This window comes from Phaenicophaeus curvirostris, chromosome Z, assembly GCF_032191515.1.
Source record: "Phaenicophaeus curvirostris isolate KB17595 chromosome Z, BPBGC_Pcur_1.0, whole genome shotgun sequence".
Classification (NCBI taxonomy): Eukaryota; Metazoa; Chordata; class Aves; order Cuculiformes; family Cuculidae; genus Phaenicophaeus; species Phaenicophaeus curvirostris.
In genome coordinates this window covers 76109519-76180105 of record NC_091431.1, presented here as the reverse complement: position 1 = coordinate 76180105, position 70587 = coordinate 76109519, and the positions used below count along the sequence as shown (strand labels likewise).

The 70587-nt window shown below is 48.2% G+C and overlaps 1 protein-coding gene across 2 annotated transcripts; it reads left to right on the top strand.

The window, feature by feature from the left end:
• Positions 1 to 22769: 22769 nt before the first annotated feature.
• ATP8B1 (ATPase phospholipid transporting 8B1) lies at positions 22770 to 58746 on the top strand. 2 transcript variants are annotated; one of them, XM_069879996.1, is made up of 28 exons: positions 22770 to 22851; positions 34852 to 35044; positions 37123 to 37220; positions 38975 to 39088; positions 39612 to 39710; positions 39817 to 39878; positions 40304 to 40376; positions 40472 to 40542; positions 41792 to 41874; positions 43025 to 43183; positions 43356 to 43444; positions 43567 to 43757; positions 44253 to 44461; positions 45159 to 45202; positions 45345 to 45501; positions 47653 to 47841; positions 48588 to 48700; positions 49169 to 49333; positions 49566 to 49677; positions 50046 to 50121; positions 50722 to 50854; positions 51908 to 52193; positions 53221 to 53444; positions 54208 to 54291; positions 54941 to 55186; positions 55737 to 55875; positions 56734 to 56864; positions 57601 to 58746. In XM_069879996.1, exons 2-28 carry the CDS (start codon positions 34864 to 34866, stop codon positions 57829 to 57831), a joined length of 3759 nt encoding a protein of 1252 aa, XP_069736097.1. In that variant the 5' UTR covers positions 22770 to 22851; positions 34852 to 34863; the 3' UTR covers positions 57832 to 58746. The 2 variants fall into 2 exon arrangements, with proteins under 2 accessions (XP_069736097.1, XP_069736098.1); XM_069879997.1 differs by lacking the exon at positions 22770 to 22851 and adding an exon at positions 23237 to 23345.
• Positions 58747 to 70587: the final 11841 nt, after the last annotated feature.

Sequence of the window (70587 nt, the reverse complement as noted above, 5' to 3'; positions counted from 1 at the left end):
CTCTAAATAGACTTTTTCTGTACCATAAGCAGGAGGTAATCACACCAACTCTTTGTTCCAAGAAAGCAATTGTGCTTGAGGAACGCTAACTGGAGATGGACCTCACTGACTGCTCACCACAGGTCCCTTTCCCAGAGCTATCGTCCCTAAACCTGGGTCCCTGGGTCATCCCTGGGTCCTCCAGGGAGGACCCAGGAAACTACAGGCCTGTCAGTCTGACCTCAGTGCCAGCGAAAGTCATGGAGCAGGTGATCTGGAGTGCTATCATGAAGCACATGCAAGAGAACCAGGTGATCAGGCTCAGTCAACATGGGTTCACAAAAGGCAGGTCTTGCCAAACTAACCTGATCACCTTCTATGACAAAGTGACTCGACTGCTGGATGAGGGAAAGGCTGTGGATGGATCTTCCTGGACTTCAGTAAAGCCTTCGACACAGTTTCTCACAGCATTCTGCTTGAGAAACTGCCACCTCTGGCCTGGACAGGCGCACACTCTCCTGGGTGGAAAACTGGTTGGCTGGCCGGGCCCAGAGAGTGGTGGGAAATGGAGTTAACTCCAGCTGGAGGCCAGTGACAAATGGGGTTCCCCAGGGCTCAGTGCTGGGTCCAGCCCTGTTCAATGTCTTTATCAATGACCTGGATGAAGGCATCGAGTGCACCCTTAGCAAGTTTGCGGATGACACTAAGCTGGGTGGAAGTGTTGATCTGCTGGAGGGTAGGGAGGCTCCAAAGGGATCTGAGCAGGCTGGACTGCTGGGCAGAGTCAAATGGCATGAGGTTTAACAAGGCCAAATGCCGGGTCCTGCACTTGGGGCACAACAACCCTATGCAGTGCTACAGACTAGGAAGAGTCTGTCTAGAAAGCTGCCTGGAGGAGAGGGACCTGGGGGTGTTGGTTGACAGCCGACTGAATATGAGCCAGCAGTGGCCCAGGTGGCCAAGAAGGCCGATGGCATCTTGGCTTGGATCAGAAACGGCGTGACCAGCAGGTCCAGGGAGGTCATCCTCCCTCTGTACTCGGCACTGGTGAGACCGCTCCTTGAATGCTGTGTTCAGTTCTGGGCCCCTCACCACAAGAAGGATGTTGAGGCTCTGGAACGAGTCCAGAGAAGAGCAACAAAGCTGGTGAGGGGGCTGGAGAACAAGTCTTACGAGGAGCGGCTGAGAGAGCTGGGGTTGTTTAGCCTGGAGAAGAGGAGGCTGAGGGGAGACCTCATTGCTCTCTACAACTACCTGAAAGGAGGTTGTAGAGAGGAGGGTACTGGCTTCTTCTCCCAAGTGACGGGAGACAGGACAAGAGGGAATGGCCTCAAACTCCACCAGGGAAGATTTAGGCTGGACATTAGGAAAAAATTCTTCACAGAAAGGGTCACTGGGCACTGGAACAGGCTGCCTCGGGAGGTGATTGAGTCACCTTCCCTGGAGGGGTTTAAGGCACGGGTGGACGAGGTGCTAAGGGGCATGGTTTAGTGTTTGATAGGAATGGTTGGACTCGATGATCCGGTGGGCCTCTTCCAACCTGGTTATTCTATGATTCTATGATTCTATAAACCACCTTACAGAACACTGGGTGTTCTCAACCCCAGGCACTTTGTGCCCATGAGGAAAAAGCACTTCAGGAGCACGTATCACAGGGTTATCTGTGATAGCTGCCATAACAACCACTATTTCCTACAGTTCCCACCAGGCTGACAAAAGCCATCAAGATGTCTTGCAACTCAGGATTAAGAGCTCCAGCATAGCATAAGGAATAACAGTTAAGAAAATCCATATACTGAAATGCTGAGGGAAGTACTCAGTGTAAGGCTTTCCAGGAGCTCAGAAAGGGCCTCCACCCCTGGCTGTAGAGCCCATATCGCAGCCTTGGCCATCAGGGACAAGGGAAGAAAAGGGACCAAAACAGAAAGGAGGAAAATCAGATGAAGGGATCAGTTAGAGGATAACTGGGAGGAGCGTAGTGAGCAAAAGGGTGAGTAGGAAGAAAATCAATCTGTGCTGTGGGCGGGTGAGAGGTACATAAAGCCATGAAGATGGTACCAGAGTACAGAGTCGTGAGTCAAACACTGCAGCACAAAATGAGTCTGCAGAGGGTATCCCGGACTCATCTAATTCACACCAAGACTTCTGCAAATAACACTCTCTGCCAGGGATACGTTACGCAAAACCAGTATTCATCATTGTGGGTTAAGGAATGTGTGGAGAGTGAGTCACACAGCTGATGTGTTTGAGTCTGAACAGTTCCAAATGGGCACAGAATAAGATAAAGGAAAGGAGTGGGATTAAACAGCGTGCAAAACATAAAAACTCAAGTGAATTTGAAAGTCTCACCCTGCAAAAGGAGGAATTTGCACTTAAGGCCAGGGAGATCTGGTTTTTCAGGATCGTGCCACTGCCCCACAGGTCTAACACTTCACTGCAATCAGCTCTCCAGAACACAGAACTACTTTCCTCCAGAGCTGGTTCTGCCCCCTCAGAGGCCTGGTATCCAAGTACATCGGAGCAGGGATGTCCTTCTCCTAAACATGCCTGCAAGACAGGGAATAACAGAAATGATCTTTCTTTTGAAACAAAGGTCACGCGTGCTGACATAGCCCGGGACTGCTGTGAAGAGCCACGATGATGGGGTGGGCCAAGAGCAGGCTGGGATTCAGCCCACCGGAAAATGAGCTCTTCAAAACGAGCAGATCCAGGCTCTGAAGAGGAATCAGTTCCATCTACTCAACCTCCAAGTTACACTCACAGAAATTTCTTTCTTAATCAACCATACAGGGAGTTAAAACACTTAATCCAGCAAACAACAAATGGCCAAAACCAGGTTATGTGAAACCTCTGATATTTTCTCTTGACTTGAATCTTTACCTACCATCATATAATACCCTGCACTTACTGTTTATTTCTGTAAGCATACACTTCTTTATAGCATCTCCTAAACTTCCTGGCCTCACGGCCAGTAGTCAACTCAGTTTTGCTCCTTGACCACCGAACACTTGTACCCATAATTACCCTTCTCATGCCTCATGTCCACATGGGCTGTTTGGCCACTACTAAGCACGGTTTCACAGCCCACTGCTGCAGACAGTCCATTATTACGTACATCGTGGGACTAGACCCGTACTCCTAAGCTGCTCATTCTTGATGCTGCTAAGAAAACCACCAAATTGTCAGACAAATAAAGATCTGGGTAGAAAGAAACATGATTTCCTTTGTAAGTAAGTTTGTTTCACCTCTCAATTCACAATATTGCTTCCAGAGAAATTAAAGTCAGTCAGGATTTCAGCCTGTATTTATATTTTCCTCAGAGCTGCAGAATCATGGAGGACTCGTTAATAACCGAGCACTTTCTCTGACTGACCAGCTTTTGAAACTGAAATTAATTTCCCTAACCTGAAAGCCTCTTGTGTCAGCCACTCCATCCTTGACCTGATCATGTGCAACATCAGAGATGCAGCTTTTTGCTGGCAGAGCACGCGGCAGCATCTGTTGCAGCAGAGTTGGCCACATTGATTTAGACCGTACACCTCTCCTGCTCGGTCTTCATTCACTGGACACGCTGGCCCTGCTGACTCAGGGCTGTATGCATGCAACAGGGGAAATATTTTATCCACGCTGCAAATACAAGAGCAGGAATGCTGCAAATCCCTACCAGTATCTCATGGCCAGCATTCCTTCAGTGTTACTGAAGCACATTCATTCCCGTACCTGAAAACAAGACCGGGATTATCAAAAGCAGTGTGACCAGCAGAACAAGGGAGGGGATTCCGCCCCTCAGCTCCGCTCTGGTGAGACCCCACCTGGAGTATTGCACCCAGTTCTGGAGTCATCAGTACAGGAAGGAGAAGGATCTGTTGGAGCAAGGCCAGAGGAGCCCACGGAGATTATACAAGGGCTAGAGCACCTCCTGTACAGGCTGAAAGAGTTGGGGTTGTTCAGCCTACAGAAAAGAAGGCTCAGGGGAGACCTTATAGAACCCTTGAAGTAGAGAAAGGGGATCCAGGAAAGCTGGGGAGGGGCTCTTGATCAGGGAGGACAGGGATGGGATGAGGGGGAACCGTTTTGAGCTGAAAGAGAGGAGATTGAGATGAGATCTTAGGAAGAAATATTCTCCTGTGAGGGTGGGGAGGCCCTGGCCCAGGTTGCCCAGAACAGAGGTGGCTGCCCCATCCCTGGAAATGTTCAAGGCCAGGCTGGATGGGGCCTTGAACCCCCTGACCCAGTGGGAAGTGTCCCTTCCAACCCAAGCCATTCTATGATTCCACGATTCTATGAAATAATAAGCTATACAAGTTTAAAGAAACAGGGTAGCCGCAAGGTGTCCCGAGGAAGTTGAGCGTCTGGCAGCCACAACACCCACAGCAACACTAGCAGTGCTGTCCTCGGCAGCGCTGGGGAAGTGCAGCATCCAGGCATTGCTGTTGGAACGAGCGGCAGGCGATGCTGCTGGCCCAGCGCCAGCGAGGACTGGGGAAGGGCTGAAGCAGAGGTGAAGGACAGGTCTGTGCCTGAGCCAATACAAGATCTGGCTGCAAGGCCCAACACCTTTGGTGTGGCTCCTGGGAAAAAGGGCAGAGGCGGCAGGAGCACAGCTCCCAAGGTGCGATTCCAAACCAGCTACTTGGCTAACCCAGATCACCACTCTCACACCTGGCTGAGAAGCTGCTGCTCAGGCTAAGCCCCCTCCTCATCCTTTTCTTCATAAACATTTGGGAATGGGTCCGAGACAAGTCAGGGCTTCCTGCCCAATTGGCTCTTAGCCAGGTATTTTGTTTGAGGGCCACACCGCCCTGCTCCCCACTTCCATACAAGGAAAAGTAACTGGGGTTCCCTCTGCATGCATCTTATAAGAGTTCAGAAACAAACCAAACCAGAACAGCAAGGTGTCTTTTGATGGATGAAGCATCTCCAGCCAGTGTTGCCTGTTTGTGCTACTGTAGGTAGTGATGCTGCCAGCTTGGGACGTTAACACTTCCAGTGGGAAACTGGGGGAGATGTTCCTTCAGCTCAGAAGCATCTGGAAAGCCTTGCAGGATTCCATGTCAATATTTTCAGACTGGCTCTTCTCTCTGCAGGCTCAATTAATCAGTACAGAATAGTGAGGTATAGTAAAGGATGATTATAAAAGGACGTTCTCCTCAGTTCTTTCAGATTTGCAGGGTCAGCGTGTTTCACCAGAAGCGTAAAGTCTGCTTTTTGGGCTGCAGCTTTACCTCCACACAGCCCAAGCTCATCTCCCTAGAAAATATCCACACCGAGAACACCTGGATGTTCACATGAGGGAAGCTGAGTGTGCAGAGAGGTGAGGGAATGCGTAAAGATATCCCATTCAGCACACCAAAACACCTGTGCATGACAGTGGAACATTGAGGATCCATCGACGAGCAAGACCTTGATCAGTATATGGAATTACCACCTATTTGATTTAGCGATACAAGTGGGAAGCTTAATTATGGAAATGTAAGTTGTGGAGAATGATAAACCATCTCAGTCCAGCTTTTATGGCTTTGCTAGGCAGGGCCGAACTTCAGCTTACTTGTGCAGTACTTGGGATCCATAGATGTCCCAGGCAGGGTGCTGGTGAGGCATGATGCACAACAGGTATGAATGGATCGTGGGATGGTTTGGGTTGGAAGAGTCTTCAAAGCCCATCCGGTTCCACGCCCTGCCATGGGCAGAGACACCTCCCACTGGATCAGGTTGCTCCAAGCCCCATCCAACCTGGCCTTGGACATCTCCAAGGATGGGACAGCCACAACTGCTCTGTTGTGAGATCCGGTGCCTGGGTCCAGTGGATCCGTGTCTGTTCTGGATGCCACAGCTAACACCTGGGATAAAGCCTTTACTTCCTTTTGCCACCAAGGGCACAGGAAAAAGCAGAAGCTGAGCATGATTAGGAGAACAAACACAGCAGTATTGGAAGCGCTGTATCCTTAGCTTTTCAATTCCTATCCTTCAGCTCTGTTAGCACTCCCTGTAGTAAGGATGTTAATGTGCTAGAATTATAAACCCAGGAGAACAAAGGGTGAAACTCCTCTGCTGTTTTCAAGGATGAAACACTGTGTGCAGCAGGAGATAGGGTGTCAGCTTTGTTTGAAAAGGAGCTCATGACTCGGGATGTTGATCTTGCTGGATGAAATTCAGTCCCGACTGGCTAACCATCACGTGGAGACTGTTCTCCTGGCATTTCTGCATTCATCTCCGTCTGCTGTGTTCAGAATAAGAGCCAGAAGAATGCAGGGAGTGATACCTTTTCTTGTCAGAAACCTTTCTGGATACCAGATAATGCCAATGGCATGACATGCTCCTGAGAGAGATCACTTACCTCATGGACTCAAACGGCCCTCAGAAGAGCAAACTCCTCCTCAAACATGGAAAGATCTGTAGATAAACCTTCACCAGCAAGGAAGACCTTCAAATCCATTTGAAATCCTACGTCCTAAGCTGCCTAAGCTTCAGCGGGTTTGCATTTCTGTACCAGAGGAACATTTTTTGCTTGCCTGTTTTATAAGTTCTGAACATAGCCTTTTCTGCCAATGCTGCTGGGGACAGTACCATCTGGTAGAGGGAAGCTGGGGACAGGACAGCTCAATCCTCTGAAGACAGGCTCTGCTGCCGCCACCAGAACAGAGAAAAGTAAGGTATCACTGTTATGTTCATGTTGTTATTTCCTTACTGTTCATTTCCAGTGACTCACAGCTCCGAGGCATTCCAGCAGCGTGATGGGGTCACCAGTGGCCAGCATTACTACGGTACTGGAGCCTTAACCAAGAATTCCAGTTTCTGGAAAGAAACACATGACCTGGGAGGACTCCGTTGGGCCAAACATGATCTGCAAGCAATGTGAATCAGCCAGGGCCAACCAGACACTAAGCTTGTTTTTTAACCAAGGATATAGGTTGAACACACCAGGGAACCCAATTCCCAACCTACCTAAGCAGGAGTCAGGAATAATTCTCCAGAGATGGGTTAAATTATGCAATAATAAGTCTTATAATGTGACATCTGTGTAAGCTTTTGCAGTTAATTTTCTTGCTGAGTGGGAGGAGGATTAGCAGAGAGAGAAAAAAGGCACTAGTTAAGGTATTGAGGCTTCTGTGTTGTCAAAAAGTGAAGAAACTCTGCAGAGGCCCATACATCTTTATGTAGCCAACACAGATTGCTGTGTGGGGCTCCCCAAGCTTTATTGCATACCTGTGATTTTCTGTCTCATAAAGCTGATCAGTCACACAAACTGGAGCTTTAATGATTGTCAGCAAAAATATTAGAATCATAGAATGGCTTGGGCTGAAAGGGATCTCAAAGCCCATCCAACCTGGCCTCGAACCCCTCCAGGGACAGGGCAGACACCACTTCTCTGGGCAACCTGGGCTAAGGCCTCCCCACCCTCATAGGAGAACATTTCTCCCCAAAATCTCATCTCAATCTCCCCTCTTTCACCTTCAAACAGTTCCCCTCACCCTATCCCTGCACTCCCTGACCAAGAGCCCCTCAACAGCTTTCCTGGAACCTCTTTCCATACTGGAAGCTGCTCTAAGGTCTCGACGCAGATTTTTCTTCTCCAGGCTGAACAACCCCAACTCTCCCATTCTATCCTTGCACAGGAGGTGCTCCAGCCCTCGGATCATCTCTGTGGCCTTCTCTGGCCTCGCTCTAACAGCCCTATGTCCATCCTGCGCTGAGGCCTCCAGAACTGGACACAGGGCTCCAGGTGGAATCTCACCACAGTGGAGCAGAGGGGCAGAATCCCCTCCCTTGTTGTGCTGGTCACACTGCTTTGGATGCAGCCCAGGACACGGTTAGCTTTTACTGTTTTGTTAAATTGAAAAGACTGAAAACCCCATGGTTTTAGCTGCCCATTACAAGCACCTCAGCGAAAGCCCTCCAGCTTCAAAGCAAAGAAACCGCCTTCCTTCTCATTTTCCAGAAACCTTCATCCTTCTCTAATTAGTTTATTAATAAGAAATCTGAAATAAAACTAACTTTTCCTAACATGACCCTCCACTAAGGCAATAGTAAGGTAGGCTTCTCCCTCCAGAACACCACACATTTCACTGGTGCAGAGATACCACCCATTCCAGACCCGCCAGGAACAGATGGTCCAGGCTACGATGTGTGCTTCCCACTTTTTTCCAGAGACTCTCTACAAACTGGGATAAAAGCTCTTTGCCCTAAGCCAGGCAAGATGGCCCAGCATCATCAAGGGTGACGGTGGGACAGACTCCCTTCCAGCTGGCATTACCACCACCACCTCTGTATTCCCAGTGTCGACCCTTGGCCCTCGTCCTACCTGTGATCCTTGCATTCCCTGAACACATAGGCCCCTCTGTCCCCAGATCTCTAGTCTGAGAGTGGGAACCAAATGCCTTCTCCTTCTCAACTCCTCTCCCTTCTTTTTCCCTCTTCCAATTGAATTATCCCCATATTTCTGTCTCCCACCACATTTCCCCAGATCTCCTTCCACTCCCCTCTCTCTCTTTTCTTTAGCAGGCACGGTTATGTTGGCCTGACGGTGGGATTGAATGTTCTTACAGGTCTTTTCCAACCTTAATGATTCCATGATTCTATGACCCTAGGCTCCCTATCTCCTTATTTTCCTCAGTCATAATGCTGGATGTACCTCCATGGTGTGAAAGCCACACTATGCTCAAGCTAGACATAAACACACCACTCCTAAATGCCACTCGGCAGCCCAGATGATAGGCTCTGTACCAGAGCAGCCTGGTTTTGAGCAGCAACAAAAGCCAAGATAATTCAGATAAATCTGCCTTTGCAGCAAGCCAAGTCAATAGAAGCTAACTCACCAAATCTGATAATTATATGCTTCATTCTGCAAACCTTGGAACAAAGAGTCTCTTTCCAAGACACTGTAGTTAAGCAAATCAACATAGAGAAAAAGAGAATGCATGCTTATGTGGGTGCACAAATACAATATAAATAGATATATTGACTATTTTTTTGTCCAAATAGTGTCACTCTTGGAGAAGCTGCAAAAATGTAATGCAGATGCATCATCATTACAATTGTGGATGTTTTTATAGACCAGCACGCATTAAGCATAAATCACATTTACCAGTAACCCAGTGCTCAGGCATTTCTACTCTGGAGCTTAATCAAACAAGCGCTATCAACCTCTAACATCATAAATCAGATATTTTAAGAAAGTGATGGAGGCTCAAAGCAGTGAATGAATTTCTTGCTTGCTCACGCTGCTCTGCACATTAAATTTGAGTCTTGAATTTGTGATGTGATCCTCTCTGCTCTGCAGTTCAAAAGTACCCTGAAAAACTCTGGGGCTAGAGAGAACAGAAAAACAAGCCGGCATGGAAGACGGCCCACTGCAACGCTGTGCACAAGGGCTCCACACCACGTTCCACCCACATGGAAATGCTGTCCAGCCCAGATGTCACAGCGGGACCAGCAGGGTGAGGGAGGGGAGACCGCTCTGCTCCGCTCTGGTGAGACACCACGTGGAGCCCTGCGTCCAGTTTTGGAGGCCTCAGCACAGGAAGGCCATGGAGCTGTTGGAGCGAGGCCAGAGAAGGCCACAGAGACAACGCAAGGGCTGGAGCACCTCCTGTGCAAGGATAGAATGGGAGAGTTGGGGTTGTTCAGCCTGGAGAAGAAAAGTCTGCGCTGAGAACTTAGAGCAGCTTCCAGTATGGAAAGGGGTTCCAGGAAAGCTGTTGAGGGGCTCTTGATCAGAGAGTGCAGGGATAGGACGAGGGGGAATGATTTGAGTCTGAGAGAAGGGAGATTGAGATGAGATCTCGGGGAGAAATGCTTTCCTGTGAGGGTGGGGAGGCCCTGGCCCAGGTTGCCCAGAGAAGTGGTGGCTGCCCCATCCCTGGAGGGGTTCGAGGCCAGGTTGGATAGGGCTTGGAGCCCCCTGCTCCAGTGGGAGGTGTCCCTGCCCATGGCAGGGTCTGGAACTGGATGAGCTTTAAGGTCCCTTCCAAGTCAAACCATTCCATGATTCTATGATTCTTCAGCTATAAAAGGACAGGCTGAGAGTTACAAGGACAGATGGGAGCATCTCAAGACCCCATTTATTACTATCACAGCTGGTTGACAGGCGTAACCTCTCCTTCCCCTCATTATTTTTTAAGCTCTGGGGTCTTCACATGAGCTCTTTTAGGCAACACTTTCCCCTTAGCTTCAGGAAGCTATGTCTATAGGAAGGGCATTTTAATTTTTGTAAAGCACCTTTCTGCGGAGATGTGGTACACAGAAAGAGGAAAAAAGCCCACAATGATTTATTTCCTCTGTGCATGTTCAGTCAATCATGTCAGTGCCTCCTGCCATGTGATATTTCAGCAGACTGAATAGGCTCTGTGACTACAGTTAAATGGATGCAAACTTGGTATGAGTACTTGAAATCCTTCATCATCTCGACACACACTCTGCACAATCCCCAGTGTGAAGTGATCACTGCCCCGACGACTCTGCTTGTCCATACACACGTTAAAGCTATGCACAAAGCATAGGACCCACAAACAATGGTATCAGCCTGGAAAAGAACCACAGAAGTCATAAGGCAAGGAAAACAGAGGGGTGCTGTGACAAGCTTTTTAGGAAGCCTATATGTGGCCACTTGATCGTAATGCCTCCGAAATATATATAGCCGTGGCTGTTGATACAAGCCTACTCATGGAAATGTTACATAAAACCACTCTGGAGAGGCTGCTAAAAGCAGTAACTTCCCTTAAAAACAAACAAACTGACTCACATTCACATGGCCCATCTCTGGTGAAACAGGGAGCTGCTGCTGCATGATGGATAAATACTGTGAATCCTGGGGACACCTACAGAGCCAGCCCAGAATGGATCTGTGCAGGCACAACTGCAGGGCCTATGGCTGCCAGCGACAGCATCAACACAGGCTGCTCCCTAGGGCAGCTCTGCTCCCTTACCTGTTGCCGAGGGCCTACACATTCAGGGAGCCAAAAATACCTGTGCTGGTAGGACTTGGTGCACAGCGTTGGCTGTTCTCCTCCTTGTCATCCTGTCATGGCTGCCCCATCCCTGAAAGTGTTGAAGGACAGGCTGGATGGGGCTTTGAGCAACCTGATCCGGTGGGGGGTATCCCTGCCCATGGCAGGGGAAAGGAACTTGGTGGGCTTTAAGTTCCTTTCAGACCCAAACCATTCCATGATTCTATGATTCTTACAAACTGTTCTTGGAATAGAAAAATAAATACCCACCTCTGGAGCGTGTCAAGAGGAGTGCAACGAAGCTGGTGAAGGGGCTGGAGAACAAGTCTTACGAGGAGCGGCTGAGGGAATAGGGGTTGTTTAGCCTTGAGAAGAGAAGGCTGAGGGGAGACCTTATTGCTCGCTCCAAATACCTGAAAGGAATTTACAGAGAGGAGGGTGCTGGCCTCTCCTCCCAAGTGACAGGGGGCAGGACAAGGGGAAATGGCCTCAAGCTGTGCCAAGGGAGTTTCAGTCTGGATATCAGGAAAAAATTTATCACAGAAGGGGTCATTGGGCACTGGAACGGGCTGCCCAGGGAGGTGGTTGAGTTACGATCCCTGGAGGTATTTAAAAGACGGGTAGACGAGGTGCTCAGGGACGTGGTTTAGCAGCAGACAGGAGTGGTTGGACTCCATGATCCAAGAGATCTTTTTCAACCTGGTGATTCTATGATAACTTATTATCACTTTTATGTCTTAGAATTGTGGTAGCCTGTCCAGGCACACCAGACTGCCTGGCAAGTGAGCAACTGCAGGATACGAGTCCACAATGTAACAAACCATTAAAAGCATCTGGATGCATAGCCTGCAGCCCCACTAACTTGTCCTAAGTATTCTTATTTCTTCCTCATAACCATATTCCATGCCTGCCAGAGTGCTCAGGAGCATTTAAGTCACTAAAATTACTTTACTAGAACATATGTGCTGGAATGGCTTTCCAGATATTTAACGTTTGTACAGCACTTTGAATTTGTAAGTAATATTGCTTTAATATCTTCCCTTCTTCTGGGGGATTCCATTGTTACCATGAATTTTTACAGCATTATTCCTGGGATTGCCTGGCAGACTGGTTTCTTCACCATTCCAGCAGGCCAGCAACTCAGGACTAGACTAATACCTACTGTATGCTATCTGGGATAACAGTCCTGCATAAACCCTGCACAAAGGACCCAGCGAATAACGTTAAGCAATTCCTGATCACAGAGATACCGCCTACAGCAGCTGCGGGGAAGCACAAGACAGATACCTTAATAATAGCAGGGTTTTGTTGCTGCCAACAGACATCATCTTCTTTCAGAAAGCATGAAAGCAGCAAATTACCCAAAGTGGGTGCAGTTTTGTGTATCTAACAATGCAAGTCACAAAATCAATAATACACAGAAACAATTGCTCAGACAGGAACAATGGAACACATTACGTGCAAGCTAAACAAAAAGAAAGCTCCCTGCAGGAGAAGCGCACCAAAATCCCAAAGGCAGCTTGCAGTACGGATTGCAGAACAGGGACGATCAGAAAATACTGACTTTTGGTTTCTAGAAACACAGACCACAGGGAGAAAAAAACAGGAATAAATCCTCCTAAAGCTAAAAAAAAACCTCAAAAGGCAGACTCCTAAGTGTTCTCTGATGGAAGAATTCCAGCTTTTAGGAGGGCCCAGAGACTCGTTCTATAGGAAAACCTAAGGCCTAAGGTAAAACCTGAAGTCCTTAACACAAGGCTACAGAGTTCCCATCTTTTCCTTTTTTAACCCCACTAAATGAAGAGCGGTATTCACACAAGGCAGGGCCCACACGTGAGGAATGGCTCTTAGGCTGCTTTACACAGGTGGCAAATGTTCCCAAACGGGAACCGGAATAGGAATGAAGTGCCAAAACACTTGCATGGCTTCATTTCAGTTTTTCTGTGAGATCTTATCACAATTTCCCCTCTTTCAGCTTCAAACCATTCCCCTCGTCCTATCCCTGCAATCCCTGAGCATATGTCCCCGACTACATTCAATCCTCCCACTTGACATACGGTCAAGACACACACAGTCAAATCCCAATGGTGGTCACTGGCCAATTCCCCAGTTCAGAAAGGACACAGGATGAAAACAGGCACAGGAATCAGGTCAAACACTGTTCGGTGCCTTGATCTTACCCCAGAGCCTTTAACTTCCAAATATTCCTGCAAGAGCACAAGTGCACCAACACCATTTGTAATTCCCCAGCCTTCAGGAACTCACTGAGCACTGCAACAGCTGAACGGATGTCTGAAATGTATCCAAACCATGCAGGATTTCCATTCTCTCTGCTTCCAGAACTCATTCTAAGTGACAACAAATATACCTAACACTTCAAAAGCATTATTTAAGGTTTAGAGATTTACTTGAGCCTGTTTGTAGCGTAACACAGAGCCTCCAGGCAGGTCGGTATCCGTCCCCTGACATGCCTGGCTTCTTCCAAGTGTCTTAAAGCTGAGTTCATAAAAGACTTCCAGACACAGAACAACTACGTTTTAAAGAGTCGTGACATGACAATAGGATCACATTGCAAATACAATGCCAGAGGAGCAAATTTTGATCTGTTCTCTCTCTGCCATTCCACTCATTTAAGAAAAATCGATTTTATTCTGCACAAAACCAATCTGCTGCTAACATGGGTGGTCCAACCTCCCCTCCTCTCCCTCTGTTCATCCCTACCGGTTCCTTATGACAGGGCCACCCATCAGGCAGCGCTGGGATGAGCTCTACTGGACAGAATCATAGATTCACTGAGGTTGGAAAAGCCCTCTAAGCTCCTCCAGTCCAGTCGCCAGCCTATCCCCACTGTTCCTACTAAACCCCATCCCCAAGTGCCACGGCCACACAGTTTTGAAGCACTCCAGGGATGGGGGCTCCACCAATGCCCTGGGCAGACTCTGACAGGGTTTCATCACCCTTATCAATGAAGGAATTGTTACTAATATCCAATCTAAACCACCTCTGGCACAACCTGACACCATTTCCTCTTATCCTGGTTCCTGGGATGCCCTTCTCATGCTAGCCTAGATGAGGCTTTTTCCTTGGGGTGGAGGCTCATGGCACAGACGCACAAACAGTACTGCCATGACAAAGGAAACCCAGCAGCCACCGGTGGGGAAGACAGCACGGCCTGCTGCGTGACTGAGCTGCAGATTTACCGACACAGAAACGACTGCGTCACCTTCCCTTGGGAGCACAATTCTGCTCCCTGAGGAACCTTCGAACCAAGGATCTGTCCATGCTGGAGTGTTGCTGTCGAGGGAGGTCTTTCAGTGGTGCGGCTCCCCATCTATGGGCCAGGGAAGGGATAGCACCGCTCCCGAGTGTTGCGAGATGAGAGGCGCCGCTTCCCAGAGCGGACGTCTCACCATTCCGTGGGAAAACGCTCTGCTTGCATAGATGAGGATGAAGTTTTCCAAAACACCCTTGCAGAGCTGTCTCTGCAAGTGGAAAACATCCGGTAGGACAGAGTAGCTCTGGAGAGATTCTTGAAGCAACCACACAAATGACCTATGGGCAAGCCAAGACTGGGAATACCTGCTCCTGTACATTACTGGGTTATCCAGCGTCCCCGTGATAAATTGCTTGGAAAAGGCTCTTTGCTCATCCTGTTAATGACACTTTCATTTTGACAGGATCAAGCTTGGGGGGCAAAAACAAACCTTAAAACACCTTGCAAAACTTAAGACTGTGCTGTTATTAGAATACTTTTTTTCCTGATTTTAATGACTAATCTGAATTTTAATGACATCTGAAATTACGTTATTATGTGATGAGACTTGAAGGCAGGGATGACCTTGTGCCATGAGATTTACCTGTACAGTTCTGTCTACTATCGATTTATTCATTCCTTCACATTTAAATATTGACTTTAAGACACTGAAACTTCTGAAGCTGAAGCAGTAAAAGATTTATCCTCTTTGATGCTGAAACAGGGCTTTAACCTAGGAAGAACACTAATCTATCAATTTTATCTGAAAGCAAACATTTTTAATGTAAATGGTGAACAAAAAGCAAAAAGAGGAAAAAAAACTTGTAAATATTACAAATGCCTCAATTCCAGCTTCAGTTGTAAGTAACAAATGGTTAACCGCTGCCCGTCTGCTGCTTCAACCCAGCTATTAACTAACACAACTCACAGGAAGGAGGAGGGCAAAGCAGGTACATGTAAAAATAACGAAGTGTAAAGAGACAGACAGTTTCAGGGCTCTCAAATCTGAGTAAAAAATCCCAAACAGTCCCCAGACCATGCACTTTGCATGTAATTCATCTGCAATCTAGAAATGAGAAAGGCTCCAGCCACGCTGGCAGAGGCACCTATAGCCGGGTGCAGGATACCTGTCCTGCTCAGGGACCTGGTTCTTCCCAGAATGCTGCAAGAAGGAATCCTACCAATAAGAACTCTGTCTACAAATTTGAAGTCTGGCACAGAAATAATTGATTGTTTCACAAATATAAAGCAGCCTTTGTTTAACAAACTCAGAGAAAGTAAATTGAGAGCATGCCAGGCTGACAGAACATAGTTAGGTGTTTCATACCACCATGGCAATGCCATTCTCAGTCCCACTAAAGAGATTTTCTAATGGAACAGCATGTTTCAAAGATGGAGTTATATAGCAAACACAAACAGAAAGAAAAGCCATGTCATTACCTGTTTTCTGTATACTAGGAACAGATTAAGTTAAGAATGTGAATAAAGTTGCGTTTTAAAACTGCTTAAATATGTAATTACGCATACGAGTAACTCGTGCTACACAGGAAAAACTATCTGTGTTAGGTTCAAATCGAGTGCCCATCTGTACGTCTGAACAATTGGTTACCAGTGAGAGGAACCCTACCTTGACACTGTGCTCAGTTAATTACATTGAGATCTGCTCCTTGCTTTAAAACCCCAAGATTTAAACGGACAGCCACAGGTCGCTGCTGTAACACCGTCCTTAATTCATCCAGCACATTCTGAAAAGGACTGTGTTCACGATCAAAACAAAAGCTACCTTTTGGCTTTGAGAGACCAGACTACTCCGAAAGGCTTGGGTGCGGTTTCCAGGTTAGCCACAAACAGCTAGGCGAGCTGAGGAAAAAGAAATTCAGTCTTCGTGTCTTTTCCTTTTTCCCTATGCAAAATGTGGCTAAAATTCCCAGTTATCACAAAGGAATAATGTCTGAAGTTAGATTCTGGTGGTGATGAATACAACAAAACCAAACAAAGACCTCGGGCAATCCCAAGTACAAATCCAGGCCAGTCAGAGAATGGATTGGGAGCAGCCCTGAGGAGAAGGACTTGGGGTGCTGGGGTGTGAGAAGCTCAACAGGAGCCAGTGATGGACGCTCGCAGCGCAGAAACCACCTGTATCCTGGGCTACATCCAAAACAGTGGAATCAGCAGGGTGAGGGAGGGGATTCTACCCCTCTGCTCCACTGTGGTGAGACTCCACCTGGAGCTGTGTGTCCAGTTCTGGAGGCCTCAGCACAGGAAGGCCATGGAGCTGTTGGTGCGAGGCCAGAGGAGGCCACAGAGATGATCCAAGGGCTGGAGCACCTTCCTGCATGAGGCCAAGCTGAGAGTTGGGGTTGTTCAGCCTGCAGAAGAGAAGGCTCTGGGGGGAGACCTTAGAGCAGCTTCCAGTACAGAAAGGGGCTCCAGGAAAGCTGTGGAGGGTCTCTTGATGAGGGATAGGACGAGGGGAATAGTTTGGAGGGGAGATTCGGGTAAGATCTTAGGGAGAAATGTTCTCCTGTCAGAGTGGGGAGGCCCTGGCCCAGGTTGCCCAGAGATGCTATGGCTGCTCCATCCCTCGAGGTGTTGGAGGCCAGGTTGGATGGGGCTTGGAGCCCCTGATCCAGTGGGAGATGTCCTTGTCCATGACAGGGGGTGGAACTGAATGAGCTTTGAGGTCCCTTCTAACCCAGTCCATTGCATGATTCTACGTTTCTGTGATTCTAAACTCAAGTCACACAGCTCTATATTCACTTTGGGGCCTGTACAGGTAACTGTAGGAGATGGATGGGAAAGTAATAACCTGCCTGCAGATTCAAAACATTGGCGTAGCTGCACTTGTTTTCAGTTTGCTTATCTCCCAGTGATAATGTTCATTTAAAACAAACTTGCTCTCCATCTACCAGGAATTAAGAGATGCCAGTGTTCACTTCTTCACAGGGCACTAGTTCCTTTTGCAAGGCTTTATGCTGCAGGGCACAGGGCACACTGGTTCCCTACAGATGGTTACAGCCTTCCCCAGGATGCTCCCTTTCCTAGAAATCCCAGTGGAGAACACAGCAGGAGGCTGATCAGGAAGTGGGAATATAGCAAGGCTGAGGCCACGCTGTGTGCTGAAATACGGATACAGGGCTGGGGGGCTCCTGTCCCCAGCGACATGGCAGCAAGGAGAGGCCAGGCAAGAGCCGTTTCTGCTCAAGTTCTCACAGCTTCCCAGGAAAGCTCAGATCTGATGTAGTGAGTCCCACACACTGACAAAATGGGACAAATGAGTAGAGGGAGGGAAAGAGGGAAGAAGCAGCAGTGCAGAAGTGAGTGCATTTGTGACTAGGGCATGTTGCTATTCTGGGGCCCAGCAGTCAGAGTGAAAGATGGGACTGAGGAATAAGGGAGAGGAAGTAAGTAGAAGAAGAGAAAAATCCAGAAACAGCATGGAGATATTTGCTGAGAATACCGGAGACCAGGGGCTCTGAGTGGCACCAGCAGAAGCCTCTTCACCATCCTCCCAATTTACGGAACGGCTGCTGCATTTCCCTCAAGTGTGACCCAGTACTTTGTGACGTGTAACAGATAACATCTTAACAGGGCCATTAATCACTGCTATAGCAATTAATCACTGTTAATAATCTTCCTGAAAGGACGTCATGCAAGCCTAGCTGTTCATACAGCTCCCCAGTGAAAACTGATGGAGAAACCAAACATCCATCCCTGGACACGAAGTAACTTCCTGGACAGAAATGGAATTGTCAGACCTCTGTTGCCTTGTTAAGCCATAATGTTAATGAGTTTTAATTAACTCTCGTTTTCTTCCTGTGTGAAGAATTTGAGGCAGGGAGTGAAAGAGAAAAGAGCCAAAAGACACATATTTAGAATCCAGCATCACATTTTAGGTCTTGGAAAAAGAAGTCTACTTGAACAAGACTTTTCCTGGCCCAGGAAAATCGAGTATCGTTGCTGCTGGAAAATAAAGCAAGTGATCTCTTACTAATCCATCAGTTCAAAACAAAGAACACTTTTATCATAGAGCAGCACCCACAAGCAGGCAGATCCTATTTCTGCAGCAGTTACTCAGAGATGAAGACCAAAGCAGTGCTAACCTCAGTATCAAGGGTGCGACACATCAGATGCCGGTAGTGCCACAGCCACTTGGGAATGATTTCCTGAACCTCACCACGCTCACATGTGGATAACATCCTCTTAAAGGGGGCTGCAAAGAGGGGAGCAAATCAGGTGCCTTCCAGAGAATTCTGGTTGCAAGGCAAGGGGATTTTGCATTATTAAAGTATTATGATGTCTGAAGAAGCTTTTCATTCCACTTAGGCTGGCTCAATACAGAAAACCTTGGCCCAAGAGGTAGGCGGATGCAGGTTTTAAGCTGGATGACAATACTCGAAGTTCTTACAAGTGCTAGTGGCAGCTCTGGTGCTACTTCTCTGGGTAAGAAGTGGAGCTGTAATACAGCAGTCATTTCTTGGCGAGAAATTAACCCAAACCATGAAAACTGTCAACACAGCAAAGACCCCAGAGCCGTACCTGGTGTGCATTTAAACCACTGTTGCTGCCCAAATGTCCCTTCTTTCCAATTCTGAGCACCTTCCCCAACTGTTTTCCTCCACCACTCTGCTGCATGCAACACGAACATTTGTGTTCAAAGATAATTGGAACAACCTGGATGAGGGAACCAGCCCTGGTGAAACTTTACCCAGCAGAAAAACAGAAGTGATATTTTCAGCCTCATTAATCTCTTTGATGCAGCTCACTGAGACAACACACATACCGCTGATGAGCAAGGCGCTGTAAGGAGATGGGACTGTGTAACTGGGATGCAAGAGCGGAGACAACTATGTGCTGCAGCAGCTTCAGCCTGTGTAAGCACCCACATCGGCCTGGTCATCGCATCAACAGGACAAACTGGCAATGTAGTTGCTTTGCCTGGGGATACAGCTTGGTTCATAGAATCACAGAATGCTTTGAATAGGAAGGGAGCTCGAAGCCCATCCAGTTCCACCCCCTGCCATGGGCAGGGACATCTCCCACTGAATCAGGTTGCTCCAAGTCCCATCCAACCTGGCCTTGAACACCTCCAGGGATGGGGCAGCCGTGGCTTCTCTGGGCAACTTGGGCCAGGGCCTCCCCACCCTCACAGGAAAATATTTCTTCCTAAGACCTCATCTCAATCTCCCCTCTTTCAGCTGAAAACTGCTCCCCCTCATCCTATCCCTGCACTCCCTGATCAAGAGACTCACCTCAGCTTTCCTGGTGTCCCTTTCATTATTGAAAGGCTGCTCTAGAATCACTAGGTTTGAAATCATCGAGTCCAACTCTAAGGTCTCCTCAGAGCCTTCTCTTTTCCAGGCTGAACAACTCTCTCAGCCTGTCCTTGTATGGGAGGTGCTCCAGCCCTCGGATCATCTTCGTGGCCTTCTCTGGACTTGCTCATGCCGAGCTTGTCATCCACCAGCAACCCAAATCCTTCTCCTCAGGGTTGCTCCCAATCCATTCTCTGCCTAGCCTGTATTTGTGCTTGGGATTGCCCTGACAATGTTCTCTGCCTAGGAGGTCCCACTGTGTCTGCAGGCACTGCGGAACATCACCAGTCATAACACAAAGCATAAAAGAGAGACACTCTCACAACAAGAAGGGATCCAAACACCACAGACAGATATCATGGTACCACAACAGACCGCTTTTGCCCCGCCTTTAGTGAGATTCAGCAGTGTGGATGTAGACGGATTGGTCTCAGTTTGTGTTAGCATACACAGCTTCAAAAATGAGCAGTGTTACTGAGGTACAGTAAAACAAAACTGGGAACAGAATACAATGAAGGGATTCTCAGTGAACTTTTAGAGGTTTCACATGTACAAATAAGATCAAATTAAAAAAACCCAAAAAACAAAAAGCAAAACAAGAACAAAAACATGTTTCACTTAAAAGAAAATAAAGAAGCTGGGCTGGTTTAGAAAGAAACCGTGATGGAGGCACAAATTGAGCTTAGAGTGGCCAGACACTGAGCAAAACCCAGAAAGCATTACTGCAGGAGGAGCATATTAAACACTGAAGATTTTCGCTTACATTGCCATTTCCATCACCACTTTAAGAGATACATAATGTTTTTTATTTTCTCTCTTTACTCAGATCAGTAAACATATCTGCATTTCACTTGCCATAAACTACATTATTTGTGAATAAAAGTGCCTGCAAAAAGTTTAAAATAATTTTCAAATTAATTCTTTATTCTTTAGGGATATTTAGTGACCACTTTACCGTAACCTGGGCTACAGAATAAACTGTTCAAATCTTTATAATGGCACCGCAGGGAACAGATCTCTGGAAAACAGTAAGAGGAGTCTAGGCGACTCATCCTGCAGCACAGACAGGTGCCGGCTGCCACCAGCAGCTTCATAGCCCTTCCTAACATGACCATTCCTGATCCCTGGTCCAAATGTTAATTTCTTGGCTCCCATTTGCACTCTGCACTGCTTCGAAATTGCCTCTCGGCCCTGGTGCACCAGGGACATTTGTGGGGTGAGGTTAATTCTTCCTCTTAGGGTATGCCCCAAAAACCTCATCTCCCACCATACAAAGGAGGGCAGGGGCGAGGAGCACCCAAATGTCCCCGCCAGAGAAATAGAGAGGTTGGACCTGCAGAGCCCCCAGGCCCCCATCACTGTGTGTCACCAGAACCATAGAGACCCACGGGCCTGCCCTTTCGGGGCCGCCCTTTTGGGGCCGTGAGGCACATTATGGGATGACAGGATGAACCTGTGGATAGCACAGGGTGGAATGGTCAGGAAGAAACCACAGCAGGAGACGGGAGGGATGCTGGTGGTCTGGGGAAGAACTGCCCTACTGTCACAGTCTGTCCTGAATTCCCATTAAACTCCATTTCAAAACACTTTCCTGGGCAAGGGGCTCTCTCTCCTGTGTGCAGCAGTGTACATGGAGGTCAAAGTGCCAGGAGCAGTAGGCTGGTAGTGCTGTTTGCTCCTGGACACCTCCTGCAATGACGATGGCTGTCAGAGCTGCCAAACGGATGCAGACACAGAGTGAGTGTGTGTCTGTGGGTGTGTGTGGCAGCAAAACAAGGGGGACTCCTTTGAAACATGGAGACTTGATCCAGGACACAAACTGCCAAACCTCCTTATCTCCAGACTGCAGGTCAGGGAAACAAGTTCAGCAGCATCCAAGACCACATACCAAGGCTTACAAAAACTCACCGAGTTAAAACTTGCTTTCGGAGCTTGTCACATTCCTCTGATGAGTTCCCATTACGTTCCTGAGATGTTCACATGCATTATGCTGCAGCCTTAAAGAAGAAAAATACAGTGAAGAGAATGGCAAACAGAGACAGCATATAGCAGAACAGCACTGCTGTCAACCCTAAACGTAACCATTCATTAATTAATAAGCAGACCTATCTGTCTCAAGTGTTAACAATGTCATGTCTGAGCATCCTCCAGCTCTCCAGTCCTTCCTTAAATGGACTTGGGACCCAGGAGTCGATTCTGATCTCTTACAGAGGCTTAAAGGTTAAAATCCTGTACCTCTTGCTTGGTTTCCTCTGTAAGACTCTACAGCTGTAGCTTGTGCCAGGTGGGCCGCATCTCCTGTGCATGGCAGGGAGGCAAACAGATGGCAGTAGCCCTGGCCCCAGCCCTGTTGGTACGGAGGTGGGTCCTGTCAGCCATTCCGGGGCAGAAAGCAATGGAGCTGGGAACAGGCAGCCTCAACGCAGGCTTGAAGCGACATTCATTCAGCCAGAGTCTGGCCTTCGGCGACAGGGATGAGGCCTGGGGCTGCCTCCTCTTCCTCCCATAATGTTTCAGAAGCCTTCACAGTATCCTTTTGGTTGGAAAGGGCCTTTAAGATCGAGTCCAACTGTAAACTCAGCACTGCCAACTCCACCGCTGAACCCTGTCCCCAAGCACCACATCCACACAGTTTGAACTCCAGCGGTGGGGATTCCACTGCCTTGGGCAGCCTCTGCCAGGGCTTGGCAACCCCTTCCACGAAGGAACATTTTCTAATCTCCAATCTAAGTCACCCCTGTTGCTACTTGAAGCCATTTCCTCTCATCCCTTGTCACTTGGGAGCAGAGCCCAGCACCCACCTCTCCACAACCTACTTTCAGGAGCTGCAGAGAGCGATGAGGTCTGCCCTCAGCCTCCTCTTCTCCAGACTGAACCCCACCCATGTCCCTCAGCTGCTCCCTAGCTCCGTTCCCCTCTCCAGACACACACTGCTGGGGTGGCCCGGCACGAACGCGCCCGAGCGCCGCGGAAGCATCTCCCCAGCGGCCCCGGCGCAGAGCGAGGGCAGAGCGAGTGCGGAGCAGCCCCGCCCGCGCCCGCCCGCCCCGCTCCCTCCGCAGCCCCCGCGGGGCAACCGCGCGTCCCCCTCGTGGGGCGCGGATGGGGCGGGGTGAGGCTGGGACGGGGCTGGAGCTGGGAACGGAGCTGGAGCAACAGCAGGAGCAGGGTCTGGGAATGGAGCTGGGATGGGGCTGGGCCGGGGCGAAGGACGGAGGCGGCCCCTCCCCTGCGCGGCTCTGACCGGGGGAACCCGTCTGTCCGGTCGGACGGCGGCTGCGGGAGGCGGGGCGGCGCGGGGCCGTCGGCGGCGCCCGAGGAGCGCGGAGCGATCGCGCGGCGGGACCCGCGCCCACAGGTGCTGCGGGAGCGGGAGCGGGCGGGGCGGGGAGCGGAGCTGCTCCCCGCGGGGCCGGCGTCGGGCGGAGCCCCTGCGGCGGGTCCCCGGGGCAGCTCTCGGGGCCGAGCCGGTCCCCCCGGGGTGACACGGGCAGGAGTTACTGTTACAAAAAGTGGAATGTTTTGATTTCAGCTGGAGTTCAGTGGGTTTTCTGTGAAAGTTAGGCACAGTGTCCCTCTGACAGAGCGTTTTCTTTCAGTGTTTTTCCAGACGCTGCTCGTGCGTTGGGGATGGCGATGCCTTGTGTTCCGCCTGCTCTGCGCCGAGCAGAGGTGTCCTCGGGAACCCTCTCTGTTTGCAGGCTCTCCCGGTCTCACATCACGGTCAAGCTGAGAGCTGGAGCCAGCTCCAGATGAGCAAGAGCTCTGACTGCTATGAAGCTCATAACAACATTAAATTAGTCCTTGGGAAGTAGTAGAATATGCATAACATTTCTGGGAAAGTCGATACAGGTGCATGTAAGTGGGAAATACATCCTGTCCCAGCACCTGTCTGTCTGCACACGATCGATGAAGGTTACTGCTTCGCGTTGCCCAGGCCTGGTAAAGGGCGCTTTTTCTCTAAAGGCATTTCGTGCCTTTTCCCCCCTTGCCAGGCAGCACGAGGAATATTTAAGCAATTAAATCCACACACAGAGACGAGGGCTGCTGCCGGGGGAGCCGTGCTCCCCTCTCCCGGTCCAGCCTTGCATTGGTTTGATTCCTGCTCTTCCCACCCAAAAAGATGTGCATCGCTTCACTGTCGACCTTAGCAGAGTCTCCCCAGCCTGGAACTTTGGGTTAAGGAGAGAAGAAGCCTTTTCTGGGAGATGAGGCTTGGCACACTGACTCACCTGCTGTCCCTGAGCTGGTTGCTCTGCTCCTGGTTTTCCCCCTCTTTTTCCTTCCCCCCTGCCATATCTATAAAGGAAGAAAACAACTCCCATGGCTGTGGGTGACTGCTCATTAGTGTTTGTGCAGCCTGTAGAGCTGTGAGAGGTGTCTGTGTTAAGGAACTGTTGTAATTCTGCCACAGAAAATACTGGAAAAGTTATTTGTGAGATTGGTCACTCCCTGGGGAGGTGAAAAGTGTTTTGTTACCACCCAAAACATCAATGTCAGTCATGTTTCCCATTGTTGTGTGCCTGTAGCTTAAACAGCATCACTTCGTGGAGAGTTTGAGTGGCAGTGTCTTCAGCAGAGCAGCTAATGAAGTGTTTTGCCTTGAACATCAGCAGAAGCGTTTGGAACCGAAGGCACACTGTACAGGGAGCTTCTGGCAATACATAGTTTCTGGGAGTGAGTATCTGTGCGGTGCCTTTATCTTCCTTGTGCGGTGGGGGTCTGGATGCAAACGGCTGAGGAGCGCGTTGGGTGAGCCAGCAGGACTGTAGCCAGCCAGGTTCTTTGCAGTCCCTGCCTCAGTAACCACTGCTGACGTCCCTTGGCTTTAACTCCTGGCACCAGGGTCGGTAGCAGCTCAGGTGTGCTCACCATTGTCTCCTTGATTCTGGCTTTTATTGGTCTTTCTCTTCAAAGCCTGTTCAGGTGTGGAATGGTGTTTGGCCACTCTGCAGTTTTCCTTGTCATCTTCTGCATTGTTGTTACTGATGCTGATGCTAGAGTGGTGTTGCTTTTGTGTCTGTATTTGGGTCTTTGTTATCTTGTAGGTATCATAAAGATTATTTTTGGCAACTTCTAAACGTTCTCTTAATTTAATTTTCCCTGATGAGACAGCCTGTGAATGTTCTAGTCCCAGGCAATCTGCCGTGGTGAACTTAGAAAGCCACTGGCTCGCTTTGCATTGAAGCCCTCTATTTAAATTAGCTAGGACTGATTTCCCGTGCTCTTTGGTTGTCTTGGCTTTTATTTTGGTGGCATAGGTAATCATTTTGGGCCTGAGTGTACCGTGCTATCTGCACTTAAATATGGGCAGGGGGTTGTTTGATTTTGCTTTAGTTACAAAGGGGTTTGATGTTCCTTGGCTGTTTCCTTTATCTGGCCTCTGTTAAATGAAATGCTTTGTGCAGACATAATTGCATGCAGAACATTAGCCAGGAGTCTCTGAAACCAAACCCTAGCTCTGCCTTGGACTCACCGTGTGGCCTTAGGCAAATCGCTTAACCTCACTGTATTTCTGTACCTGTCAGGGGTGAAAAACATGGTTCTGACTTTATCCCTTGGGGACCCATGGTGTGTTAGCTCCAGCTCTGCTTTGGAGATGCCATGCTCTGTGGCAGAGTGCTGCTGCTGCACCTTTGCCTTTTGGCAAGCTTACAAAAGTATCCTGTGATGGGTAGAGGGTTTTTCCTCGCGTGTTCTTATATAAATTAGAAATATAATTTTAATCTGGCGGCAGAAGGGGACATTTCGGCAAGTTCATGGATGCTTTTGCTTACAGAATGCACAGGGAAGTGTAAAACAAACAGAAAGTCTAAAAGAAAATAAAGGGGGGGAATAAACAGCATAGAAGAATCAAATCAGAGAAAGAATCAGTTTGGTTGCCAAAATGACTTTCTGCCTGAGGGGAGGAAGAGGAGGTGGCATGAGAGGGTTTGGAGAACTAACCAGAAGTCTCTTTATGTGAAAGCTTTGCAAGGCAGGTTAACACCACTGCTGGCTGAAAATAAATTCCCTTTTGTTGCTGCATGAATGTAATCTCATGAGGTGGAAGTCAGCCCCAGAAACCATTTCCTAACACTGTTTCCTTACAGACGGAGCCTGATTTAAAGCCTGGTGCAGGGGATCCTTCCTGATTGGCCAGTGGTCTGTGCACCGACGGCAGAGGTGTTCCGAGCTCTCTCTGTAATGCAGCCTCTTGGTCAGGCACAAATAGCAATGGATAAAGGTCAGTTTAGGAGAATACCTTCAGTGTCGGTGTGTGATGCTGACCAAAAAGATGCATTACTATGTAACCTCCAGCCTTGGTAGTAAAAAGTGACCTTTATTTCTCACAGCTGGTCTAGCGCATGGACCTTGAGAGGCAACATAATGATCTCGGTAGAAGCAGGATGAACACCCTCCAGAACCTGCAGCTTGAACAAAGGTTACTGCTTTATTATCTCTTGCAGAGATAACTTGTCTTGACTTGGACTTTAAATGATGGAGAACCTGCATATCTGTTAATGAAAAATCCTGATGCAGATAACGGGCAAAAGCATTGGTTTGTTTCTGCAAGTGGCCCATCTTCAGCCATCCTCATGTAGCCTCAGGCAGCTGGGACTGAAGGCTTTGGGTCTTGGTATTTTCTGTTAAATTGCTGGTGAGAAGCTAATCTCTTCCTGGTGCAGAGTGTTGTTGGCTCATACTGATCAATGCCCTTCTGTTGGAATGTCCTTCGTATTCATTTTCAGACAGTGATCCTAAAATGTCAAGAGGTAGCTGTATTGGTGAGTGCACAAAAGCCACTAGTTTAATTCTAGTGCTTCCTCTATGAGGAAAGGGTGTTTTTTTTTTTTAAATGAGCTGCTTTCCTCTAGTTAGTGCGGCTATGCAGAACTGAGGTGAGAATCATTAGGAGTGAAGCCATTTGGAAGCTGGCATCTCCCATGTTTTCATTTTATTCCGCTGATATTGTGGGATTTTTTCTCCAGGATCGGTCTTGGGTATCTGTCAACATTACAGAACTGTTCTTCCTCTTCCCAATCTCCTCTTTCCAGGGCGGGGGTTAGTGTTTCGGTGCCTCAGCATCTTTGTCTAGGTCTTCAGTGTGTTCATTGGAGAACACATCGCTTCCCTTCAGCCTAGTTTGAAAGGAATAGCTTTGGAGGAAGTGTTTCACCACATTTCACCAAAGTCTTCCACTTTACCTCCTGATGATTCAGGTAATTAGTGTCATTATGGCATCCAAGGAGGGACTGGAGTTAGTTCCTCGGAAAAGAAAGATCTGTGGATATTACAAGGCTGGCTGTGTACGATGCCAGTAACAAAATCTCTTGGAGCTGGAGGTAGCCCCGTTCGGTATGTCCTCCATTCTTGGAGTCAGAAAGGTACCACTACTTGGAAACGCCTTTTTAAATGGGTGGCTGCCCTTGGTGCATTGTGTGAGGCTGAGTATGTATTTCCAGGTGTAGCGTAAGCTGGAAGAGACACTGTAGCCGTCTCCCAGGACTGTGCCCAGGCAGAATAATGTCATCCCAGTACACATGTTTTGCCAGAGCAGTTTGTTTCTTCAGTGGGAAATAACAGATCAAGTTTGCTTATGTCCTCATTTCTCCAGCATCCTCATTCCACACAGTTATGGCACTTCTCTTTTCCCACTTCCAGCACAGATGAGTTGAGAGATATGATGTTAGAGTTTTGAGTGAGGCACTGTGGTCTTACAGTGCCACAGCGCAGAGCCGTGTACACACAGCTCTCCATCCACTGTCTGGGCTGCGTGAGCATGGCAGTAGGTGATACAGCCAAGCTGACTCATGGGAGCCCTGTTACTGACAAAACAGGTTCCCCAAGGACTTCTCATGTTGCGGGGACGGCTGGAGTCTCCGAAAGTGCTGTTGGAGTCTGTTGTGGTTCAGCTGTGTGGTGAGGATCTTGGACTTGTCAGGTATGATGTGTGTTTTGGTGTCCTGGGATTGCAGGGGCACCACTTCACTGTGAGCGTTTTATCCGTAGCCATACTTCAATTGCTTGAATTTTCCCCTTTTTTTGGTGGGAATTGTGAGTCATCTCATGTTAGGCGTGTTGGCAGTTTCAGGGTGGGAACATTCTCCAGGATTGCAGGGCAGTGAAGGAGGTGTCTGAGGTCAAGAGTTGTTTACTACCTCAGTTCTGACCAGCATACACTCACAAGCGTGGTTTGAGTGTACATATTTCAGGACAGCATGCCTGGCCCGGGATGTCTGTGCTGTAGGTGGAATTGCTGAGCTGTGGGAACCCTGTCAGACTCCTTGGCTCAGATGTATTTCCACTGGAGTGGTGTGGCTGTAGGCTGAGCCGTTTGCAGTGCACGGTATAAGTATTCAGGAGTTCTATTGTCCTGGAGCAGCTCTGGGAGCTGGGGTGTGCCTCTCGACCAGCCACGAGGAACTTCACTGTGACGTCTGGGCAGAGCCTGCTGTACTAAGCACCAGGCCATGCTGATTCCAGTAGTCACTGGGAGCATGTAGGATGGTGCTAAAGGGCACACACCATGCGTGATACGTTCTGAATCACAAGCTATTGGGTTTTGCCTAGTGCAAAGTGTGCTTGGTTGGCCTGGAGGAGTGGAGGCTTCGGCTTTGGATTTCAGTTTGCCCCTCATCTCATGTGCTGCGTTGATGGTGTGTGATGGGGACTGCCTCAGATTAGCAAGAGCTCTGTCGTAGCTGAGGTAAAGTAGCTCTGAATTCTTGAGTTGCCTTTCTCCAAGGCATCTCAGGAACTGGGCTTTGCCACGGTTTTGGCACACTGAAGGATGCATGCGAGAATCAGTGTTTCAGAACAAATGACTGATCGGTGTAATTTTGGGGGGTTCAACTACTTTAAAGTGGTCATTCAATGAAGTTGTTATGTATGAAGTAGCTATATAGATTGATGAGCTTAAAGCGTGTAATCTGCATGGCAATCTAACCAAAGTTTGGTACAGTATGGAGTGGAGCTTATTTCCTTGTGCTGATCCATGCAAAAGGTAACTACTCTTTTATTTCTTAAAATGTCATTGAGATTAGCCAAAAGGTTTGAGTTGTTGAGCAGATACTGTCCAAACAATCGTTACTAGTAAAGTGTCATATCTGTCTGGAGTAATGTGTGATCAGTCTCATATTTTGGAAGCAAATCTGGTTTTGTATTTGCCTGGTGCCTTGTAGAAGCTTTTCACAGTGAGATTAGCTGATTAATACATTTTTAATGAAGGACGATATTCTGTTAAAGCGTTTGGCTGGGATCACTGAGGTGAGAACAGAAATGCAATATCGAAGCACTTCAGCTCTGACCGCTGCTTGTGAGGACTGAACAGCAAGTCGGAGCTGTGGAAGCACTAGCTGAGCCCACGTAACCAGCGTGGTGATTATCAGGCTGGGAGACGTACTGCTGAGTTTCCTGAGGTAATGCTGCTTTTGAGATTTGTAATCATAGAACTGTGAAACGGTTTGTGTTGGAAGGGATTTCAAAGCCCCTTCCAACATGGACTTGAACACCTCCATGGATGGGGCAGCCACAACTTCTCTGGGCAGCCTGTGCCAGGGACTTCCCACCCTCACAGGAAAACTTCTCTTCTCTTCTCTTCTCTTCTCTTCTCTTCTCTTCTCTTCTCTTCTCTTCTCTTCTCTTCTCTTCTCTTCTCTTCTCTTCTCTTCTCTTCTCTTCTCTTCTCTTCTCTTCTCATCTCATCTCATCTCATCTCATCTCATCTCATCTCATCTCATCTCATCTCATCTCATCTCATCTCTCTCCCCTTTTAAACTTAAGACTGTTTCCCCTTGTCTGATCACTTCCTGAATGGAGAACTGTAAAATTATTGAGTTTTTTCCTGTTACCCTATTGCTGCTGACAAAGAGACAGGTCTGATCTGACCAGTTCATTGTTGGAGCTCCAGGTAGGATACTGGCTTTAAAATGTTTCCCTGGTGAGAATGAAATACATTCCTATTTGCCTAAACAGGACATCGGTGTTCCTGTGTTTTATGACACCAAGTTTGCTGTTTATTGGAGAGGACTTTCCCAGTCAGCTTGGTAAAATGCATTTCCTTGTTTCACAACACTGTGCAGCCTGAGAACTTTGTATTTAGATACGTTGTTAGGAAGCAGGCTTTTCATTGGTGTACTATTTTTAATACATAGTTAAGTATCAGTGAAACTACCTGATGTGGCATACTTGTCCTATTTTAACTCTGGAGATTTCAAGTATCTCAGAAAGGTCTCTCTGAGCTGGCTTTTTGTGTTGTTAGAATTTGGTTTATGACTCTTGCTTGAACTGTTTGTTATGCTCTAGAACGACGGTCTGTGGCAGGGTTTGAGAGGTGGTTGTGCTAGGCACCACCCAAGTGCATGAGGTTGTTGTGCAGAACAAGGTGCAAAAGAAGCAACAGCAGGCTGTAAGCTGTGTGCGTGCTGCAAAGGGACCGACAGGTATGGAATTGTTAAGCTTGTTCTGCATCACACCATAGATTTTTATATCCACAATAAATAACAATCACAAATTTAGTAGCATTTTAATTCTTTTACTGTGCATGTGCCTGTTCTAGATGGGTCTGTAACTTTCTTTTAGGGCCTCTGAGTGGCTCCACTTTGCAACATTAAAGCTGTGTTCCCTGTGACCCGAAGTTCTTGCAGCAGGACCTCTTCAGAAGAGAATGGAGAATAAGATCACTCTTTGTTGCTTTCAGCCTTCAAACACAAGCAGTAAATGTTTTTTTATGAGGTTGAAGTTATTCCCAATTAGCTGGTGCCTGCCCCAGGGCACGAGCAGCCACAAGAGCTGGGTGACCCAACCACTGTGGAATTTGCACCTGAGTTTTCTGACCTTTTAGTAAATAAACATGGGCAGCTATAATTAAACTTGCATTTAATACCATTTTTGCATCCTTTACCTCCTCATACACCAATGCTGCTGTTGGATCAGCTTAATTCTCTGAGATTACTGGCTGAATCTAAGCTTGATGTGAGAGGTGGTGCCTTCAAAGAGATTTCTGAGGCCACTTTATCTGTAACTTTTTTATTAGTCCAGTCAATCCAGGATCTGTAAAAGCAGCATTCATTTCAACTTCTAGTACTGTGAAACAGGAAAAGCAGGTGCCATCTTGTTTGAAACAGTTTTACCCTTGGCTACCACAAACCAAACCCATTTTTGACCATTTTCTAAGCGATTGTTGTTGCAGCTCAAGTCTGAAGGCAAGCAGTGCACGCAAACGTAAGAAATTGTCTCTCCTCAAAGAGCAAATCCTTTTAAGAACAGACCATTGCTTTTATTTTATTTCAACATTCTTCGAAAATAGTTTGTTTCTATTGCGTGGCAGGGCCTTTCCAGCATTTTTTTTTTCCCTAATTTTGCTTTTTTTCAGAATAGTGACCACTGCCAAAATCAGTAGCAGCTGCCTCTTCCTCCCACATTTCTGCTGCCTCTTCTCCCAAGTAACAGGTGATAGAGCGAGAGGAAACGGCCTCGATTTGCAGCAGGAGAGGGTTAGATCAGATATTAGGGAAAATTTCTTCACTGAAAGGGTTGTCAAGCACATTTTATGTTAGTGATGAGGTTTTGGGATGTAGAGGTAGTGGCCACTGCATCTCATGGTGCCGGTGTTAGTAAATGCTGCCTGAAACCTGGCCTGTGTGCAATTTTGTCTCCTGCAGCACAGAGCAGCTCTGCAGACAGAATGATGCTGCCAGCAGGTAACAGTTAATGAGCTATCTATTAGTGGAGTTTTCCAGTTGGCAGTTCAGTTCTTGGAGGAGGAGAAGCGAGCACGATTAATTTGAACTTTCCCCAACACACCACTGTCCCTGCCATTCCCAGCTGGCACTGCAAACTGCTCCTGATTGTGTTTTAGCTGTTTCCATTGAGCTGTGCATCTCTAATAGAAAAAAAAAAATGTGTGTTTTGGACATCTAACCCTCTACATGATTAATTAGTTCATTAATCATTAAACATTTAATAGGTCAAGATTGATACAGTAAAGGCTGAAACTCTTGTGTGCCAGGGGTATGAGCCTCTTTTGGTTTTGTTCTTAGAGTGAGAGCAATTCAAAGATCTGGTGGTGGTTTTAATTTTAAGGACTATGCATGTAAGGGTCGTCAACTCTTCCCCTCCAGCCATGCCATGAAAGGTAAGGGTGGGGCAGAGTCCTCAGTCCTGTGGGGCTTCTTCAGTCACGTATATTTTATATATATTTCAAAGAGGAATTGAGCATTACATCCTGCTCTAAAAGGACTTTGTTTAACATTCAGATGATTTGGGATTAAAAACATAAGGGAACAAACCCTTGGTGTAACTTGAGGGTCTGTGAGCCCTGACATGGATCGGGCAACCACATGGCGAGGCACTGTGCTCGGCAAGGGCTGTATGGCCAGCGCTGGCCACATGTGGGTTTCATCATGGACTGGTTCCTGTAACAGTCAGTGCAGGTTGTCTTGGCCCTGTGCGTTAAGCTGTTAATGTGCACGTTGCTCTGGAGATAATTTTTGGTTCAAGTGTCTAGTCCTTTCTGTATCAGGTGAAATACAAGATTTTGTGGGAATGGAGTCATAGTCGAGAAACAACATAAGTGGTAAAATGACAAGAAATAAACCAAAATATCACAGTGAGGTATTCAGGTGCCTGAGTTTGAGTTGAATCTCCTACATCTTGAGGTGAATGGCCAACCTTATCCTAGGCTGCACCCAAAGCAGAGGGACCAGCAGGGTGATGGAGGGGATTCTGCCCCTCCGCTCTGCTCTGGTAAGACCCCACCTGGAGCCCTACATCCTGTTGTGGAGGCCTCAGCACAGGGAGGACATGGATCAGTTAGAGAGGGTCCAGAGGCCACAGAGATGATCCGGGGGCTGGAGCACCTCTCATACAAGGCCAGGCTGAGAGAGTTGAGGTTGTTAAGCCTGGAGAAGTGAAGGCTCTGGGGGAAGACCTTAGAGCAGCTTCCAGTATGGAAAGGGGCTCCAGGAAAGTTGGGGAGGGGCTCTTGATCAGGGAGTGCAGGGCTAGAACAAGGAGAACAGATTGAAACTGAAAGAGGGGAGATTGAGATGAGGTCTTTGGGAAAAATGTTTTTCTGTGAGGGTGGTGAAGCCCTGGCCCGGGTAGCCCAGGGAAGTATTGGCTGCCCCATCCCTAGAGGTGTTCAAAGACAGGCTGTATGAGGCTTGGAGCAACCGGATCCAGTGGGAGGTGTCCCTGCCCATGGCAGTGGTGTGGAACTGGATGGGCTGTGAGGTCCCTTCCAACCCAAGCCATTCTGTGGTTCTATGATGCTATGAATTCCTTAACTTTAGGGCCCTCTAGGAAAACAAATGATCTTTTCACAAACGTTTCAGGTTCCCAACTGTGTTGGTGACTAGCTGTCATATTCCTGACTCACTGTGTCAGTAAGCAGCCTATGGCAGCCTGAGTGGGCCCTGGTTATTAATTCATATTAGATCAAACTGGGCATTCCTGTGTTGCCTAGTGATTTTGGTTTAAGAGTCCTGGCACACAAGCCTGCATGCTGGGCGGGCACTGCCGTGCTGTGGCTTGGGAGCGTTGCACACTTTGGGCTCCCAGCCAGCAGCCCTGTCATCTGAGTAGCATATTAAGTGCTCATGGAATATTTATCTCTCTCTTATAAGCAATATTAAGGGCAGGAGACAATTAAGCTTTGCAAAAATAGAAGCAGAGGTGGGTATTGAGAGGGCTTGGTGTCAGCACTGGTGCCTGCTGGGTTTGTTACCAGCAGTGTACAGGGTGCATGCGCTGGTCTTCCTTCGCAACACCAGGCTTTCCTTGCAGGATGGGTCAACAGACAGGGATGAGCTACTGTGCACGTTACTTGGCTTCAGCGATCCTTTAACTTGGATTTATTTTGGAGTTGCCAGGGAGCAGCAAGAGCAGGGCTACTCCCCAAGGGCAGATGGATCACCTCCAGACAGTGATCCAACCAGAGTCCAAGGCCATAAAGCAGTGCCATGGTGATGAGGTGGATCCAGGGTCAAGCTGTGAGATTCAAGAGTTGGGATCAGGCTCAGCGATAGCCAGAGAGGTCCACAGTGTCGAGGCAAAGCTGAAAGGAGCATGGAGATGGCCAAGGCTCAGGTGGAGACCAGCCCTCCTCTGATGAAGCTCAGACAGGGACTGTGGGCTGAGTCAAACTGTGGCTTTTGGTCCTATGAGTGCGGTGGGGCTGGTGAGAGGCTGACTGGGGCCAGAGAGGCTTGTGGGTGGCCCTCGAGGTCCTGGCAGAAATGGCTCAGGTGATGGAGCCCCTTCCTCTCTTCATGGCTTTTCATTTCCATACAGTTGTTCTGATTCCCAGCACAGACAGGACAGAATGGTTGATCTATGGAAACAAGTGCAGGGAATTTAAGCTTCCAGTACAATAAATTTGGGTATCGCACAGTCAGACGAAGAAGATGCACTTGTCTGAATGGCCTGAACCCTTGTGCTGGCTCTGTTATTGAAATACCAGCACACCCAGCAAGGCTACTGACTGGGCAGTGATGACCACCTAGGAAGGGTGCAGGGGTTATATGTAGGTGCTGGCTGGAGGGGAGTTCCACCCGAGTGGAGGGTTTCTAGATTTTGTTTACAAGCTCTTAACCAGACACTGTCTATAGCAGCAGAGCTGTAGAAACTGTAAGAAGAAACTACAACACAAAAATGACATGGATCTGTTAGAGTGAGTCCAGAGGAGATGATCCAAGGGCTGGAGCACTTCCCACACGGGGCCAGGCTGAGAGAGCTGTGGTTGTTCAGCCTGGAGAAGAGAAGACTGTGAGGAGACCTTAGAGCAGTTTCCAGTACAGAAAGGGGCTCCAGAAAGTTGGGGTGGGCCTCTTGATCAGGGAGTGCAGGGACAGGATGAGAGGGAACGGTTTTCAGCTGAAAGAGGGGAGGCTGAGATAAGATCTCAGGGAGAAATGTTTTGTTGTAGGGGCAGTGAGGCCCTGTCCCAGGTTGCTCAGAGCAGTGTTGGCTGCCCCATCCCTGGAGTTGTTCAAGGCCAGGTTGGATGAGCTTTGGGCAACCTAATGCCATGGAAGGGGTCCTTGCCCATGGCAGGGGGGTTGTAATGGCCACTGGGAGTTGGGTATTTGCAGGCTTCATAATTCGTGTGTCCCACTCACAGTACGCTGTGTTACGAGCACAAGGTGTACCTTAGTCTATGGGATGAGCTCATGTAATTACGGAGCAGAAAGGTAAGGAAGGATTTGACTTTGTTTGTGCTTCAAAACCCAGCCCAGACTCTACACTGTTCCAGGAAAACTAGTTCCAAATGTGGCTTTCGGTGGCCGTCATCAACAGGGTACAATTACGAAGATGTGATTTGCAGCGCTTGCTGTGTTAATGCCTTTCCCTAACTGGTACATAATGCTTACAGGGCACTAGCAGCATGATCTCGGAGAGGGATTCGGAAACCACCTTCGACGAGGATTCCCAGCCTAATGACGAGGTGGTACCGTACAGCGATGATGAAACGGAGGACGAGTTGGACAGTCGGCAGCCTGCAGTTGAACCAGAACAAAACCAAATCAATGGAGATACCAAGGGGAGCTGTGATCCATTGAAAAAAGGTAACGGCATGGCAGAAACTTGATTTGGGCAGCAAGTGGTGCTGAGCACAGAGGCTGAGCTGCACGTGGGTCAGTTTGATTGTTGTTAGGAAGGATTTAGAGTGGCCTGTCTGGATCAGCAGAGGAGTAATTGATGGTAATTCAGTTTAACCACTGTCAGAGCGAAAATCAGCTTCATTCCAATCTGCAGCCGGGGTTCTATGCCACTGTTTATTGCATAAAGCTAATGATCTGCATGGTGAGCTCATCTTAATGAGGGCCCTTGATGAACATAGCCTGGGGTCTGAGAGCTGTTCACATAGAACTTGGATACCCGTCTTCCCCGCCATCTGTAACTGCAGCAGCAGCAGCCGATTCACTGTGTTCAGGTGGTTGATTTGGGTGTATTTATGCTTTCTAAGTCTTGCACAGACCAGATTTCAGCCTCAGTGCTGATTTTGCAGCCTTGTGAGTTCCCTTCTTTCCAGGATCATGGAAAGGTAAGGTGGGCAGGCGGAGTTCAAATAAACCTGTTGGGTGCAGGCTGTGTGCTGCCGCCAGCGTAGGAGCAGAACTGGGAGGGATCTTCAGCAGGTTTAGACATCCCTGTCCTTAACCTCTGTCCTAGAGAGTTCTGTAATTCCCCTGAATACCTTCTTTTTCGATGTTGCAATGTGAGTTATTTTTAATTAATTGCTGCCTGTTTACTATGTATAGATTCCTTCCTGTTTGTGTGGCAATAGGGAACAGTTGATCACCTATCATTTTATCACTGCCTGTTACATGGTTAGTTTTGAGGAGGTTTTATGATTACTGAAGTAATAGTCTATAGAATAAATCCAGTTTACTTAGCTTCTCAGATTTTCACGAGTTCTCTCCCCCCAGGATCTCAGAATTGTTTCTGTTGGAAAAGGCCTTTAAGGTCGATGAGTACAACCGTAAACCCAGCACGGCCAACCCTACCACTGAACCCTGTCCCTACGCACCACATCCATGTGGATTTTAAATCTTCCAGTGATGGACACTCCACCACCTCTGCCAGAGCTTGACAGCCCTTTCCATGAAGGAATTTTTCCTAATCTCCAATCTAAATCTCTTCTCGCACTGCTGCCTCTTTTTTTTTTTTTCTCCAGATACTTTGTTTCATAGACATAGTACTCAAGTTTGCTTTGTGGCCCAGTATAAGCACAAGGCAAAAGAAAAAAAGAGAGAAACAAGACTGAAACTGGACCTCTTGCACTTTCAGTTTCTTTTATAAAGTGTGCTATGCTTTTTCCTTTATCCTGGTGAACTGGAGGGAGTCCGAAATCAGGGAGATGAGTTTTGATTCTGCCCTCCAAAGGCCTTGTAGCTCCCACTGGATGCCAAAAGGGGGTTATACTTGGCCAACAAGTCAGGAAAGCTGGATTTCAAAATACCATCTGCCTTCTCCTTCCCAGGCAGGCAAAGCACTCCTGGGAGCTGGCTTAACAGCCTCGTGGATGAGTTCTTCAGTGTGGGCCGGGTATGGAAAATGACAGCAGGAGTAATTCTGGCAGTCGTTGGCCAAAAGCTATGCCTGTCCTGATGAACCCCATTTAGAGGTGGGCTTCGTAGGGCTTAGAGTAATGACAGGGACCTTAGGGTGGAGATTAATGGATTGTTAGCAAGTCTGAAAAACGTTGCACAGTGTGGTTGCATGAAATAACAATTTTTCAAAAGCTGAGTGGACCTTCTCATTTCTAGAAAGACCGAGAAACCCTGTTTGGGTGCTTAGTGCCTCTCAAGTGTAACAAAAGCAAAGCAAGAGAGGGGAAAGAAGGGAATTTAACACGAATAAATGTCACACTGATAGGTTTTCAGTTCCTTGTAGACTTTCCAAATCTTTCATCAATGCTTCTTCCTACCTTAGCTTTTATTTTAATTGTTAATAAAGACAAAGAGCCCGCAAACTTCTTTAAAACCTTTTTTTAGACTACGAACTAAAAAGCAGATACCAGTCTTGTTTCAGCTGCAAGAATATTTAAAAGACAGTGTTTGAGAGCAAACCTGAACGGGCAGATCTGTTCCCTCGTGTTTGCAACAATCAATGTTGACTCATTTTCCCTTGTCTCTTCCAGACTGCAGCTGGCAAGTTAAAGTGAACGATCACCGCTTCTATGAACAGCCCCAGTTCAAGAGAACGATATTCCTGTGCTTCAAAAAAAGCAAATACGCAGTGAGCTTCCTTTGTCTCAGTTACCTGCTGATAGGACTTGTCAGGGGAAACTTAGTTAACCTAAATAAGAGCTCTCCAGCCACTTCTGATCAGTGTAAAAGCCACAATTAACACCTTCTTAGGATTGCCAGCATAACTGGCTTGGGTTTATGAATGGAAAATCAAGGTAGCAAGAGATATGTTTAAGAAGACATGGACTGAGTATGCTTGGTTTCTGATTCCTAGAGTTTTGTCTGCTCAATGACAGCTGTTGCAAACATCCAGATAGGCATCATCTGTCATATAAGAAGCTTCAGTGTAGTATTAAGCGATGTCCCGATGAAGCCAGACAGGGACAGTCTTAAAAATAGAAATTTGGGAGTGTTTAGTCATTTAAATAGTGTCATTCTAAATCCACCTAATTATGATAGAGACATTTTAATTTCATTTGTCACCACGGGAAGGACACAGGTCTGTTAGAGTGAGTCCAGAGGAGGCCACAGGGATGATCCAAAGGCTGGAGCATCTCCCACACGAGGACAGGCCAAAGGAGTTGGGATTGTTCAGACTGGAGAAGAGAAGGCTCTAGGGGGAGACCTTAGAGCAGCTTCCAGTATGGAAAGAAGCTACTGGAAGGCTGGGGCGGGGCTCTTGTTCAGGGAATGCAGGGATAGGAAGAGGGGGAATGGTTTTCAGCTGAAAGAGGGGAGATTGAGATGAGATCTTACAGAGAAATGTTCTCCTGTGAGGGTGGGGAGGCCTTGTCCCAGGTTGCCCAGAGAAGTGGTGGCTGCCCCATCCCTGGAGGTATTAAAGGTCGGGCTGGATGGGGCTTTGAGCACTCTGATGCCCTGGGAGGTGTCCCTGCCATGTCAGAGGGGTTGGAACTGGATAGGCTTTGAGGACCTTTTGAACCTGTGCCATTGTGTGCTTCTATGACTCTAGGAAGACATAAGACTGGGGCTTTTTTCCCTGCTCCTAATCTTTAAAGTTTTTGAAGTGATAAAGTTGTGGTGCTTGCATGTGGTGGTTATTGCAAGTACCAGAAGCTTGGACTGCAGGGTTACATGTGGGCTGTCCAGCTTTGTCTGCGTTGCATTGGTTTGTGTGGTTCCCTTGTATGAGGTAGCCGCCTTGAGGCAGCTTGGGTTATCTCGTGAATGAATATGAACATGTAAAACTCCTACAGCTGGAGCTATTCACCTGGAACTCCCTCCTGCTTATGCTAGGTAAGGACTGGTGTTAGTGAGGGTTAACTGTTGCTCGATCTGACCTCGTCCATCCAGATTAATTAGCAGTATCTTGATTCATTATTTGTAGTTTGATGCCTGCCACCGATTATATCCATAACAGTGATACCATGTAGTCAGCAGACAATGTCTAATGGCATTACAGAGGAGGTTGCCTGGGAGGAGAGTGCTTAGGTTTCCTCCCTTTCTCTGTGCGCCTCTCGCAGTGCCTCATGCACAGCATCACCCACCCGCGGAGAGGCTGTAACCTCTCCACACTGACTGTACAATGCCCCGTTGTCCTCAGCGCAGCTAAAGCTGGAGTCTGAGGTGCTGCTTGTGGTGTGTTCATGTCAGGGAAACAGACCTCTTGTGTCTTGTTTCTTTCAGGCAGTGACCCATGTTAAGCCATTGAGGAAAGGTACAACTTTAACAGTTGATAGGAAAGATTTCACCAGTAAAATGCTTTACCTAAAAATACACCTTGTGCATTTGTCACTTAAGAGGAGTCTGCTGTAGTGAATAACATCTGGTTTCCCTCTGCAGGGAAATGCAATCAGGACGTACAAGTACAACCCCATCAGCTTTTTACCCCTGAATCTGTTTGAGCAGTTCAAGCGAGCAGCCAACTCCTATTTCCTTGTTCTTCTCATTCTGCAGGTAAGACAGACAGAGCAAATTCTAACTGTGAAGTAAATTGGAGGTGCTAATCTGCTGAGCTGAATAATACTTAGGACGCAATTCAGTGCTGTCCTATCAGGAAACCATAGGATATTTTGTAAGGGTCTGTATCTGAACTACTGCAGAAACTAAGTCCCTCTTAACAGGCCTCCGGAATGACATACGTTAGCTTTGTACAGACTAGGCAGCGTTCATGAGCTTCATGAGGAAAAGGTGTTCCTTTTACTCTGTAAAACGTGATGGCCTTAAGTTCCACTCGTGAATTGGAAGTGCCAACAGAAAGATGAGCAACCACAATTGTTGAAGAGAAGCTGATGCTGAGGTAGAGCAGCACAGTCAAACTCTCCCTAGAGAGTTTATTCATCTTCATCACCTGACTTAGAATTCTCTCTCTAATATGTTGTTTTTCTTTCATATATTATAGTCAGATCACTGTTAAATGTCTCTGCGTTGAACGCAATAGATAATCCTGTACTGAACTGATGTTATTTGTCTTTCCTAGTCGATTCCCCAGATATCTACCCTGGCGTGGTATACAACACTGGTGCCCTTACTCTTGGTGCTGGGAATAACTGCGCTCAAAGACCTCGTGGATGACATTGTAAGAAGCTTGTTTGGTTAATGCCAAAAGCAAAAGAAAAGAGCATTGTTTAGTTCTTAACTTGTGATACGCAGTGTGGAGTACATTCTCTGCTCCTGGGTTTCAGGCTCGTCACAGGATGGACAACGAGGTTAATAATAGGACGTGCGAAGTCATCAAGGATGGAAGGTTTGTACCGTTCTTTTCTTAACTTTGTGAGTCAAGTATGTTGCCTTGTTACTAAGATTCATAACAGATCTTAAAGCATATATGACGGGGAAAGTTCAGCTTTTTGTTCAGTACTGTGTGAAAACCTAATTAGAATGGAAGAGAAGTGCCCGAAGGAGTGATTTAAACTTAATTCCCTAGCACTAAATGTGTGCTAAGAGCAGCCTCTTTGGAGAGACAGGCAGAAATTCCTATATAAGTGAAGAAGGGAGAAAAGGGGTAGGCTTTGTTATAAACCCCAATGAACTGCAGTTTCCAAAAATAAAAAACCCACATTACCAAGATGTAATGTTTTTGTACTAAGAGAAGTTCAGTATTTCAAGATTTATAGAGTGAATAGTGTTCTAGATGAAATGGTAATAATTATTAAACTATCTTGATATTAGGTTCAAAAACACAAAATGGAAAGATATTAAAGTTGGTGATATCATTCGTCTGACGAAAAATACTTTCGTTCCTGTAAGTGCTTTAGATATATTTGTTCTATGTTTCTAGAGAGCCCTGTATAAAGCTTGACCGGGATTTATTTGATGCTTATTTATTTGTTTTTCCAGGCTGATATTTTGCTGCTATCGAGCTCAGAACCAAACAGTCTCTGCTATGTAGAGACAGCAGAACTGGATGGGTAAGGCTCTCTCCCTAAGCGTTTCTTGGGTTGGAAAGAGCAGGAAGCATGTTTTTCAGACTCTTGTTTGTCACTTGTTAAGCCATGCTTGAAAAGTTGTGTCCAGTTTTTGATTCCCTCAAATCAAGGATAATTAAAAACTGGTGAGGAGTCACTGGAGTGCCACAAAGATGTCTGAAGTGTTGAAGAAGATTTAGATGAGATATTGGAAAGAAATGTTCTCCTGTGAGGGTGGGGAGGTCCTGGCCCAGGTTACCCAGGGAAGCTGTGGCTGCTTCATCCCTGGAGGTGTTCAGGGCCAGGTTGGATTTGACTTGGAGCAACCTGAAGCAGTGGGAGATGTCCCTGCCCATGGCGGGAGGTTGGAACTGGGTGGGCTTTGAGGCCCCTTCCATCCCAAATCATTCTATGGTTCTATGATATGAAGAAAGAATGCAGGGCTTGGATTTACTCAGCCTGGAGAAGGGAAGGGTGATTTAATCAATTGCCCAGTATTTCAAAGGTAGTTACAGAGAAGATACTCTCTCCACAAGAACAGGCATTGATTGATGGGACGAGAAGCAATGGATACGAGTTTCTTCAGAGGAAATTCTGTGTGCATTCAGGAAGGGTTGTTCACGGTGGTTTATTTTTATTGTTGGAAGGGATTGCCCACGGAAGTGGTGGAATTCCTCTCACTGGAAACAGTCGAGGCTTGGCTTGACAGGGCCCTGGAAAACCCTATTGAAGGTCCTGCTTCGAACAGGAGGTTGGACTGTAGATTACCAGAGGTCTCTTCCAACCTGGGCTTCTCTGTTATTTTAAACTTTTCTTATTCCCTGTCAGAACAGGAAAACAAAAATAAATGTTTTTTTGTGGGAGTTTTTCATAGAAACTGTACGGAGAGCATAAACCTCACTGTCTCTGTCATGTCATTTCTTAAATGTTGGGTTTGTTCACTTTGTTGGAAAAGCTGGTGCTGAATTCTGTTAGAAAAGTCTGTGATGAAACGGACTTTACCTAATGAGGTGCAATATTAGGTGTTCTGAATGAGCAGAGTATTCCTCACTCAGCCTTTAGTAATCCTGAAAATGATGACTTATAACATCACGCAAAACAGGGATCTGTTTGTGTTGCAAAAGGTTTGTTCTCTGTTGGAACTTCTAACAGTGACAGTTGTTAAATATAGTTTTCAAATAATTGAATAATTTAATTTTGCTCGCACTTTGCCTATATCCGTGTTTTTAATAAAATGATCTCTTCTTCTTAGTGAGACTAACTTAAAATTCAAGATGGCCCTTGAGGTAACGCACAGATATCTTCAAGAAGAAAGTGCAGTGGCAGCCTTTAATGGTTTGTACCTTTATAGTCTTTATTTTAAAATATATATTTAATAAAATATATAATAAATATATATATTTAAAAAAAATATATTTTTATTCTTTATATTCAAGCACGTTCCACTGCTGCTTGAGCACTTCACAGTATAAGGAAATAAAATACGGGTGGGGACAGAAGCACTGCCAGTGGCGCTTGTGATTCTGGAGCTACTGGCTTCCTGGCTTTTGTCATGAGGCAGTGTAAAGAAGTTGTGTGAATAAATAGTGCTGCTGGGCAAAATACTGTCTGTTGACGATGAGACCTTTGCCATGGATGAGCTACAGCGCGCTGTGTAGAGGGAGTGGGGCCCTTCCTTAGCGTTTGCCTGCCTGTTTTCCTTAGGAAAATGAACAATGGCTCTGGGAGGAGAACCTGTCCACAGAGGCTTCGGTTCTAGGATGGGAGATCTGTGGGCTGTGACTTGCTGTGAGACCGTGAAAGTGTTTTAGTGGTTGTGTCTGACATTTTACCCTTCCTTGCACACCTACCGGCCTTGATGAGACAGGGTTCAGGGCTAGGAGCAGCGGAGTTTGGCTTGAAACCACTGTTTGGTGATCCTCTGTAGCAACTGGCAGTTATGCTGAAATCTACCTTTTTTTATTTATTGCTGAAACACAGTTTGGATAATGGGAAGTGCAGCATGAGTCAAAATTTTAGAATGAGCTCAGTTTTAGGGATGGAAATGCAAATATATAGCATAAAGTAAGCAGTGGGAATCAGGCAAGGCCTAAGAGCCAAAGCGAAAGGTCCCTTTTTCAGCTGTAATGTTGACTTCAGTGGCAAAACGGACTGAGCATTTGTTAAAACTTAAGAAATATTAAAAGCAAAGGTGACCTAAAAGTGCTCTGTTTGGCAGTCAATGCTGCATGTACTGGTCCTGGCGTAGAAATGAATTCTTGCTGCTATTTCAATAGGGAAAGCTAAATGCCACCCTCAGATACCATGTTTAAATATCAGCAATATGGCACCGAGTATTTGTGCATGCTAAATTGCAAGAAAATTGTTTTTTTCAGAACAAAAAGAACAACCTCATTAAGTACAATTTCTTCTCTGATGGGGACAAATTGAATGCGCTTTGATTGATCTGTTTTCTATTAAACATATTCTCTTCCTGATCTTTTAGGTCTAATTGAATGTGAAGAGCCGAATAACCGCCTGGATAAGTTTACAGGAACGTTATTCTGGAGAAACACGAGTTATCCCCTGGATGCTGATAAGATTTTGTTGCGTGGATGTAAAATCAGGAACACAGACTTCTGCCATGGAGTGGTTATATTTGCAGGTGTTTATGAACTGAACATGTGTAACATTAACCGAGTAGAAGCATGCCCTGTAGAGTGAACGCGGACTGTATTTTATGGTCCACTTTAGTAAAATAGCAATGCTAGCACAGAACGTTTTGTATCTGCACAGAGTGTTTTGTATCTTATCTTTTGTTTTCTTTATTTTTTTAGGTGCTGATACAAAAATAATGAAAAATAGTGGAAAGACAAAATTTAAAAGGACCAAAATTGACTCCCTTTTGAATTACATGGTTTATACTGTAAGCCTTTTTGTTTAAAATTCAGATGCTTGAATTCATTTTAAAGTGAATAGAGTGGGATATGTGATTTATGTCAAGCCAATGTTTCCAGCATGTCACAGGCCTCTCTATGTGCACTGCAGATCATTGTCCTCCTCATCCTGCTGTCGGCTGGCCTTGCCATTGGCCACACTTACTGGGAGCAGCAGATCGGCAACTCCTCCTGGTACCTCTACGATGGAGAAGACTTCAGTCCTCCGTATCGTGGCTTCCTTAACTTCTGGGGCTACATCATTGTTCTGAACACCATGGTTCCCATTTCCCTCTACGTGAGGTAGGCAGGTACCTTGGCTTTTAATGGAGGAACCGGTGATGGGGTTGAGTTACTTAACTTAGAGGTTAACAGTGGATGGACGTGGTAATGAATCATTTTGCCTTTGACAAACCCATCTGTAACGTATTTGAAGTGCTCCAGCCTCCTCCCCGCTCTTCTCCAAACTGTACTTGAGCACTATTCCCAAGCAGGATTACAGATTGGAACGGCAGCAGCACCATGGGCACTTAAGGCTTGATGAGTCTGTAGAGGCTTTTTCTCCATTACTGTGGTAGTGTTGAAGCTGAGCTGTAGTCTGACCTCTGTTTGAGTGACCCATCCAGGAGTGACGGTGCTCTCTAATCAGCTGGTAAATGTAATTAATTAACTTATCTTAAGCTCTTGGGCTGTATGAGCAATGGAAAACAGTCATAGTCCCCTGGATCTGGTAATATGTGATTATTTTCAAACATGAGATGCAGCTGAGAGTGAGAAAATCCATTTTATTCCTTTTAGCGTTGAAGTGATCCGTTTGGGCCAGAGTTATTTCATAAACTGGGACCTACAGATGTATTACCTCGAGAAGGACACGGCCGCCAAGGCCAGGACCACCACGCTGAATGAGCAGCTGGGGCAGATCCACTACATCTTCTCGGACAAGACCGGAACGCTCACACAGAACATCATGACCTTCAAAAAATGTTGCATAAATGGCCAAAGATATGGTAAGTCCGTGCCACGCTGCTGTCCCCTGTAGTGAAAACTACGGCTAGCCCAGGAGCTCTGGTTTGTGACAGAAATGCCAGAGGAAGACCCTGCAGGTCCCTCTCTGGCACAGCTGGCAACCTCACATCATGGAATCCCAGAATTATAGAAACAGCATCATAGAATCGTTAAGGTTGGAAAAGCTCTCTCAGCTCATCCAGTCCAACTGCCAGCCCAACACCACTGTGCCCACTAAACTGTGTCCCGAAGTGCCAGGGCCACACATTTTTTTTTAACTCCTTGAAAGATGGAGACTCCACCACTGCCCTGGGCAGCCTATTCCATACAAATGAACAGGAATTGTAATGCTTGTTTGAAATCAGGTGCCTACGAGCCGCTTGAGTTTCAACTGACCTTCCAGGATTTTGCCCTGACATTGAATGAAGCTCCAGTAAAACTGAATTGTTGGGGTTTTCCCACAATTTTCCCCTTTAAAAAGGGGAAGCTGATGGAAGCCTGAGTGGAAATTTCCCTTTAGGAAAGTGCGAATTAGTAATTTACAGGAGGCTTTGGTTTTGGTCTAAATGCTTCAGGGACAAAATTAATCTGGTAACAAATAAGCAGATTTAATGAGAACAGCATTTTTTTTTTGTTTCAGTGTTAGTGAATGAGTTGTAAGAACTTTGTTACTCTGTCCCATGCCTTCTCACATTGCAGGAGACTGCCGGGATGGAGCAGGGCAACTTCAAAGCCACCCAGAGGTAGGTCGCTCTGATCTGGTGAGTCCCTACGGTCTGTAGCACAGAGATCATTCCCTTCTCAAGGTATGAAGGGATGCAGGTAGGCACAGAGCAATTGTACGTGAGGCAACTCAAACTCTCCCTTCTTCTGTTTGCTAAGCAGCAAGTGGATTTCAGCTGGAATCCGTATGCAGATGGGAAGTTCTCGTTCTGTGATCATTACCTGATAGAGCAAATCAAATCTGGAAAGGAGCCAGAGATTCAAAAGTTCCTTTTTCTGCTTGCAATTTGTCACACGGTCATGGTTGATGCTTCTGATGGTTAGTATGTTTGGGTTTTATTCTTTTGTATGGAAAATCAATAATTCAAATCCCTTTGCCCAAAGGAGGGGTCAAAACCGAATGCCGATCCCGTAAGTGAGGAGTGCGAAGATGCTCATTTAAATTAAACCATAGCAAGAGCTGGTTCCTGGTGCTACAGTTACCTGTCCTTTGTGGGAAGCCGGTTGCCTTTATGATGGTTACAGCCGGGGCAAACACGCATATTAAATAACAGCAGATATCAAAAAGGAGGGGAACAGGTTGCACAGAGGTTTGTGTTTTCATGTTACACGTCTCTCCACACAAATACTCTTTAAAGCCTCAAAATCATAAACCTTCAGTAAAATGCTAATGCCACTAGCATAGCCACTGGTTCCACACGCATTGGTGAAAGCACAAACATGACTGGATGCCTGTTTTCGGTGTGGAAAAACAAGTGTTTTCAGCGCAAGCGTTTCATGGAATCATAGATTCATTAAGGTTGGAAAAGCCCTCTAAGCTCATCCAGTCCAGCCATCGGCTCAACCCCACCGTGCCCTCTAAACCATGTCCCAAAGTGCCACGGCCACACAGTTTTTGAATCCCTGCAGGGATGAGGACTCCACCACGGCCCTGGGCAGCCTCTGCCAGTGTTTGACAAGGCTTTTGGTGAGGGAATTTTTCCTAATATCCAACATAATCCTCCTCTGACAAAACTTAAAGGCCATTTCCTCTCATTCTGTCCCTTGTCACCTGGGAGAAGAGACCAGCACCCGCCTCCCCCCAGCCTCCTTTCTGGGAGCTGCAGAGGGAGATGAGGTCTCCCCTCAGCCTTCTCTTCTCCAAGCTAAACAGTCTCAGGGTCCCTCAGCTGCTCCCAGAACACCAAGGGCTCCAGACCCTTCCCCAGCTCCGTTCCCCTTTTCTGGACACGCTCCGGCCCCTTGATGTTTTTCTTGGAGTGAGGGGCCCAAAACTGAACACAGGATTCGAGGTGCAGTCTCAGCAGTGCTGAGTGCTGGGGGACGATCCCTACCCTGCTTCTGCTGGCCACCCCATGGCTGATCCAAGCCAGGTGCTGTTGGCTGCCTTGGCCACCTGGACCCCTGCTGGCTTTTGGTCAGCCACTGTTGAACAACAGCTATATTTGCACCCCATGCAAGAATTTAATGCACTTTCTCCTTGAAGCACATCCCCATCGATGTATACAAATCATGGATGTCTGCCCTAAGACTATGGGCAGCAAATAACCAAAATGAAAAATAAAAATGTGACCAAAACTAAGTGTGGATGCGAGTGGCTACTGAAGGATTTATGGAGGCAAAAAACAAGGTTGGAAGATTCAGCTGAAACACTGAGTCATAGAATGGTTTGAGTTGGAAGGGATCTTAAAGATCATCCAGTTCCAACCCCCTTGTGATGTGCAGGGACACCTCCCACTGGATCAGGCTGCTCAAGGCTTCATCCAGCCTGGCCTTGAGCACTCCTAGGGATGGGGCAGCCACAACTTCCCTAGGCAACCTGTTCCAGTTCCTCATCACCCTCACTGTGAAGAATTTCCTCCTTATGTCCAGTCTAAATCTTCCCCTCTCCAATCTAAAGCCATTGCCCCTAGTCCTGTTGCTACATGCTTTTGTAAAAAAGTCTCTCCCCAGCTTTCTTGTAGGCCCCTTTCAGGTACTCTGAGGAGTAATAATGCTTTACTCCTGTCTTCCTGAGATCTTTCTGGAACTGGCAGTCTCCTTCCTTTCTTGCTCATCCTACTAAGGTTTTTGGGGTTGTTCCCACTATGTTATGTTGGTATCTGTAGCCAAGGATCTGGCTTTTGAAGCTTCCTTTGAAAATGCTTAAATGAATTAATTGAGAAATTAAGATATTTTTTTTTTTCAGACAGAAAAGCTATAGTTTGTGCTTTTTGTGAGGGCAGGGGGATTTGGTGACTTATCCCATTTGGAAAGCGCATAAAATAAGAAGTAGGGGAGTCTCTCATCCTTCTCCTCCATGTGCTTTGCTTCCAAGTGCTGCGGCAGTGTGCTAGACCCCAGTTCAGAAAGGGAAAGGACTTTGCCTATCCAGCTCTCCATTCTGCTAAAAAACAGGAGTGAATCATTCAGGCGTGGCGTCCGAGTGCCCTGGTCTATCCCGCCTTTCTCTTCTTCTCCAATGACACAGGTCAGCTCAATTACCAAGCGGCTTCCCCAGATGAAGGGGCCCTGGTTACGGCAGCCAGAAACTTCGGTTATGTTTTTCTTTCGCGAACACAAAATACCATCACTATCAGTGAAATGGGGATCGAGAGAACATATGATGTCCTGGCTATCTTGGATTTCAACAGCGACAGGAAACGGATGTCAGTCATCGGTAAGCTGACCACATCCAGCCTTCATGGTAAAGATGGCTTGTGTTTCACAGGTGAAAAAGCTACCTGCAAGGGAAGCTTGAGCCAAGGATCACAGCTGCGTAGCACATACTCTTGTGATAGGTTTTAATCCACACAGCTCTGTATAGCAAAAAGTGGGCTTTGTAATGAGGTGCAGATATGTCCCTTGGACAGCCCTGGTGCTCAGACCTGGCCTGTCCTGCAGGCAGTCTTGGATCCCTTCAGCAGAAATGCTGCAAAGGTGATTTATTCCCTTTTTCTCCAGAGTACAAACACTCTGTATGTGCATCTAGCTATTGGAATGCTAGGTTTGCAGGCTGAGGTGTGAACAGCTCTGTAGTTATGGTTATAGCAAACTTTAAAGAAGTCATTCATGAAGCCGTTCAAGATCTGTTTGGTTTAAGGCTGTAGTTCTGGTGCATTGTATCCCTAGTGTCTGTCCGTCCAGCTCCTGTGGGCAAGCGAGACGTTAATGTTATATGAACCATTATCAAAAACATAACCTTGGGAGGTTTTAAATACCCTCTCCTGCCGTGAAACAGAAGGGGAAATGCACTCGTCAACCAAGTTCTTATACTTATTTGAGCAAAAGTAAAGGTGATGAGGAAGAAACATAACTTGTAGCTTTGATACTTAGCAGCGATAGACTGAAAAATCTAATGAAAACTATTCCTTTGCTTAAAGGCACCCTATTGTTTTGTCCCACCTCTCTTATTTTACTCCACAGTAAGAGAATCATGTGGAAATATCAGGCTGTATTGTAAAGGGGCTGATACAGTGATTCTTCAGCGATTGCACACAAAGAATCCAAAGAGAGAAGCTACAGAAGAAGCACTGGATGTATGTTTGTGTTTTATATGCCATTCTTACCATAAAAAAAATGCTTATTTCTGACTGTAATCTAATTTTATTAGTTTTCTTTTCCTAAGCTGTTAAAATCAGGTGCAGGCCTAGAGTTGGTTCTACAAGTTATCCCAAACCTGAGAAGTAACCAAAGCATGTTCTTACAGATGTATTCTTTGTCTTTTCATGAGAACTGAACTCACATTTTGTCTGCATGCCTTTTTCCGTAGTTATCCCTATTCCAGATCACTATGCTCCATTCTGCTTGTCACCTGTTCGGTCTTCCAGCTCAGACTGTTTTGTTGCTTTAACACAGTTTTGGCATTTCTGAAATATCCAGGACTAATTGCAGAGTCAGATTTGTTTTATCAGACTTGGCAAATGCTTATGGTCTTAGGAATTATGTTTGGGTCGCAAATGAAGAGTTCTGTTTTGTATGTATGGTGGTTTTTACCTGTTTTACAGATCTTTGCCAGTGAAACCCTTAGGACTCTCTGCCTGTGCTACAGAGACATCAGTCATGAGGAGTTTGAAGCATGGAATAAGAAGTTTGTGGAGGCCAGTGTAGCTACGATGAATCGTGATGAAGCTCTGGACAAAGTATACGAGGAAATAGAAAAAAACTTGATTGTAAGTCAAGCTTTAACTTTTTGGTGTGCTCTTCTTCTTTTGTAAGAAGAAGCAGATCTTTTTGAAAATGAATTGTCACTTATATACAAGAGCTCGTCTTTACTGAATTCTCAGCTCGAACTGTGCCTTGGCTCAAAGCCATATCTGGAACAGTTTCATTCCCTCCTTAAAACGAATCCATTTTTAGTGGGTGTTTATCCTACTAAAAGCCTGTAATTCAAATATCTTCCAGCTGCTTGGTGCAACAGCTATTGAGGACAAGCTACAGGATGGAGTTCCAGAAACTATTTCCAGGCTTTCTAAAGCAGACATTAAAATCTGGGTGCTTACCGGTGACAAAAAAGGTGGGTTTGCTTGCAGCCGAAGAACTCATAAAACCGGTGTAAGGGCTAGCATATAAACTGGGGCAAATGGACTAGAAATAAGGTACATCTCATAGGAAATACAATTCCCTGCAGCTGGCTTTAAATCCATCGCCCCACAGCTGTCATTTGACAAATAATTAGCAGGCATTTCCCCAGCTTTTCTGTGCTATGGATAATTTCATTTTCTGCTCATCCACATTGCAGTAATGAAAAGGAACTTCTCATACTGAAACATAACTTCAGAACTTCCTTCAGAACTTTCAGGGACCTCAAATGCTTGTGGCTGCTCCCAGCAGTTACTCAGGACATAACTGTAAATACTTTCCTCTCTTATTCTTTTATTGTAGAAACTGCTGAAAACATTGGCTTTTCTTGTGAACTCTTAACAGACGAAACGAAGATCTACTATGGAGAAGACATCAGGCAAGTGAAAGCACAAAGGATTGCTTTTGTGGGAATTGAAACATCAGTTTTTAAAGTTACCCCAGCAGTCTAGGTCCACAGCTGCTGCTATTGCATTTGTCCTGTAGTTCGGACGAGTCGGGAGCCCGCCTGGAGCGGGCTAAGTGGATCTCTCTCTAGTCCAGATAGTGAGTAGCTGCCAGGCTTTGCTCTCCTCGCCTCTCCCTGAGCTCTAGCGTTGCCTCGCTGCTCTTTCACCCCATCCCAGTATGCAGTACAGACCCATGCCATAAAAGCACGATGGATCACCAGGCATTCAGCGCTCAGTCACAAAGGATTTGTCAAAATGGTTAGACCCAAGGGAAAACAGCTCAGGGCTGGGAGAAGAACTTGTAACAGTGTCACAACTATTCCTGACTTATTTTTGCTTATTTGCAAAATAGCGAGGACATCAAAACAATAGGACTCTCTTATCTAGCACTGTTTAGGACATCACCTGATAGCACAACAAGTCCCTGCAGAACATACAGCATTTCTTTCTTGTAGACTTCCAGTTTGGGACTGACCTGTCTTAAAGTTTATCCTCGATTTTTCTGTAATAGTATCCACCTCTCTTTCCAGTGCTCTTCTTCAAACTAGGCTGGAAAACCAGAGGAAAAGAGCCGGCTCAAGTCCACATTCCTCTCTCAGGATGAACGAGCCCTTCTTCCAGGGTAGCCAGGATCGGGCTTTGATCATCACTGGGTCCTGGTTGGTAGGTTCAAAAGGTGTTCTCCTGTGTATGTGAGATTCTGGAGGTACCAGCGACTCACAGAGGACACCATTCGTTTGTCTGCTTTGCTAAACCGATCTGTGACAGTTCTGTGGCCACTGTGTGACACACGTGTTTGATATTTATGTTTGGAAATACTTGTGGATTTGAAGGTTGAAAATAACAGTCCATAAAGTAAGGAATGTTTTGGGCCTTCAAATCGCTGCCATAGAATTAAAGCCACGGCCCCGCAAAAGCACATTTATTCTTCACAAGGATTCTGGTTTAATGGAAAAAATGAGGTGACTGCCAGCACTACAGGATGCATGGCTTCAGTACAGACCTAGCAGTCATGCTTGAAATGAGAGATGGGAGTGAAAGGAGGGAGGCAAAAGACGCGTTTCCTGCTTGGTCCTGCAATCCAGGGTTTGCATAGATGCTTAGAAAGCAGAAAAGGGGTGACTGGCAGCGATTCAGTGGGTACTGCCCACCGTGCTGGCTGGCTGCTCTTACAGGCACCCACAAATGAGAAGGCCCAGCGCATAACCAGGGGCTCTCGGCCATGTTTCAGTGTTCCAGTCCCACACCTTTACCTGCAATAAAGAAGCATAAAACTGTGTGAGGCACAGAAAGCAGGCTGGGTGATGCAGTGAGAGCATCAGATCAAATTGCAGGTCTCTGATACCTCCTGCTCCAGCTGAACTGCTCCAGAGCATTCAAAGTTCACTTCCATGTGTGTTGGGCCTGGCCAAGCGTCCTTTAGGAGAGAGGGAGGTTTAAATACCAGGATGTTTTCAAAAGGGAGTTACTTCCCATCAGAAGAAATATTCCTCTGAACTCTGCAAGAAGTGCTGTGATACTAAATACCAGCATTTCACTTTTGTTAATCTTGCAGAGTAGATTCTCTTCATTGATTCCATAGTTTTTTGTACCCTTCTCCACACAGGCATTTGTGGAAATGCTCTAAAAGGGTGATGGGAGCGCGATGATGTTTTGTGTGTTGTAGAGGGAGCGATTGGAGTGTAGAAGGGAATATGAAATATTTCTGTTACGCAGAATGAAATCCTGCTAGAGAAGAAAAAGAAGAAAAAGAAACTTAAATTGAAATTCCCCAGAACAGTGGAAGAAGAGAAGAAGCAGATGGAGAGGAAAAGAAGGGCTGAGGCATACAAAGAACAGCAGCAGCAGAATTTTGTTAATCTGGCCTGTGAGTGCCGCGCTGTGATCTGCTGCCGAGTGACCCCGAAGCAGAAAGCCATGGTAGTGGAGCTAGTGAAGAAGTACAAGAAAGCCATTACTCTGGCTATCGGGGATGGCGCCAATGACGTCAACATGATTAAAAGTAAGGCAGCTGTACCGCTTTTGTCATTGCGAAGATCTCTTCTGAGTGAGCTTCAGCAGTCTCTTCACTATCGCTCTTTGTTCCGAAGACTCTACCATCTGTTTCTTTACCCACGTTGACATTGCTCGTGTTTTGTCAGCTTCTCTGCCTGGGCTTTCCCTGATTGAGGAAGCTCTCTATGAAATTATTTGTGGGGTTTGCTGATGCATTTTAGCTTTTTCTGTCCACGTTCCCAGAGAAGGGGCTTAAATTACATCTATGATCACGTTGTGAGTTACAAAATTGTGATATAAAGAACAGCGCAATATGTTGGCTAGCCCTTGCTTGGAAGCGTTACCCATACTGTATTGACAGAATCATGAAATCATTAAGGATCAGAAAGCCCTCTCGGCTCATCCAGTCCGACTACTGGCCCAACCCCACTGCGTCTGCTAAACCCTGTCCTCAAGTGCCACGGCACGGCCACACAATTTGAACCCCTAAAGAGATGGAGACTCCACCACTGCCTAGGGCAGCTTCTGCCAGTGCTTCACCACTCTCTTGGTAAACAAATATTTCCCAACAGCCAATCTAAACCTCTCTTGGCATTACCTGAGGCCGTTTTCAGTTGTCTTATCACTTGTTACTTGGGAGGATTGCAACTGGTGCTCTTTGGACCACTTCCTGAAGAATCCCACTGAGAAAGAAAGCTCCGGGATACAGTTTATGTTAGGAGTGAGTTTGCACTCTGCCTGGCCGGTTCATTTGAGGATTTGCTTGCTCTCCTCTGGTCAAATTTCCCAGCATGCATTCTGACAGAACAGGCAATGAGACAGAATCTAAGGGACAGTGGAGCCATGAGAAGCAAATAATAGGGCTAGGGAGGGCTTGCACATGGTTGTGTTAGTGTTTAATCCTGTATACAGTAACAAAATGGGGCAGAAGTGCCTGGAGCAAAGAATGGGATCTGGTAGGAGATTTGCCTTCAGTCACATTGTTCCTTTCCCGGTGTTCAACATAGTGTGTGGTGTTTGTGTCATTGACTTAGCTGCCCACATTGGAGTTGGAATCAGCGGCCAAGAAGGGATGCAAGCCGTCATGTCAAGTGACTACTCGTTCGGGCAGTTCCGCTACCTCCAGAGACTGCTGCTGGTCCACGGACGATGGTCTTACATCAGGATGTGCAAGTTCTTAAGATATTTTTTCTACAAAAACTTTGCTTTTACGCTAGTTCACATCTGGTACTCATTCTTCAATGGCTTCTCTGCCCAGGTAAGAAGGCATTTTTTATCTTGAACTGCTGTCTAGAATGGTGTGAAATGTGCTCATTGTTTGAAGTTCCTGTAGTAGAACCATAGAATCATGGAATGGTTTGTATTGGAAGGGACCTCACAGCCCATCCAGTTCCACACCCCTGCCGTGGGCAGGGACACCTCAGGTTGCTCCAAGCTCCATCCAACCTGGCCTTGAACACCCCAAGGGGTGGGGCAGCCGTGGCTTCTCTGGGCAACCTGGGCCAGTGCCTCACCACCCATAGTGTTAGAAGGTTGTGCGGGAAGGGCTGTAGGAGCCGAGATGCGTCTCCATGGGCACAACCACAGACAGGCAGGCAGGATTGCACAGACCAGCGTGGAGGGTCTGGGCTGTGGTCGAAGAGAAGCAGCTCTCCCTGAGGTTTGCTGTGGTAGAATCTGTGGATGCCTAGGATGGAGCAATAAAGGAGCGAGAAGAAATCAGGGTTCCCAGACTTGTGTGGGAGATGCCAGGTGTTATCAGAGTCACAAGTGCAGCTACAAACCAGCTGGCACATAGTGCAGTCGGTTCAGTTTTGGCGGTGTCTCAGGTCAGGTAACACTGATGATTTGGAAGGAGTGGGCAGCTTCATAAGGGCTAAAAATCGTCTCAATGGAGCTTTGAGCTAAGGCAATGCTGTCTTTTGGGTAAACACTGGGGTAATGCAATGCTGTAGTAGAGCGTGAGGGAACTGGAAGGGAAGGTACGATCAGAACGAAACCATTTACCCTTCTTCCTGCAGACTGCATATGAAGATTGGTTCATTACGCTGTACAACGTGTTGTATTCCAGCCTCCCAGTTCTGTTGGTTGGCCTGCTTGACCAGGTATGCTCCACGTTGTTGTTAATAACTGATGAACCCAAAGGCACCTCACACCATGTCTTTACAATAAAACCACGTGCTTTGTTTTCATTACAAGGCGTTTGTGGGGGGTTGTTCAGTTTTTTGGCTCTTCCTGCGTTCCTTTCCAGATGTGTTGGTGACTGGAATGGCCAACGTTGATCAGGTCAGAGGCCATCAGTGCTAATAATGTTCATTAAAAATAGTTCTAAGTGCTTGCTATTCCATGAAATCATTCACACAGGTCAGCAACAGGTGGCTCTATTAATGGAAAAGTAATTCCTTGCTTATCTGTCTGAGCTGAAGACGTAGGGACTGAGCAGCTTCCAGGGACTGTATTTGACAGGAATTCTGGTCTGTGGCATTTGTTTTAATTCAGTTAATTAACCCAACTGCAGACGTTCCTGTCTTGGTAACTAATGGGCTAAAAGCTAGAAGCCAGGGAACCAGGATATGTGCTCACTTTGTGAGAGATGTCCTCCGGGCCTGGTTATTCCAGCTTCCTGCATTATACTCCATGCGGAGTCCTGCTGCTCATGCTGTTCCCTGGAAAGGGAACCAAAATTTGCCACTTCCTCGCACTGAGAACAAGAAATCACAGCAACTTTTTGTTTTCTTTTCCCCTTGCATTAAGGATGTGAGTGACAAGCTGAGCCTGCGGTTCCCCAGCCTGTATATCTTGGGACAGAAAGATTTACTTTTCAACTACAAGAAATTCTTTATAAGTTTGCTTCATGGAGCTGTAACATCACTGATCATCTTCTTCATACCCTACGGAGCCTACCTTAAAACCATGGGGCAGGATGGAGAAGCACCTTCAGATTATCAGTCTTTTGCTGTCACAGCAGCATCTTCTCTTATATTTGTCGTCAATTTTCAGGCAAGTGAACCCGACTTTCTGGCCTCTGTTTTTCTGAAAACCCCTTCTGGTCGTGTCTCTACGTTTATCTGCCAAGACTGTAACAACACACAAAAAACTCCCCCTTTTTTCCCTGTTGATGCTCTCTGACCAGTGTGTGACTGGATCATAGAATCACAGAACAGCTTAGGTTGGAAGGGACCTCACAGCCCATCCAGTTCCATCCCCCGGCTGTGGTGAGGGACACCTCCCCCTGGATCAAGGGACTCAAAGCCCCATCCAGCCTCACCTTGAACACCTCCAGGGATGGGGCAGCCACCACTGCTCTGGACAGCTTGGGCCAAGGCCTGCCCGCCCTCACAGCAAAACGTTTCTTCCTCATCTCAATCTCCCCTCTTTCATCTTCAAACCGTTCCCCTCGTCCTGTCCCTGCACTCCCTGATCAAAAGCACCTCCCCAGCTTTCCTTTAGGGCAAGGATAAGAGGACTGGACCAAAATGCTGTCAGTCTTCAGTGCAGTTGCTGTTACTTTGAATTAATAAACTTATGTGAGGCTTTTGCTTGCTTCCAGATTGGCTTGGACACATCATACTGGACTTTTGTCAATGCTTTCTCAGTGTTTGGGAGTATTGCACTTTACTTCGGTATCACATTTGACTTCCACAGTGCTGGAATCCACATTCTCTTTCCATCTGCCTTTCAGTTCACAGGTCAGTCCTTGTGGTTTCTGTTTCTCGTTTCTGTCTCACACAGCTTTGGACCTTGAGCATAACTATGGCCAGAATGGCATGGCACGAACCCGATGCCTGCAGGAGGATCATAGAATGAATCATAGAATCATGGAATAGCTTGGGTGTCCCCAGTCCAGGGACACCTTCCACTGGATCAGGGTGGTCCAAGCACCGTCCAACCTGGCCTAGCGATGTTAAATACTAATTCACCTCCCAGGAAGTGTTTTGTTTGTGTTTGGAGCCTGATTGCTCTATTAGAGCACTTGTTTTCTTTCCATCAAAATGAACTGGAACTTGATGCTGCCCAGCAGCAGGAATCTGCACATGAAAACTACATTAAAACAGCTTAAAATAAAGGAAGTGCAATGACCTGGCAGGGCGTGTGTTTGCCACTTTGCTCTAACGGGTCAGGGAAGGTAAAACCCTGAAGTAAGACAGAGCGAAAGGCTGTTAGCAGCTCCTTGGGATTTTGCTGGACGTCCAGGGAGATGTGAGTAGCAGGTGTTAGGAAGTTTTTTTGAGGAAAACTGTGCTTTCTGATTTTCCTAGTGACAAATGTGTCTTGTGTTGCCTTGATTCTAAATACCTACCACCACCACCCCCAAAAGAAGAAACCTCCTCAATTTCATGTTCTCATTTTTAAGCTGAACCTGATTGAAAAGAGTTGCCTCAAAGATAAGGTTTTTCCTTGAACTTCAGTAATGTTTTACAATTATAACTTTCTTTTAGCAGAATACTTCGTGCATTTCAGAAGTTTATAAAACTTTTGGTATGTTATTTGTGGTTTATAACTAGTTTACTCATTCTTCATAAACTAGTCTGTTCTTTTATTCCTAGGAACAGCTCCAAATGCTCTGAGACAACCCTACCTCTGGCTGACCATGATTTTATCCATTGCTGTTTGCTTACTGCCCATCGTGGCCTGGCGTTTCCTGTCCATGATAATTTGGCCTTTGGAAAGTGATCAAGTGAGTAAAGTTTTAGGTGCTTTTGGCTGATTTGGCAGGCATTTACTGACAGGAGTCAGTATTGGTGTTACCATTAGACACAAATCACTGACTATGCCCTCAGGAGAACTCTCCTAGCCTGGAATGCTGGTTCCATGGCCTGGGAGGATGGCAGCAGGGCTTTCTGAAGGCCATGCCTGTCTTATAGAATCATGGAATCATTGAGGCTGGAAAAGACCTTTTAGCTCATCTGGTCCAACCATCAGCACAACCCCACCATGCCCACTAACCCGTGTCCCCAGGTACCACATCCCCACATTTTTTTAACCCTTCCAGGGATGGGGACTCCACCACTGCCCTGGGCAGCCTCTGCCAGGGCTTCATCACTCTTTTGGTAAAGAAAATTTTCCTAATATCCAACCTAAACCTCCCCTGGCACAACTTGATGCCATTTCCTCTCATCTTATCACTTGTTCCTTGGGAGCAGAGCCCAGCACCTACCTCACCATAACCTCCTTTCTGGGTGCTGTAGAGAGCGATGAGGTCTGCTCCTCTTCCCCAGGCTAAACAGCCCAAACCCTTCTGTCTGGATGCCGGCTGCTGCTGTGGCACCTTACCCATCCAAAGCAGAGAGCTAACACCTTAACCCTACCATTAAGCAGTCTGGGGATGTAAAAAAGGGCTGAGTTATTTCTCCAGGCAGTAAATGCAAGCAAGTTGTTTCCCTTGTGATCCATTCACCTTTGCATCCACACAGGTTCAGAAGAACCGGAAGAAGTACCTTGTGGAAGAGCAGCAGTGGAAGCGCAGGCAGAGTGCTTTTCGCCGAGGGATATCTGGCCGCCGTTCTGCTTATGCCTTCTCCCACCAGCGCGGATACGCAGATCTTATTGCTTCGGGACGCAGCATACGGAAAAAACGGGCACCTTTGGATGCCATCCTCGGCAGCAGTGCAGCTGAAGTCAGAGGTGCTAGTGGAACCAGCTGATGCACTGCACTTGGGAGGAGCTTTTTGTCCCAGAGATTGCACAAAAACTTTTTTCTACCCAACTCAGGATATTTTTTTAACCAAATGGCATGAGGACATGGAGATTTTAATGTTTTATCATAGCCCTTCCAGATTGTGGGCTACTGGCAACGCAGAAAGGCCAAGAGTTCCCACAGAGCTACTCATCCTTGTGCAGCTGATGTCTGGTTAATGTGAAAGTGAACGATGTGTGCAGGGGTACGAGACCTCAGCGTTGTGATTTTTTAGTGATTCCTAGAATTGCAGACTTTGCTCCCATTTTAATAACGCATTGATGTAAAACTACAGCTACATTTCATATTGTGTCTTTGGAAACAAACTGCTTGGTTTCCTGGTGTGCCCTATTTCATTACATGGCACTGCGTGATGGTAGATGGGATAAGTCCCCGGGAGGGCTGGGATGTTCTCCTTTGTGTCCTGTCGGTGTGAGTGATGTGCTGTTATTCCTTCCCTAATTTCCCCTGGAATAAGGATATCCCAGTCAGTAGTTACCAGAAGGGTTTTCCTCAGTTGCCCTTTCTTTCTCTGCCCACCTCTTTCCACCTCTGGAATATGTATGCAGTCTGCTCAGCTGCAGTGTCCTGTTTCTGGGAAGCTGCCCTTGGAGCTGGCGGTTTTCTTGCTTTAGTTTTAGATACAGCAGGCGATAACAGGGAACTGGAAAGCAGCCGCTTGTAGGTGGACTTGACAGTGAGTCACTCGTAGCATGCGAAGTGTTTTATGGACCTCCGCGTTCGCACAGACTGTAACTCTTCAGTTGAGGCGTGTGGATTTTATCTACTCCCGAAGCCCAGGCTCAAATGCTTTTATTGGAAAAATCAGGATCTACAGCTCGTAAGTAATGGGATGTACATTTTGTAAATTAAATGCAAATAAATATCCTACCATTTACAACTCCTTGTCTCTTCTGTGTGGGAGTGAGGACAGAGTGAGAGAGGAGGCTGAGTGGGAAATACTGAGTGGGATAACTGAGTGGGATAACTGATCGCTCTTTGAACTGGAGGGGGGTGGTCTGGGAAGGGGAAAGAGGGAAGGGGGAAGCGAGGAGGGGGAAGGGGAAGGGGAAAGTAGGAGGAAAGGGAGGAAGAAGGATGGAAAGGAGAGAAAGAGGAGGGGAAGAAGGGGGAAAGGGGAAAGAAGGAGGGGAAGGAGGGGGAAAGGGGAAAAAAGGAGGGGAAGGAGGGGGAAAGGGGAAAAAAGGAGGGGAAGGAGGGGGAAAGGGGAAAAAAGGAGGGGAAGGAGGGGGAAAGGGGAAAAAAGGAGGGGAAGGAGGGGGAAAGGGGAAAAAAGGAGGGGAAGGAGGGGGAAAGGGGAAAGAACTCGGCACGGCTCGACTCGGCTCCCGGTGGAGTCGAGAGGACGCCGCGCTCTCGCCCGGCTGCGGCCAAGGGGATCCACGCGGGGGCGGGGAGAGAGACAGCGCCCCCAGCGCCCCCGCGTCCCCTCGTTCCCCACAAGCCCCGCCCGTCCCTGCCCGAGGTGTTCTCTTTCCCTGTGTCCCTCACGTCCCTCCGTGTCCCCTGACAGCCTCGTGTCCCCCGGCTCGGTTCGGCTCCTCTCGGCTGCGTTCGGCTCCCGCCCCGAGCGGTACCGGCACCCCCGGTCCCCGCGGGTGCAGTTCCCCCTCGCGGCCACGCGGCGGCGCCAAGACCGGAGCCTTAGCCCCGGGAGGCGGCCCCGCCCCGCAGTCGCCGGGCGTCGCGTTGCCGGGGCGGGGGGCGGCTGTGCGGGCGGCGGAGGGAGCGCGGGGGGTTCCTGCTCCCGGCGGGACCGGGTGCTGCCCGGGCTCGGGTGAGTCAGAGGCGCCCGGAGAGGCGCGGCTCGAGTTCTGAGCGGGGGGCGGGCGGGAGCAGTGTGGGTGAGCTCTCCATGGCCGGCGGCGCCGCTCCGGGCTCGCTGTCCGTGAGCCGCGGCCCTCCCGGGGCCGGCTCGGGCTCAGGGGCGGTCGGGGCCTTCGGGGCTGCGCTCGGCGTGCGGCCCCGCGGGGGAGATCCCCGCTCGGGAGGGGGAGGACGGGGAAAGGAGGGGAAAAGGAGAGGAAGGGGAAGGAGGAAGAAAGGGGAAATGGATGTGTGTGTGCAGGGGGGAGCTTTGGAATGCCTTTTTATGTCTTCAGTAGAGGGAGAATTAGGAGGAGGGTCACGTTTTTCAATCCCTGCTATAAACAGGGTTCTTTGCATTTGAAATCCTTCCAAGTCACGGAGTTTTACAGTGATGCAGCATTCGGTTACACTTGCTACAAATCATCTCTGTTTCAACATTTACCTATTTAGCTTTCTCATATATTTTGAGGCTTAACATCTTTTTAGAGTTATTTTTAGTATTTGTGTTAGAATATTTCCATAAAACAAATACGGAAGGGGAGTTGCTGCATTCCTAACGTTTACGTTAGAGTCCGTACCTCAAGTACCTTGCAGAAATGTAGACACGCCTCTTAGATGTACCTTATCCTTGCAGACCACTATGGAGGCTTCCCATCTCTCTTGTACGCTCATGGTGAAAGAAGGGGCAACCACGGTGAAATGGAAGCAGTTGACATTCAGCCGAGAGGAGAAATGTCCATTTTGCGGCGCTGAGTGATGATGACGACGATGCTGACTCCTGGTTTGGGAAGTTGCTTCCAGCTCCTTGTTTCTCTTTGGATGAGGGCATGTTGTGATCCTTGTTCTTGGTCTGGCTTCCGTGCCAGTGGCCTAGTCATGTCGTTGACTGTACCATAATTTATCGTGCGTGTGAGGTTTGTCTCTTCTCATACTTAAGCTCCGATTGTCACCTGTAACTTGACAAATGACTTTGTTAGCATGGTAATGATATTCTGAGGTGGTATTAAAAATTCCCAGTGTATCGTGCACGTCTCTCTTTCCACACGGCCCAAAAAGCCAGTCCAGAGAATGCCCTTGCTGCAAAATATCTGGTATAAGACTCTCAGAATAGCCCCACTTTTTCAAAGCCTGGTATTCTTCTGTCCCATCACAAGGAATAAGAGTGAGTGAGCTGGCATGGCACGGGGGGAGAAGGAGAATGAACTTTACCTGCTTTTTACTGGCTAAATGGAAAGGCCTTGGTCTGGCTTTTGTGGGACCGTCTTCATGTGCTGTTGCCTAGCAAAGCCTCGAGTGGTTTCCCTTTAGCATTCCTTTACGCGTGTGTACATGTGTGCTTATGCACAAGTAATGTTGTGTCACGGTTGTCGGGTGAAAGCCCTGGTGAAGGCGATGGCCAAGCAGAACGTGTGCAGGCCGGCTGATGCGGTTCCTCAGAAAGTGGTCGGATTCCTGATGAGCCTGTAGAGGTGCCTCGAGGTGCCTCTAGGCCCCACAAAGGTGAAATGCTTGTGTTCAGTTTGTGTGGAGATGGGTGAGGGTGTAGCTAAGCGGGTTGCTTTGCTGTCAGGTTCTGCATCTGGAGCTGTTGTAGGGTCATCCCATGGGTCTGAAGTTCTCCAGTGCAGAGGCCGTGTGCTGGGACAGCTGATCTGCTTACTAAGCCAGAGGGACCAGCTCTAGGGGTGGAAAGCTAACGCGGTGTCAGGCATCCTCGCCAAATGAGAGTCGGTATCACCAGGAGCTTCTGTAGCGTGAGAGTATCTGCAGCCGAGATGGCTTCTTTTGCCTCTTTCTGCCTGAATTGGCCATTCAGAAGGCTCCATGTGCTCCTAGACACCATAGAATGTGAAGTTTGTGGATTCTCCAACTGCAGCAACACCTGCTGCCTGTGGATTGTTGTGTTAAAGATGCCCTTTGCCTAGGGAGGGGGCATGTTGGAGATGGGTGACACACTGATGTAAACAGTGTTCCACAGATGGTGTCTCCTCGGAGTAGTGCAAAAGCTGACCTCTACTTTCTGTTCTCCTCTAGAGTGGCAGAGGATGGGCTACAATGCAGAGAAAACCAGAGCAAGGCAAGCAGCCAGCTAGAGTCAAAGTGGGGAGAAATGCTGATGCCTGGTTAATAAGGAAGCTTCCACTGCTGAAACAGATGAGAACGGACATCACGAACATCCTTCTGTTTGGGGCCGGCAAGGGGGGCTAGAACTGTTTCTTTGGGGAGAATTTGCATACAGCTGGGAGGGTTCTCTCAGGGGAGGTGACCGAAACCTGATTCCCAGTCCTCCTTTTGTGAAGGAGAAGAAAGGGCTGTAAGACCTGAAGGAAGTCGGAGGCGAGTGAAATAAGCTCGAGTCTCTTGTGCTTCTTGCTGCCTCTTCAGTGTTTGTCATCTACTTGAAATTTGGTTGAACCAGTGCCTCAGGAGATCATTGGGCAGTCATCAGGTGGGAACAAGCAGCAGCTTTCTCCCATTAGCTTAACAGCTAGGATATCCCACAGTGGTAAGCTTGAGGTCAGGAGATGGAAGTGCAGCTTTTCAGAGGCTGCTGTGCCCGGGTGAACTGCAGTATGCCCGTCTCCCTCAAGGAAACCCTCCGTTTGGAAAACTCAGTCGCTTGTTCTCCCTTCAATGGCCTCAGAGTGGCAGGAGGAGTTAGAGGAGCTCTGCCTGGTCCTGTGGCAGGCTTGGGCCTGTCTGGCACAGCTTAGAGCTCGCTGGGTGCTGGGGTGTCGTGCGTGGTGGCGAGAGCTGCAGCGGGGGTGTGATTCATTTAAAGCAGAGTTACTTGGAGTATTTTGCTGTAACAACTCCTTCCTTTTGCTTTGTCAGCAGAGAGAATCTGACAGAAGTATTGATGATGAGAGAACCCCTGTGGGATCCTGACCCAACTCCAGGGAGAGGGAGAAGCAATGTGACGGTGCCCTCCATGCTAGCAGCGTTCAGGTACATGGCTTTCTCATGACTCGTCTTTGTTATTCACCGTTGATTCAGTTGATGGCACTTGCCAGAGTGTCCTCCACTTCAAGTTAGCATGTGATGGCATTTTGTTTAATGAATGCCAGATTGAGACAGCAATACTAGGATGCAATGTGCTTCACCTGCCGAACTTGTGCAAAGGGAAGCGTTGCTTTCAACGTGGGGAACAAAATTGTTCCTTGCACTGGCAACAAAAAGAGAGCTTTGAGTATTTCATAAACAGTTGACAGATAGAGAAGCCGTAAGGAAGAGGCACTGAGAGCAGGTTGGATGGTGACAGGAGCAACGGGAGAAGGAAGGAGTTGCTCCGCCAAGACGAGAAGATGGTAAGTGAGCTATTTGTGAACAGGAGTTGCAAAGTAACCCAAAGGGATGTGGGAATACACTAAATGAGCCAGTGTTGCTGTTGAGCTGCCTTCAGACTATCTTTTCGAGTTTCCCTGTTGCAAACTGACTCCTCATTAAGTTCACAATTGGTCTGAAAAAAACTCCAAAACCCAACAAACAAAACTACCCCCAGAAACAAAAGAGTCAGCTCTGCCGAGATGGCTGGGTTTCGGAGCTGTACAAGCGTAGTCGTGGGAGTGGAACAATCTTTTTGAAATCCACAATCTCGAAGCGTGCCTCGCATGTTCCTGATGGCTCACTCCAGTGCCCGAGGCAGCGAGCAGTCATACAGACGCTGGCCTTCATCGCACTGATAATCCCATCCCCGCGAGTTTCACCCTTATCAGAACTGCAAGTGTTTGCTTCATTTCAGCTTTAATTGCTGTTTTCACAGGTTCATGAGGCAAACTCGGTGCGCAAATAAATACCGCAGTGTAGGAGTGAAGCCCGGCGACCGGCCACTGTGCCAAAGTCTCCTGACATCTCGGGTAGATGCTGGTGCTGATGGGCGTGCGTGTGATAGTAGGAGGGAGGTCTTGTCCCTCTCCGCTCTCTTGACAGGCAGAGAAGAGAGGGTAGAATTGCTTTTGTGCAGCTGCTCAGTCTCAATCCTACACTTAGTTCCGTTCTTGTTATGCTTGAAATGCAGATGGAGGTGAACTCTGTCTGAAGTATGGAACACGGGCAGTGCCGTGCGGTCTCTGTGGCCTCACTTTGTGTCCAGGCATCGTGTCTTCTGGAGGCTAAACCAGGCTTTGTTCCTTCACACAAATACTGTGTACCTGAACTAAATCAAAATTCCTAACCCGATTGCTGTCCCTCGCTGCTGGGCTGAATCCTTTTCCGGTAGAGGCTTTGGTAACAGGCACTTGCTGAACATGCAATCGTGAGTGTCTCTGGAAGAGCTACCTCGCTGTCGCACCTCTTGCTTTCGTGTGCGTGTTTCTCAGGCCTGTAGTCTGGGCTAAGCTCGAGTTGTGTGCAGTGACATGGTTTCTGCGAGCCAGCGTGTTGCAGGTCTGACGTGGCATGCTGGGGAGGCTGTTGTGCCTGAAAAGGAGGATAAATAGCAGGGTGCCTGGGCTGCTTTTCTATGTTGGACTTTCACATGGTTGTGATGTAGAACATCTTAGTGTAACAAGTTTATACTGAGTAAGATTCAGTTTGGTTTTGCTTCTCTTTTTGATGAAGTATGTCTAACAGAATAACTATTAAAATAAATCGCATTCTCTCTGGACTTTTTGAAAACGTAGTCCAGTGACACTGCTTTCTGTCTCGCAAGTCCTCCCGTTCCTTGCAGTTTCCTTGCAGGGGGACAAGTGAAAACTTTTGCCGTTATTTTGAAGGAGGTTCTCTTCTCGGCTTAATTTGAGTGGGCTGTAGCGCAGGGGCTGGGGGGTTGGGAGGTCAGAGAAGGAAATGTGGGCAAAGGAGGAAAGCAATTTTGTCTCAGGGCCGAGGGCCGCTTTGTCTCACTGCCCTGCTAACGTTCCTTTCTGTGCATTCCCTCTCACAGGTCTCTCTCCTTGGTGCCGTGTGGGAAGCGGATTCCTCTCTTTCTCCTGCCTCCGCCCAGGCCGAAGGCGCGGTCTCACCTGCACCCTCTCCCAGTCGCGCTGCCGCCACCTTTGCTGCATGACCAGTAAGAGTGTGTCCGTCTCTGAGGACCCTTTGGCTGCTTCTGCCCAGGCGTGGGGGAGCTGGAGGAATCCCGTGTAAACCGGTGTTATCCACATTAAAGCTTTTGATTGGTTGCCAGCTGCCTTATGCGTTTTGCTTTTTTGGTGTTGTAAACGAAGGAAGAAGAAGGCGGTGGAGGCCGTTTGGGGTGCGTGGCGATGGTGCCGCGAGCCAGGGTCCGGCACAGAGAGTGCCGTGCCGTACAGTGCAGGCTCCAAGTTGGCAGCCCGCTTCGCTCTACTGACTCAGACGGGCTCGCTGGCGGCCGGGGGCGCATGCTGGATCGCGATGGCGTGCGGATGTTCGGCAGGGAAGTGTTCTCGCTGTCGATGCGTCTGCCGCTTCCAAAGTCCCCTCGTGTCGGACTGGAATTCCGTGTCCTTTCCCGCAGCGGGTCAGTTGTTCCTTTCCAGCCTGCCCGTATGGCACAGCCGCAGGGCCTCCCGTCGGAACGGCGTCCGTCGTCCGGAGACGGCGTGCGGGAGCAGGGAAAGCCGCGGCCTTTCCCCTGGAGGCGCCACCTCTCCCTTTCAGCCGCCGCTCGGAGGGAGAGCGGTGCAGGGCAGTGAGGTTTCCCGGCCGCAGAGGGCTCGGAGAGCGGCCCTTCGGCAGGGGGAGCGGAGCCCGCGGCCGCCGCGGTGCCCGTGAGCGCAGCCCTGCTCGCCGCGGGACCGGAGCGAAGGGGCGGCCCGGGGGAAGGCAGGCACGGTCTGCGCTGCTGCGGAGCCCGGCAGCGGGGGAGGGTGTGCGGGCAGCGCCGCGGGAGCTGCTGCTCCGGGCGGTTCGGCGCCCGTCGGGATCGAACCTGCGACGGGAGAAAACGGTGAAAACGGGAACGACGGCAAAAAGAGCTTCGCCCGGCTCGGTGCTGCCGCGTCGTGGCCGCGGAGCGGTCCTGCAGCCCGGGGCCGTGTGGCGACTCAGTGCTGCCGTGCCGTGGCCGCGGACGGTACTGCAGCCCCGGGAGGGAGTGGCGCATAGGGGCCCGATCATTGACCATATAAGGGCAAACCGGGCCAAGTGCTATAAAAAGAAAAATTGACCATATTAGGGCAAATTGAGTATATGAGGGCAAACTTGGCCAAGTGCCATAAAAGAGCAAATTGACCATATACGGGCAAATTGCCATAAAAGAGAAAAGTGACCATGTAAGGGAAAACTGGGCCAATTGCCATAAAAGGTCAAATTAACAGTATAAGGGCAAATTGAGCACATAAGGCAAACTGAGAAAATTGCCCATAAAAGCGCAAATTGAGCAAATAAAGGCAAACTGGGCCAATTACCATAAAAGGGCAGATTGAGCATATAAGTGCAAACTGGCCAAATTGACAATGAGAGGGCAAATCGTCCATCAAACGGGCACAGGACACGGCACGGGCAAAGCGGGATCCAGAGGCGACCAATCAGAGTGCGGCGTCCGCAGCCAATCGGAACGCAGAGCTTGCAAAGTGGGATCGAGAAGCGACCAATCAGAGCGCGGAGACACTACCAATCAGAAGACAGCACTGTCAAGGTGGGATCGAGAAGTGACCAATCAGAGCGCGGAACGCGCAACCAATCAGAACACGGCAATGGCAAGTTGGGATCGAGAAGTGACCAATCAGACGCACAGCCCTTCGATGCCCTAGGCAATGAATGGGGCGTACCAAGTGTTGCCGCGCCGTGGCCGCGGAGCGGTACTGCAGCCCGGGGCGGGCGAACGGGACGGCCCACAGGGGCGGGCGAGCCGGGAGGGGCGGGGCGGGGGGAGAGGCGAAAAGCGGCTTGCGTCCGTGCGGCGCCGTTCGGGACGGGTCGGCTCTGCTCTTCGCTGCCCTTTCGCCCGCCGCCACTGCGCCCAACGGGGTGCGGACTGGGGCTGGGAGAGGGACAGCGCCCCGAGGGCTCCCGTGCGTCCCCAGGGCCCCCGCGTCCCCCCCAGGTCGTGAACGTCCCGAACGGGGCCGGGCTCGGGTGAGTCAGAGGCGCCCGGAGAGGCGCGGGGGAGCGCTCTGTGGCCGGCGGCGCCGCTCCGGGCTCGCTGTCCGTGAGCCGCGGCCCTCCCGGGGCCGGCTCGGGCTCAGGGGCGGTCGGGGCCTTCGGGGCTGCGTCTGCGCTCGGCGTGCGGCCCCGCGGGGTAGATCCCCGCTCGGGAGGGGTAGGAGGGAGCGGGGGAAGGGAAGGAGGGGAGAGAGGGGGAAAGCAGGAGGGGAGTATGGGGCACAATGGGAGGAGAAGGGGGGAGAGAAGGAGGTGGGGAGGAGGGGAAGAGGGGAAGGAGCGGAAAGGGAGGTTTGGAAAGCGCTTTTGTGTTGTCGGTCTAGAGAGAGCGGGGGGGGGGTGTCGCTTTTTTGGGGTGTCGTGCGCGGTGGCGAGAGCTGCAGGGGCAGGGGGGGTTCATTTCAACCACGGTTACTTGGAGTCTTTTGCCCTAACAGCTCGTTCCTTTTGCTTTGATACAGGATTATGGGGAGGTTGGGACTGAGTGCCCGTGGGTTGAAATCAGGGGAGCCCACAAGAAAGCTGATATTGTGATGGAGTCTGTTGCAGACCAGCCAGCCGAGAAGAAGCAGCTGATGAGCTCTTCTATAAGCAACTGGGGATAGTCTCAAGATTGCTACCTCTGGTCCTCGTGGGAGACTTCAATCTTCCAGATATCTGCTGGAAGTACAATACAGCAGAGAGGAAGCAGTCTAGGAGGTTCCTGGAGTGCGTGGAAGACAACTTCCTCACACAGCTGGTGAGTGAACTGACAGGGGAAGGTGCCCTCGTGGACCCGCTGTTCATGAACAGAGAAGGCCTTGTGGGGGATGTGGTAGGAGGACGCCTGGGACAAAGCGATCATGAGATGATAGGGTTTTCAGTTCTAGGTGAGGTGAAGAGGGAGATTAGCACAACAGTCACATTAAACTTCCAGAGGGCAGACTTTGGACTGTTCAGAAGGCTGGTTGGCAAAGTCCCATGGGAGACAGTCCTTAAGGGCAGGGGAGCCCACGGGGGCTGGGAGCTCTTCAAAAAGGAAATCCTAGCAGCTCAGCAGCAAGCCATCGCCATGCTCTGGAAAAGGAGCCGGCAGGGGAGAAAACCAGCGTGGTTGACTAGGGAGATCTTGAGAGGCATCAAAATGAAGAGGAGGGTCTATGAGCTTTGGAAGAAGGGACAGGCGTCTTGGGTGAACTACAGGGAGGAAGTGAGATCTTGCAGAGAAAAAATGAGGAGGTCTAAGGCCCAACTAGAAATCAAATTGGCTAAGTCTGTGAAAGATAACAGAAAATCTTTCTATAAATACATTAACAATAAAAGGAGGACTAGGGAGAGTGTTCAGTTCCTATTGGGTGCAGAAGGGACAGCAGTGACAGGGGATGAGGGCAAGGCTGAGGTACTTAGTGCCTCCTTTCCCTCAGTCTTTAATAGTAAGGAAGTAAGTGCTCTCTGTACTCGGCACTGGTGAGACCGCTCGTCGAATCCTGTGTTCAGTTCTGGGCCCCTCACCACAAGAAGGAAGTTGAGGCTCTGGAGCGAGTCCAGAGAAGAGCAACAAAGCTGGTGAGGGGGCTGGAGAACAGGCCTTATGAGGAGCGGCGGAGAGAGCTTGGGTTGTTTAGCCTGGAGAAGAGGAGGCTGAGGGGAGACCTCATTGCTCTCTACAACTCCCTGAAAGGAGGTTGTAGAGAGGAGAGTGCTGGCCTCTTGAAAAAAATTTTCACAGCAAGGGTCATTGGGCACTGGCAGAGGCTGCCCAGGGAGGGGGTTGAGTCACCTTCCCTGGACGGGCTTAAGGGACCAGTGAAGGAGGTGCTGAGGGACATGGTTTAGTGATTGATGGGAATGGTTGGACTCGATGGCCCAGTGGGTCCTTTCCAACTTAGTGATTCTATGATTCTTTTTGCTTTGTCAGCAGAGACAATCTGACGGAAGTGTTGGTGATGAGAGAGCCCCTGCGGGATCCCGACCCCTCCTCAGGGAGAGGGGGAGAAGTGACGTGGCGGTGCCCTCAAGCCCAGCAGCTTTCGGGTACGTGGCTTTCTCGGGACTCATTCCTCTTTGCTAATCACTGTCGATTGAGTTGACGTCAGTAGCTGGAGCATTCTCCACTTTGGGTTAGTATGTGACGTTTAGTGAACGCTGGATCGAGACAACAATACTAGGGTGCCAGGGGCTTCGCCAGCTGGACCTGTGCACGCCACACAGCATGAACATGCCACACACACGCCAGGCCCACGCCCCACACATGCAATTCACCCCCCATGCACATTGTGCTGCCCCCATGCACATGCCAGGCTAGTGCCACAACCACCCCATGCACATGCTTCGAACATGCAAGCGGCATGCCACACACGCCACATAGCCCTTGTACACATCGCAACATGTCACACAGGCCATGTGCATGTTATGTGCATGCTGTGTACATGCCATCCACAGGCAATGCATACGCTAGCATGCACCATGAAGATGACACACCAGCCATGTACATGCCACGCACACACCTTGCACACGCAAGCAACATACCACATACAACACACATGTATTGCACACGCAGGCAACATGCCACGCATGCCATGCATGTGTTGTGTACATGCCACACACTCCACACACACGCCACTGCTTCCATGCACATTCCAGGCTCATGCCACAACAGTCAAGCACATGTCACGCACACTCCTTCCACATGCAGGCAACGTGCCAGGCATGCCACACACTCCATGCGTATGTTATGTACGGGCCATGTACATACCATACACATGCTATGCACATGCTAGCACATACCGTGAAGATGACACGCCAGCCACACTGCAAGCACGCTGCACACACGCGAAGAGGGAAAGGAGGAGAAGGGGAGCTTTGGAAAGCGCTTTTATGTTGTTAGTGTAGAGAGTGCCAGGAGGGAGGTCGCTTCTTTGATTCTCTTCTACAACCAGGCTTCTTTGCATTTAAAACGCTACCGTGTCACAGGGTTTATAACGGTGCAACATCCGTTACGCTTGCTGCAGATCCTCTTGGTTCAGACATTTCTCTGTTTCCAGTTACACAGAATACCTGTTCAGCCTTCTCACCTATTTTGAGGCTTAACGTCTTTTTAGACTTCTTTTTAGTGTTTGTGTTAAACTATGTCCCGTAACAGTGGTACAGAGGGGGAGTTGTTGCATTTTTAACGGTAACTGTAGAGTTAAGGTACCTTAAGTACCTTGGGGAAATGCAGACACACCTCTTAGAGGTCCCTCATGTTTGCAGAGCGCTGTGGAGGCTTCCCATCTCTCTCATACACTCGCGGCGGAAGAAGAGGAGGGCGCCCATGGGTGAAAGGGAAGCGGTTGCCATTCAGGTGAGAGGAGAAACGTCCGCTTTGCAGCTCTGAGTGAGGGTGACGTTTGTGATGCTGACTCCTGGTTCGGGAAGCAGCTTCCGGCTCCTCTGTTTGTTTCTCTGTGGATGAGGGCTCGGTGTATCGGCCCGGCTTCTGTGCCAGTGATGTGGTCATGTCGTTGACCACATAGTCCTTCATCGTGCGTGGGGGTGGGGGGCTTTTTCTGTTTTCTTACTTAAGCTCCGATTGTCACCTGTAACTGGACAAATGACTCTGTTAGCATCGTGATGATATTCCAAGGTGGCATTGAAAATTCCTTAACGTATCGTGCACGTCTCTCCTCACAGCCCAAAAAGCCAGTCTGGAGAATGTCCTTACTGCAGAAAACCTGGCAAAAGTCTCGCAGAACAGCCCTGCTTTTTCAAAGCCCGATATTCTTCCACCTTCCATCCCGTCGTGAGGAGTAACGGTGAGTGAGCTGGCATGGCACGGAGGGAGGAGGAGGATTTAGCCTGCTCTCCGCCGGCTAAATGAAAGGGCTGTGGGACCATCTTCATGGCA

Coding starts and splice junctions, on each gene's coding strand:
- ATP8B1 (XM_069879996.1), top strand. CDS start 34,864: ATGATCTCGGAGAGGGATTCGGAAACCACCTTCGACGAGGATTCCCAG. Junction 40,377..40,471: donor CGAAAAATACTTTCGTTCCT/GTAAGTGCTTTA, acceptor TTGTTTTTCCAG/GCTGATATTTTGCTGCTATC. Junction 41,875..43,024: donor TGCAGTGGCAGCCTTTAATG/GTTTGTACCTTT, acceptor CTGATCTTTTAG/GTCTAATTGAATGTGAAGAG.